The sequence below is a fragment of the Humulus lupulus genome, chromosome X (assembly GCF_963169125.1).
Source record: "Humulus lupulus chromosome X, drHumLupu1.1, whole genome shotgun sequence".
Lineage (NCBI taxonomy): Eukaryota > Viridiplantae > Streptophyta > Magnoliopsida > Rosales > Cannabaceae > Humulus > Humulus lupulus.
In genome coordinates, this window is record NC_084802.1 from 13,163,927 (window position 1) to 13,236,015 (window position 72,089).

Genomic DNA, 72,089 nt, shown 5'->3' on the forward strand with positions numbered 1-72,089 from the left:
TTAATTATTATTCATTTTAAAAGGGGTTAGTTTCACTCCTTGAAATCTGTAAATAGGACCTAGTACTCAGCCATTTCACTCATCATTCAGGCATTTTTCAGAGCCAACAAGCTGCTAAGATTACTCTAGAGAGAAAACACTTGGGTTTTGGGATAAAAGCTCTTCCCATCTAAGCTTTTCTAAACAGTTGAGAAGTAAGATAGAGTGACATTTCAGTATTGAGGTGTAGATCAAAGTTATAATCCATTCAAGGTATTCTTATGCTCAGGTTAAATCCATCATAAGTTCTTTTATTTTCTTCCATTTTCTTTCAGATCCTAACTTAATTTTATGACTTCTTGGTTAGGTGTCTAAATTCCTTGAAACTTAAGGTTCTTCGGTAAGTTTTTATCTTGATGGTTCAAATCTCCTTTTCATCTCCATTTCTTTAGAAACTCATGGTTCTTATTGTTGATTTTAGGAGTATTCCAATCTCGTTCTTGTCTCCATTATCCCAGTTACGGTAAGGAAAATAGGTTAGATTATATGTGTTATGATATGTTTATATGCTATGATATGTTATGTGCTATGTATATATGTATGGATATGTTTAGTTGCTTGGGGCTTATAGTTGCTTAGATAATAAACCCCAAGATTTTTATCATTATCGTGGATTAGAGTTATGATTTACCCTACCTCGATTAGTAGACTGAGGACCTAGATGGGTTATCATATACTATTTTGTGATCTAACCTACCTTGATTAGTAGACTGAGGACCTAGATGGTTTTATCACATGCCACGATAATGAGTTAATGGCCATTAATATTGTAGTCCTATATGATATAAGTTTTACGTCATATGTTTTATAATATATGTTTTATGATATAGTTTTATGATTTATGATATATGTTTTTAGTAGATTTTCCTTGTTGGGCATTAGGCTCATTGCTTTTATTTTTAGATGGTGCAGGAAAATGAACTTGGAAGGCGGGACAGATTCGTGGCAGCTTGGAATGTGTATTAGGGATGGATGGATTGAATGGACTACGGGAAGATCGAGGATGACGTTGTTTAAAGTCTTTTAATTTATGTTTTATGTAATTCTGCACTTAGTATTTAAACGATTGATTAAAGTTTGTGTTTTTATGTTTTATATACTAAACACTGGGTACCCATACCTTATTTTGTATTCCATACCGTATTTTGGATTTTTAATAAAGTTTTAATATTTTATGTATGTATGTATGTATGTATTCCAAAATAGTAGTTATGTTTAGTAGTTTTTAATGGTCTGAGGTCTAGAATTATTCACTGCATTACATTATCTCACAAACTACAATAGAATTATTTCCCCAAGTTTAGGCTTCAATTCTCCAAGTTTAGCTAGGAATTCTGCTCAATTCTTCAAAGAACTCCTTAGGAAAGTTGAGAGAAAAACAGCAAAAGGGAGAGAGAAAGGAGAGAGTCGGTTAATAAGGAAACTCTGAGTGTTTCTTGTGTTTGTCTTTTGTTTCCTAAGGCTTAAGTAACTTAAGCTAATCCCGAGGGTCGGGGTACCAAAAACATACCTAAGGGAAAAATGGTCAAATTCTCCAGTATTTCCTCCTAAACTCCCTAACTCCAAATATATCTTCAATTATTTATTTCCATTACCCGATAACCCAATTAAATGCATATTACCCAAAATAGCCCTCGACTCACCCCAAGTCGGGTATGGGGTCCCGTTGTGACTTTCCCACTAACTTGCTCCCTAGGATCGTCTCGTGGCGAGTAACTCACATAAACCCACATAATAATGTGGTCTCACACATATATCACATAAATATACAATTATGCCTGCAACGAGCCAAATTACCAAGATTGCCCTTCTAATAATAAACGGGGCACACATGCATGTCTAATATCCCTAAACATGCAAACCTAGTCATACTATCACATAATCCACATAATTACAATTAAATATAACAAATAAGCATATAACTCCATGTATTGCCATCTGGGCCCCCTAATCAAGGCCCTAAGCCTTATTAGGTAATTTTGGACGTTACATGGGCAGTCCTTCTTCAAGTGTCCCACACTCCCGCAGACGAAGTAGGCCTTTGCTCGACATTCCCCAATATGGCACCTCTTGCACCAAGTACACTGTAGGAATGCTTTCCAGGTCTCACTGCCACTCTTGCCGCCTATCTGTATGCCCCCGTAGCCTCCGATCTGGTCCTAGAGCTGAAACTATATCTGGAGTCTTTCTCTTTTTGTCATTAGGGCCTCCGCCCCTACCAAAACCTGCAAATGGAGGTCCCAGCCTCCTAGAATCCCTTCTGGCCGCATTCTCACGCCAAATCTTATTCTTTGCGCTCTCATCTGTAAGCGCCTTCTCCACAGCCTATGCATAGGTAGTCAATCCTGACACAGTAGTAATACAAACATCCCGGGCTATCATAGGTTGTAGCCCTTGGAGAAACCTCTCTCTCCTGGTCCCATCAGTGGGAACTAGATCCCCGAACAACTTTGCCAATCTATCAAACTTCAAGGCGTAATCGGTCACTGTCATTATGCCCTGAAGTAACTTACTAAACTCTTCAGCCTTTGCAGTTTTAACTGCGTCATTGTAGTATTTCTCGTTGAACAAAGTTTTGAATTCTTCTCACTCCATTGTGTTTACTGGCCTGGTCTGGGATACCACCTCCCACCATATTTAGGCATCCTCCCAAAACATGTAAGTGGCGCAAGCCACTCTCTCATTACCACATACCCTCATAAAATCCAAGATAGTGGTTATTATATTCATCCATTGCTCATCCTTTAGTGGGTCTAAGTTGCCCTCAAAAACTTGAGGGTGTTGTTCCTTGAACCTCTCATACAGGGGTTCCCATCTATCTCCCTGCCTGGGGTTGTACTACCGCTGGTACCTTTGGCTGTGACACTGTCGGTACTACGGTCTGTAGGTTCCCTAATGGAACTTGTTGTTGTCTCAAGAGGCGAATCGCATCCTCCTACCTCTTTAACCTAGCTTGCATATCAGCAAGCACCTGTTGCCAGTTTTTTGGAGCTGACGGAGGGGCCTGGCCCTGGTCATTCTCTTCCCTGGCCTGTATCTTTTGGCCATCCAACCTCTCTGACCTTTGAGAAATCATACTGATATCTATTCCACTCTGCAGTGATCAAATTGGTCATTAGGTAAGTAAGAACTATACCTCTTGTCAAATAAATGCATTGCTAATAAGCATGCCAACACGTAATACATTCAATCATGGTGCTAATAAGCACTTCTTGATATTCATCAGCAAATAACAATGCTAATAAGCATCTCTGGCATTCATAAGCAATTAACAATGTAACGCCCCACGTCACTATGGTTGCTTCTTGGAATGACGATTGGCCCTACAAACCAACATGAGTCTTTCCAGCATGCTTTGTCCTCATTCGCACGCTTTCTGGGAAAACTTCCCAGGAGGTCACCCATCTTGAGATTACTCCAGGTCAAGCACGCTTAACTTTAGAGTTCTCAAGTGATGGGCTACCGAAAAAAAGATGCATCTTGTTGTTATAGGTAGTCCTCATCAATCCATTTAAGCCATATTCAACTGTGTAGTCTCATACCTACACAGTCTTAGAATCATCACACTTGACCTTCCCCAGGCGGTGTGGGATTGTACAACTTTTACCCGGTCTTTCCCCTTACGGATCACGTGATTCTCACTGTCACAATCACCCCCATTTACAGGCCCGGCGTCCCCGTCGGCCACACTTCCGACTAGGTCAAGGCTCTGATACCATTTGTAATGCCCCACGTCACTATGGTTGCTTCTTGGAATGACGACTGGCCCTACAAACCAACATGAGTCTTTCCAACGTGCTTTGTCCTCATTCGCACGCTTTCTGGGAAAACTTCCTAGGAGGTCACCCATCTTGAGATTACTCCAGGTCAAGCACGCTTAACTTTAGAGCTCTCAAGTGATGGGCTACCAAAAAGAAGATGCATCTTGTTGTTATAGGTAGTACCCATCAATCCATTTAAGCCCTCTTCAACTGTGTAGTACCATACCTACACAGTCTAAGAATCATCACACTTGACCTTCCCCAGGCGGTGTGGGATTGCACAGCTTTTACCCGGTCTTTCCCCTCTTGTAATGCCCTAAATTTCCTAATAAGGTTTAGGACCTTGATTAGGAGGTCGGGTGGGCCATAATTGATTTATTATGTTATTAAATGATTATATGCATGTTTAGGTGTATTAAATATGCATGTGAAACCATTTTTTATTAATTAGGTGGTTTTCATATTTTGCCCATTTCGGGCATATTTGGCACATATGTGAGATGTGTGTGGTGCTTCAATATTATTTGGTTATGCTAGGGTTACTCAACACGAGACGATCCTAGGAGGTAAGCTAGTGGGAAAGTCACAATTAGATTTATACTTGACTCGGAATGAGTCAAGGGGTATTTAGCATTACCGGGTTATTGGGTAATGGGAATAAGAATTTGATGATAAAATTAGGAGTTAGTAAGATCAGGGGGAATTCTGGAGGTTTTAACTATTTTGCCCCTGGGGACGTTTTTGGGACCCCGAGCATTAAGATTCATTTGAGGCTACTTAAGCTTGAAGTAACCTGTTAAGAAATAAAAAGAACATTCAGAACGTTCTCTCTCCTTCGAAGTTCCATTTTTGTCTCTCGATCGCATTTTCGAAGAAAACTTGAGTTCTAGGACTCGGATTCAAGAGAGGATCGAGGCATAGCAATTCTAGGGAAGATTAGAAGCTTATTAGCTGGAGGATTTAGTTGGGAAACAACTCAATCGGAGGTAATTCAAGTTTTAAGTTCTAAGTTTTTAAAGTTTTTAAGCTTGAATTTGACTTTGTGTTTTGATGAGTTTTTGATTGAATTGAAGCTTGGGTTTTGTGGGTTTTGGATCATGGGGATGTTTGGGAACTTTGATTTTTGAGTTTGGAGATGTTTGGGTAGGTTTTTGGAAGGTTTTAAAATGTTAAAAACGAGGAAAAATGGCTAGTTCGAGGTTGGGTCGCGGCCTTGTTCTAGGGCGCCACGGCCCAAGCTTGCTGATGGAGGAGTTAGGCTCTGTCTGGGGGGCGGGCCGCGACATGGTGTATGGTGGGCCACGACACTTAAGGGAGTTTTTGCCCAGAATTGTGTTTTTGTCATGGGAACTTAACTCTAAGGGCCTAGGATCGATCCTACTACCCAGTTGAGTGGGATTTGACGTCCCGGAGGCTTGGGTTGGGTTTGGAAGTATTTATTTACTCATTTTGATGGGGTTTTATATTATGGTTATGACTAGGTTATCACTAGGGGCTTGGAATCAGGATCATGCTTGTGGCTCATTTATTGGTAACCAGTGCTTGGACCAAAGGTAAGAAAACTGCACCGCGTATATGACACGCATGGTTATTATTGAGGCATGTTGAGTGTTTAAATGTGATGCAAGTGATGCACGAGAAACATGTGGTTAGGGCATGCCATAAATGTTAAATATGAGATTGATCAGAGCTTGAGTCTCTGTGTTTGTGCATGATCCTAATTACGCTAGCAATTGTTAAGTAAGCATGTTGAATGCCCTGTATTCGGATATTTGACATATGATATATGCCTGGTAGCATTGCTTACTTGTGTGTGGCATTGACTTACTAGTCAGAATCAACAATGGTGTCAGAACTAGTTGTGACTTACTAGTCAAGTTCGACAGTATTTTTGAGCATTGGTCGCATGTTATTGGCCTAAGAGTCAGGAGCAGCATAAGCACGTGAACGCAGAGCCGATGAAAGATTAGATCTAATCGACATCTGCATTGAATGACTCATTATGAGCATTAATGCCAGACTGACCCTAAGTTCAATGAAAACTAAAATCGCTTGCCTAGTTCTATGACTAGTTACTCAGAGTCAGGGCCAGAAGGCCCAGGTGACCGTATCGTCACATGGCTAGAGGGTACGAAACCCACATTAGTGACTTTATGGTCACTTAGTTGGTTTGCATTGGTGACTTACTTATCAATAACTTATTCTATTTAAGCTAGTGACGTGATCACTTATTTGTAAAGGGAACAGAACCCACCTTAGTGACTTTTACAACTGTCACTCTTCTATTTAGGGCTATAAGCCCAGCATGGTTATCAAAACCACCAGTGTTAAATCACTCATCTGGTTAGGATTGACTTGATAGTCATCCACTCAGGAGGGCGAGATTCCTTATCCTGGATACCCCATCGTTATTTGAACTTATTTGCATGCGTGATTAAGGCTATTATTGCTAGGCATGCACTTTATGATTTGATGACATGTTATTACTATTCATGAGCATATTGAGTTTTCTTGCTCAGCTTCGGCTCACGGGTGCTATGTGGTGCAGGTAAAGGCAAAAGAAAGTTGTACCATCCATGATTTGGAGAGCTTAGGTGATGATGTGTACATATGCAGCTGCTCAACCGCCACGGCCGAAAGTTTAAAGAGGAACTAGGGTTAAACCCTGTTTTGCCGCTTAGATCGGCTGGTTGTAAATATTTTCTTGTAATAAACATTTAAATTATATTTTGGGATCCCAATGTATACAGTAAACATTTTAGTGAAACGTTATATCTTAACCAAAAATTTTAATCTCAAATCGCTAATCATACTTAGTTACATGATTATAGCCAAATGACTCGATTAGCGAGTTTAACACTATTTAAAATGCACACTGTAACGGTCCCTGGAGTTTAGGGCGTTACAAACAATGCAAATAAGCATGTTAAAGCATTTATTCATGTATAACAATGCTAATAAGCATGTTCTTTAATCCCTGCCAGTATTAACACTGCTAATAAGCATTTCCTGGCCTATATGCAAATAACAACGCTAATAAGCGCATTCTGACCTACATGTTCATATAACAATGCTAATAAGCAGTTCCTTTACATTCACAAGCGATAACGATGCTAATAAACATGTTCTTTATCATTCATGCAACAATCAAGGGCCAGACCTTATCAGTATATCTCATGCTCCCTAAATAGACATGAAAATAAGGCATTTATATCCTATTTAAGCAGTTAAACACATAACCACATAAATAGTTACTGAACCCTGAGTCGAGCTTATCTTTAGTGGTGAGTGTACATGCCTGGCCAGTCTTCAGGAACCCTTAAACCTTGGAGGCTCTGATACCAAGTTATAACGTCCTTCTAATCAAGGATCGTTACACTGTGTACTTTAAATAGTGTCAGACTTACTAATCAAGTCATTTGGTTATAAACGTGTAACTAAGGTTAATGTTAAGGGTTAGGGTAAAAAATTTGGTCAAAGGAACTGTTGACTTTTCATTTAAAAGTTTCATACATACACGAGATCCCCAAAATATTACAAAACGATGTTTAAAAGGGTGCTTATAATTCAAAAGTTACAACCAGCCGGCCTAAGCGGCAAAATAAGGGATACTACCCTAGTTCCTCTGAGATATCCTCGGTCGTGGTGGATGAGCAGCGGCCTATGTACACGTCATCACCGTAGCTCTCCAACTCATGGCTGGTCAAGCTTTCCTTTTCCCTTACCTGCACCACATAGCACCCGTGAGCCAAGGCTCAGTAAGAAAACCTAAACATGTGCATGAACAATAAATACAAATTCCAAGTACATATCTAGCATGCACAACAGTAATAACCTACTCGTGCATGCATACAATTACAAATAAATTATCATTGGAACATTCTAGGGCCTGTTGCCCTGAATAGTTTACCATAGAGTCAACTCGGGGTCGTATTCCCTAGTTATGCGACCATAGAGTCACATGGGGCCCTTGCCCTTAGCTCTAAATAACTAGCCATAGAGCTAGCCAAGCGTTTTGTTTTCCAACGACCATAAGGTCAGCCAATGTAATAGTACGTTCCTCATGGGGCATAAGCCTCTTGACCAGCGCGCTATCGCCGCCTTTGTCTAATAAGTCAAGGCTTTAATCAGACATTTAGATACAAATACATATAAGAAAACTTCAGACAATACAAGTATGCATACATATAGTTCATGGTATCTTAACCAATCAAGCACAAACACTGTAATAACAATGTTCCTTAACGGGGCTGAGCCCTACCTATGCAACAAGGCAAGCATACTTTAAACAATTATCTAGACATAGAGCATCCAAGCATAACCAAATTCACGTTCATTCTCAGGGGTCGAGCCCTATTCACAATTATAATCAACAATCGGGCCAAGCCCTAATCACATGTACCACGTATTGGGTGCAGTTTTCTTACCTTAGGTCCGAGTGCAAAGTGTATTAAGAACAACCCTTGAGCACGATCATGGTTCCGAGCCCCTAGCGATAACCTAGTCACAAACAATAGAGAATCTCATCAAAACGAGCGATTGAAGGCTTCTGGACCATGTCATAGCCTCTGGGAAGTCGAATTCTACTAAACCGGGTAGTAGGATCGATCCCGAGCCCTTAAGTTTGAGTTCCCACACTCAAAAACCCTCTCAGGGCTCAAAACCCCTTAAGCTTCGCGAATCAAAACAAAGGAGCCGCGGCCTGCCCATGTCAGAGAGTCGAAGCTCTCCCCTGCTTCAACCTGCGCCTCGGCGCTCCCTAGCAACCGCCGCAGCTCAAATGGCCCAAAGGCACCAGCTTCTTCAAACATTCAAGAGAGCCACAACGCTCCAAGAACAGGGTCGCGACTTGACATGAAAACCATGTTTATTCTCTATTTTCTTCAAGCCAAAACCCTCCAAAAACCTATCCCAACATAGCTAAAACTCAAAAATAAAGCCCCCAATCAATTCAGCAGCTCACGTCCAACAAAACCCAAGCAAAAGCTTGCCCAAAACCCCTTCAAATCCCAAAATCAGAGCTAAGTTTTCTGAACTCCAAAAACTCAACTAAAAAGGCAAAAAACACAAGGATTTAGGGCTGGAAATCGTTACCTCTGTTTCCCCAATCGATGGTGAGTCTTTCCCCAAGCAATCTCGAGCCTAAGCTAGCCTCAATTCTCCTTAAACCGTAAGAATTCTCACGAAAGTTGAGAAAGAAAATTTGTAGCCGAGAGAGAGAAAAGGAAGAACATGTTTCTCTGTGTTTGTGTAATTGTGAGGTTACTTAGACTCTAAGTAAATCCCAAATCTCGGGGTCCCAAAAACGTCTTCGAGGGCAAAATGGTCAAAACTCCCGGAATTCTCTCCTAATCTCGCTAATAACAAATATATCCTCTAATATTCATTCTCGTTATCTGATAACCGGGTAATGGACTAGATACCCAAAATATCCCTTGACTCACCCCGAGTCGGGTAGTAGGTCCCGTCGTGTCGAGTAACCAAAATATACCCACATAATAATGTGGTCTTACTCATATATCGCATATATGCCAAATATACCCATATTGGGTAAAATTACAAAAATTGCCCTTCTAATAAGAAACGAGACCACATGCATATTTAATACACCTAAACATGCATATCTAGTCATATCATCATATAATTCACATAATTACACGCATACACGTCACATAATCATATAATTCCCATAAATCGTCATCCTGGCCCCCTAATCAAGTCCCTATGCCTTATTAGGTAATTTGGGACGTTACAACTATCCCCTCCTTTGAAGTTTCTGGTTACTTCCTAAGTTTTAGAGTTGTTGCATGTTGATTTGATGGGACCTATGCAAATTGAAAGTCTCAGTGGCAAAAGATATGTTATGGTGTGTGTGGACGATTATTCTTGATTCTCTTGGGTTAGATTTCTTATAGAAAAATATGACTTTTTTGAAAATTTTATGGGAATTTGTCTTTCTTTGCAATCTGAAGGGTGAAAAAGTCAAGAAAATGATTCGTCTTCAAAGTGATCATGACAAGGAATTGGACAACAACATATTTGCTTATTTTTTAAATTAAGAAGGGAAAGCTCATGAGTTTTAAGCGTCCAAAAATCCTCAAAAAAATGGAGTTGTGGAAAGGAAAAATAGAACTCTCCAAGAGATGGCACGTGTTATGTTGAATGCAAATAAATTATCAAAGAGACTTTGGGCTGAAGCGTTCAACACATCATGTTACATTAGCAAAGAGTGCATCTTTGTCCTAGCACTAAACAAACCTCTTATGAGCTATGGAAAGGCATAATGCCAAATTTGGCTTATCTTCATGTGTTCGGTTGCGAGTGCTACATTCTTAATGATAGAGAAAAGCTTGGCAAGCTTGACGCTAAGAGTGATGAAGGAGTGTTCTTGGGGTACTCTAGCAACAGTTGTGCTTACGGTATCTACAACATGAGAACACTGACAGTTATGGAATCCATCAATGTTGTGTTTAGTGACTTGGAAGGCTTTGCTAGTTACTCAAAAGAATAAATCCATACTCTTTTTGACACATCAATTCTATCTGCTCCATCACAAACTGCAGATGAACCAAGCAGGTCTAAAATTGAGGAAATTGATGCTCCCACTAAAACTCTAAAGCTTCAAATGTGTCTTCCATTCCAGAAAATGTTGTCCCCTCTGATATTGGAATTCATTTGAATACGGGACCACCCACTTGGATTCCCAAAGTTAATCCTCTATCCTCCATTGTTGGAAATCCAAATGAGGTAATGGTAACTTGAAAGAAACTAGCTAATGAGATGTCTAATGCTTGTTATCTTTCTTTAGTGGAGCCAAAATCAGCCAAGGAAGCCTTTAAATATGAGCACTGGATATTTTTCATGCAAGATGAGCTTCACCAATTTGAAAGAAATAAAGTGTGGACTCTTATTTCACGTCCTTTGGGTGCCAACATCATTGGTACTAAATGGATGTTTAGAAATAAGACTGATGAAGTGGGAAATTTTGTGCGCAACAAGGCAATACTAGTAGCTCAATGGTATACTCAGATTGAGGGAGTGGATTTTGAGGAAACATTTGCCTCGGTTGCTAGATTGGAATCCATAAGACTTTTGTTGGCTGTGGCGTGTTTCATGAAGTTCAAGTTGTACCAAATGGATGTCAATAATGTTTTTTTGAACGACATCCTTGTGGAAGAGGCGTATGTCTCAACTTCCTGGGTTTGAAGACCCTCATCATGGAGACCATGTCTACAAACTCCTCGGACATGGTATGATCTTCTCTCCACCTACTTGCTTGAAAATGGCTATACTAGAGGTAATGTTGACCAAACATTGTTTATTAAACCTATGAATCCTGGTATTGTTTGTTCCCAAATTTATGTTGATGACATAGTATTTGGATCCACTTGTGAGCACACACCCACTCATTTATTCAACTAATGACTAATGAATTTGAAATGAGCATGGTTGGTGAACTAAGCTACTTTCTTGGTTTACAAATTAAACAACTTTGTAATGGAAATTTCTTGTCTCAATCAAAATATGCTCAAAAGTTTGGTTTAGAAAATGCAAAACATGCTCACACACCTATGGGCACCACTGCTAAATTGATCAGGGATGAGACAGGTAAAAAGGTTGATGCAACATTGTATGGATGTATGATAGGCAGACTACTTTACATTAATGCAAGTCGTCCTGATATTTGTTTCAGTGTTGGGGTATGTGCTAGATAACAATCTGCCCCCACTGAACTACATCTCATTGTTGTGAAACGAATTCTTAAATATTTGGCTGGTACCACTGATTTTGGTCTTTGGTACTCATATGATACTATTATTTCTTTGGTTGGTGTAATGCCCCGGATTCTCTAATGTGGTTTAACGGCTGGATTTGTAGGCCGGGAGGGCCATAATTGTTTAATTATGCCATTAAACGTGTTTATGTATGTTTATGAGAATTATATTATAATATAATGTTACTTGTATGCATATCGATGTTATGTGTTGAGACCACATTATGATGTGGGTTTGCTCGAGCTATTTGACATGAGACGATCGTAGATTATTGATTAGCGGTTTAGTCACAACAGGTTTAAGTGTCGGGACTTGGGTTGAGTCTCGGGGTGATTTTGATGATTAGAGCGTTACCGGGAGATAAAGGGTAACGGGATGTGAATTATTGGTGTTTGTGATTTTCGAGAATAACGGGTATTGGAGAGCGTTAATTATGATTAACGAGTTAGGAGGAAAGTACCAAAAATGCCCTTAGGAGCCTTTAGAAAGTATTAATTGACCTAGGGGTAAAATGGACATTTCACCCCTAGGATAGATATAACACTTGTTGGCTGAAGAAAATAATGAAAACAGAGTATGCAAAAAGGAGTTCTCCCGTACCTTCTTTTCTTCATTTTTCTTTGTGGTTTTTGAGCCAACTTTGAGGATTCTAGCTTAGGAAGCAAGCCTTGGGAGTTTGGGAGTGTGTTCCACTATTGAAGAGCTTCATAAGCCAAGCTTTGGGTAAGTTTCTAACCATAGTTTCTCTGGTTTGCTCTATTTTGGTTTTGTTTTGCAGCTGAAATGTTTAGGGTGAATTCATGGGTTTTTTTGGGAGTTTTGGCTAGGGTTCCCATGCTTGTGATGTTTGGGGTGTGTTGGAATGGTTTTTGGGTTCATTTGGCATCAAGAATAGGCTTTGGAAGCTTGGAGATCGAGTTAGAAACGAAGGAGATGAAGAAGGTCGGTTCAGGGATGTTTTGGGCTGGAGGTAGCGCTACAGCGCCCACCCTAGGGCGCTATAGCGCTCCTCAGGAGGGTTTTTGGCCTTTGGGAGGTTCTGAGTAGAGCGCTGTGGCGCTAGGGGTTGAGCGCTGTAGCGCTACCCTGTTCCTTCCAAACCCCGTTTTGAGTGTTTTTAAGGGTTTTTGACTTGGGGTTTCAATCCTTAAGGCCCGGGATCGATTCTACTCACCGTGTGGGCATGTTTCGAGGTCCCGAGGGTGGTGCTTAGGTTAAGACCCTATTATTGTGGATTCTCATTAATGGAGGTTATAATTGGTTGTGATTAGGTAACCGCCAAGGAACTAAAAGATCGATCGTTCTCAGGGGTCGTCTTTATCATATTTCTCGCTCGAACTTGAGGTAAGAAAACAGTGTATGGATACAGTTGCACCCTGTACAGGTATATGACATGCATGGTTTGATATTGGGGCATGTTGGTTGATATATGTGAACGTGGATTGCATATTAAATGCTAATGAATGTTGATTACCTGTCTGAGACACTGACTAGTTAGGGACCGACTCTAAAGTCGATGATCACGCATTGAATGGCTCTATGGCATTAATGCGGGACCGGCCCTAAGGTCGATGAACTTATAAGTGCTTGCCTGGTCTACGACCAGAAGACTATAGCCAAGGTATATGACCCCGGTGACCGTTTGTCACGTGGCTAAGGGACGTTGTCCATAGTTTCGACCCTAGAGTCGTGAGGAAGGTTATGTTGGTGACCAATCACCATGCACCTGTCCTGAACATGCTTATGAAAGAAATCACTTATCAGTTAAGCCCTGGTGACCCTATCGTCACATGGCTAGAGGGAGCGATGCTCATTACTGTGACTTTTGGCTATTGTCACCTATTTGTTGGACTGATAGTCCTGAATGGTTATTATGGTCGTTGTTGATATTACATCATGTTTTATTATGTTTTCTTGCTGGGCCTTGGCTCATGGGTGCTATGTGGTGCAGGTAAAGGAAAGGAAAAGCTTGGCCAGCCTTGAGTGGAGAGCTTGGGCCGATGTGATGTACATACAGGGCCGCTTGACCGCCACGGTCAAGGAGTTCTCGGAGGGACTAGGGGTTTACCCTATTTTTGCCGCTTAGGCCGGCGGGGATTGTAAATTTGGAACTGTAGTGACTCTTTTGTATTACAAACTACTTGTAAATATTTTGAAAGGCTCATGAGCAGTTTATTTACTTAATGAAAAGTACCCTTTCCTTTTTGCTGGTTTTTCACCTTAACCTGATATTAACACTTAGATCACGTTTTTAACCAAAGGACTCGGGTAGCGGGTCAAATTTCCGGTTCACCGTTCACCATAACTGTTCTGGGGTAACCAGGGCATTACAGTTGGTTTTAGTGACTCTGATTGAGCAGGTAACCTTAATGATAGGAAAAGTACTTTAGGTGAGTGCTTCTATGTGGGGAACAACATTGTTTCATGGCACAGTAAAAAACAAAATTCCATCTCACTCTCCACCGCCGAAGCTGAATACATTGCCGCCAGAAGTTGTTGCACTCAAATTCTTCGGATGAAACAGATCTCTGTCTTGACACTTTGACCATCGATTGTGACAATACAAATGCCATCAATCTCTCCAAAAACCCTATCCAACACTCTCGCACCAAACACATCGACATCCGCCACCACTTTCTTCGTGAGTTAGTTGAGTCTAAAACCATTACATTATCTCATGTTGCATTTGAAAGTCAACTTGCTGATTTGTTTACTAAGGCTTTGAGTTTACAAACTTTTGTTCACTTGAGAAAGTCAATAGGAGTTTGTATGTTTGAGTGATAACATGTGGCATTAAGAAATAAGCAATATTGTTTGAGATTTCATCTTTTATCTTGACTATTTTTATATGTGAATCTTTCTTCAACTTTCTTCATACAGTCATATGTCTTGAAGTGGTGTAGGCTTGCTATTTCTCTCTTGTCATCCTAATTGATGCATGACTTCTCATTCTTGTTAATTGCATTGAATTGTCTCCCCTATTAGAGTGACTTTATTATTTAGTGCGAAAGCTACTATTGGGTCACTTTGCTTCGTGTAGTTCGCTCATTCACTTAGGATTGTGTGCCCGTGGAGAGGGCTACCTATGTGCTTAACACTCTAATTGGTAACTGCTGAGGGGGTTTATACAACAACAAAAAAACAAAAAAATAATTTTAAGGGAGAGTCTGCTTGGTTATTCAATAGTAGGCAGCTCATAAGGACACTTCACACACTTATGGATATTGACCTTCTTTGCATTTGCCTTGATGAGTTGTGTCTTGTACCTTGTTAGGTCTCAATTTTGCATCTGTTAGGTCTATGTTACAACAAGTCATTTGTTTGTTTCAACAATGTGTAGGAAATCTCCCATTTTGCTTTGTGTCTCTTAGCTTGATGCTTATCTTTTTGCATATTTTTTTTGGTTTTATGCTATCTATTTTAGCTTTAATGTCTGTGCTCTTGTTTTGTTCTCTTGTGTTAAAAAAATTACAAAAATACCAAAAAAACATTACTATGTCTTTTTTTGTTACTTCTATTGTTTTTTTAATTTTTATTTAAAAAAACAAAAAAATCAAATCAGTAATTTCTTTTTTGTTTATTTTTTCATTTCTTTTTCCTTCTAATTTTTTTTTCGGTTTCCCTCTCAAACTCACTATCTCTCTCTCTCTCACCCATTTCCTCTATTTCACCACCCGCCTTTATGCCCCGTCTCCCTCCCCAAAACCCTCCGAGCCCTCCCCACCACCATCCCCCGAAAACCCTCCGCCTCCACACCTGTCCACCGAGACCCATCTCCTCCGCTTCCACAGCCTAGCGACCCAACCCCCGACCAACCTTCATGTGGCTCCTGCAGCAGCTTCTGTCCTGGTATAGCGGAAACTTCTCAAGGGGAGCCTCAAGTTGACCCTCTTGCTGCTCCTGAGGTTGCTGATGATCCTCCCGGTGAAGCGCCCCTTGCTACTTCTCTTGTTCCTCCTGCTGTTCCGACTGTTGCGGCACCTACAATTCAGGGGGAGTTTGTTGTGCCTCCTGGCACCAAGAATTGTTACAAGAAGCCCAAGTCCTCTTCCAAGTAGCTCGATAAACTACTTTGACATGCTCTCTGAACATGAGATCCTTCAGATGGAACCATTTTGTTCCCGAAAGTAGGGCCCTCTGCATTCCACAAATCAAACTAAGGGGGAGTAGTTCCTGACATCATGGACTTTTTATGTTATCTTTTGTTTCATAAACTAATCTGTGTTGTTTATTGCCTACTATGTTTTAGATAAATACACTGTTGGTACTCTGATAAATTTTGAGCAGTTGGCTAACTTTGCTTTGGTGTACCTAGGTTCCTTTTGTTAATTCAGTTGTTGTTTTTGTGGTACTTTATCTTGTCTTTCTAAATTGAAAATCCATCAGGTTCATTGTTCACAGAAGTTTGTAAATGCATCTGTTTTGTCATGAATTCAACATCATGTTTAGACATGCATTTGCATGTTAACATACTGAAAACTCATTTTATTAATCTCGTATTTTGAATATCATGTTAAAGACATGTTTTTAAATGATAAGATATTGGAAACACTAAACACGTGATTTTAATTTAGCACATGTCATGGTAAGCTATCTTTCTATATTTGTGCCCTAATATATATATTTTCTTTGTTCGTGTTTACTTAGCCTTTTTTAGCAGCTAAAAACTATTTTTATCAAGAAATATTCTCTGCAAAGGTCTAAAGCATTCATTGCTTCATTGTTCATTGACCCATAGCGTTTTGGTGATTCTTTACCATTCATTTTGTATTTTCTAGTTTGAAGCTTGAAGGGAGTTTAGGCTAAGTCTCAAGGGGAGCTTGAGCGAAAGCTGGAGGGAGTCTGGCAGCTGGAAGGAGTTCAACAAACCACAATTCTAATGTTGCTTGAAGGCTTTCACAAAAATAGGGAGTTGATTGCTTGTATTGTAAAGTAATTTTAAAGGGGGTTTTAAATTGTGTTTACTGCATTGTAACTTGTAATAATTTTGAATATTTTTAGTAGATTTACTTCACCTCTAGACAAAGTCTCATGGAATAGGTTCTGATAAATCATAACTGAACCATATAAAAATGAATACGCCATTTTTATTTTTCTGCACCTTTACTTAAGCTAAATCTGATTTTTATGTGTTCATTAAAGTGGGTAAAATAGTAAGAGTAGTTAATCAACTTTCACTTCTGAACTTCCGGTTCACATACTCCCACCACCAAGAACTCACAATTTGTCCAGGGTGAAAGCCTTGTTTCCTACTCAGTCAAGGATAAAGCAAATAAACCAAAAACCCAGGTAGCAACTTTGGTTCTTTGTTCTAAATTCTACCAGAGTTCTTACACTTACTTAAAAAATAAGATCTATGATTACTTATCTTAAACTCTTCGTTGCTATAATCTTGTCTCATATTTAATCCATTTAATAGAAAGTTAAAACTGTCCTCCAAAGTTGAGGTCCACCATGGGAATTTCCGCATCATTTCACCAAACAAACAATAATAAAGTGATCTGTTATTCATATTTGTGTATCTGTTTAATGCATGTATTTCCATGTGTATATTCTGAATTACGGTTTCTCTTTATGCAACATTTAGATATTAGATTGCTCGAGTAAAATGGGATGATGAGTTATAAAAGAAGAACAAATCTTGAAACTATTTTATGTTAAAAAAGGTGCCTTACCTGAGAAAAAGAACTAGAAGGAAAAAAAAACAAAATAAAAAATCAGTTTTTAAACTCTTGTGCTGTTAAGGTTGTTCTTTACGTTTTACCCAGTTGTTTACTTGTATGCATAATCAGATTGACGGGTGTTGCTTTTTCAACGTACCTTGAACATGAATAAATCTGCAACTTAGTTTGAAGTTGCTTCTGTAATTTTTCCTCTTATTTTCCGTCCTTTTTCTTCTAGGGAAATGAAGCAGGGGTACAAATGAGGGTATAAAGTTAACCCAGAAGAAAAAACAATCTCCACATAATAAATTCATTGCAAAAGCACAGAGCAGGAATGTTGTAGGAAGGAAAATGCAACACTTCAAAAACTGCATTGGGGAATGATTCTATCCTTGTTTCATCTCGTAAACAACTTACTCAAGTAATCATCTTCTTCTATTGGCGGTAAAACTGGTAAAACAAAAGCAAACTCAACTTTGGCAGACATACTTCCAAGAAGTCTACCAGGTCATAGACAATATGCTCAGGTAGACAATCTACTGGGAAAATTCATAGTCGGTTTTTAATAAGCTGTGTTGCTAATGATTCTCCATTGACCAAATAGATCGTATCTTATGTATGCAGTGCTCTCTGGATACTGTTTCTGGTGATTTGGAACATAAGGGCCCTGACAACAGGTATTATCACTTCATAAAAGTAACATAATTATTATTGGCAGCCATGTTTCTGTGCTTAAGAACAGAAATTCATTTGATGCTGCAAGATTTGTGCAATGAATCCAATTAAAACATTATCCAAGCTTTAGTTTGGCTCTTATTTTCAATTGTACACATGTAAATACAAGCTTTGTTTTGTTTTCATTTATGGGTAATCTTATTAGTAATATCTGACTTTTTATGTGGACTAGGACACCGACATGTGGTTTGGTTTGTCGAGTATGCTCATTTATTTGGATTTATTAGACTTACAGCGCCATGTTACCATGCAGACCCAAGACTCCGCCGAGCTGGCGGTGAGAAAGGGCAGTTGTTTCTTAAAATAGGTCAAATGTGTAAAGGCCAGTCCAATATAAATAAATAAAAAAGTATGCAAGGCAGGCTCATCTGAATGAACCAACAAAGACCACAAACGTCAGTTATGAATGGAAAGCTTTTTCAGGATTTGAGATACAGACACGTCAATCAGCATAAAGCCAATAATACGATGAAAGTCATAGGAGAAAAACTGATATTTGGTACGAGGAGATGAAATTGGAAACTACTAGGAATAACTGTCTGTTAACATCTAGCATTTATAGATGGCGAAACTGAGAGGTGCATCTTGTAAAGTCTAGAAGACTTGATGATTCAATATGAGATGTAATGGAAAAAGCTTCTTTGTACAGACCAACAAGTCGAATTACAAAAATCAGGGATACGAATTCTTCTTAGCTGTAAAATATGGAGATATATTTACGCCAAAGAATTGTGATAGAAGTATAGATCACTACAAAAAGGGACTTCTGCGTGTCTTTAGGTCATTCAAAAAGTTCTTACTATGTTGAGTATACCTCTTGTTATAGGTGCCTCACTTCTAGGACGGTCCAAAAACCTGGACAAAACGCATCCCTGAATGACTGATAATGGTTTTGCTCTTTATAAAAAAAATGAGAAAAAATACAGCGAAAAGGAAGCAATAGAAAAAGCTAATCCTTTTCAAACTCACCTGGAACTCGATGAATTGTTCTATTTTAGATATAGAATGGGAAACTAAAACTCATCTGTACAACTTCAGCCAAAAAGCTCTCAGACACTTTTGTTTCAGCCATACGATGTTCCACGGTAGTAAATTTGACCAGTTAATCCATAAATGAGAAGCTCCCGCCCATATAAAAACTCTGAGAATGAAAAGGTTACATGTCTGTATAAATCACTCCGTCAACATAGAATTATCCCGTTTCTGTAATTCTGTCCTTAAAATCAAGACTAGAGAATCTCTTCTCTAAATCTCTAGCCTCGTCATCCCTGCCCATACTCTGGAGACCTTTCAACAGTGTCATATAAACACGAATACTTGGCCTAAGACCCTTTCCAATCATCTCGGAGATAACAGTTTGGGCACTGACCAAATCTTTTTGATTTAGATAAAGATCTGCAAGCAAGCTGTAAACTACATTGCTCGAGTAACTATGCTTAAAACATGCATCAACCACATACTTATGTGCCTCCTCATATCTACGCACTTTAAAGTAACCCCTGACAAAGACAGCATGTGTTGTAAGCCGAGGTTTAAGTCCTCGTAACATCATGTTATCCAAAAGCTCTATGGCTAAATCAAACTGCCCAACTTCACACAAGTGGGAAATAATAATCTCAAAGGTTAATTCATTAGGAGAACAATCCATTGCTTTAATTTCTTTAAGTAATTCTTCAGCACGTTCACCACTCTTACACAAGTTACTAAGAAAAAGATTGTAACTTGTGACATTTGGTTTACAACCCAGTTGCCTCATTTCATGAACTAGAGCTCTTGAACCTTCAATATCACATCTGCGACATGTTTCTTTAATCATGATATTGTAATAAGTCGTGTTCATCTCTGTTATCTCCATTACAAACTTGGCCATTTTAAATGAGCCTAAGCTGCTAAACATCTGAATCAAAGAGCCAACTCCAGAAGATCTACATGTTCCACCAACTCCATTCAATATCATTACAACTTCACTCACGTAATTCTTGAGAGAGCCCCCATTTGAGGTCAACTCCGGTATGAACCAAAATGCATTTTGAGTCAAGCAAATTCCTTTTTTACTAAACTCATTCAAAGTACAAGTCATTGTCTCGTAATCACTTAACCTTCCACAATTATCAACTATCAAACTACAAATATCATAATTACGACCAAGACCAGGTCTTGAATCTTTAATCCAGTTATAGAAACGCAAAGCAGAAACTTTCTCAGAATTTAATAACTGCAAAATCAGAGTGATGAGAGCATTAGATAGACTTACATTGACCCCATTCAATTTGAACTCCAAATCATTCTCACCCCCTTTAATCCAATCAACAATTTCCCAAGCTTTCTTCCAAAACGCTTTCGATCTGGTTCTTTCAGGACCGGGATTCCTCACGCACGCATTCTCAGCTGAACTCGGCCTTTTCAGCGTTCCAGAATTCGAGAGCTCTTTGCTTGACGAAGCTGAGAATGGCCTCAAACCCTTACAGCGGCGAGGGCTCACCAATTCGATTCCATGACCAAATATTGAGAATTTGGGAGCAGAAACTGAGAAGGACCCAGATGAGGAAATCAAAGAGTTTGGCAGATTACACAAAGAATTTGATCGAAACTGATCTAAATCCAAGAAAATAGCTGGAAAGGGCAGAGGTGAGGCTGTGTGTGGCTGTGGGATATGAAAAATGAGAGAAAAGAGAAGACGAGACCTTGACAAGTATCTGAACTCATTTTTTAGGCTTGGTACTCCCATGGCCATGGTGCTAAGCTATCGAGAGTGACATTGAGCAAGAGCATACACCATAAACCATAAACGAATAGGAGTCAAGAAGAAGAAGAAATGTGGTGTGAGGTCGGCCAAGCGGCCAAGATGATTCCCTCCTGTTCTCGACCGTTCCGAGTCGGCGCTATGTTTGGTAGGAATGAAAGAAAATGGGAAGGAGAGAAAAAAAATAGGGAGGAGAGAAAAAAATAGGGAGGCTTGTTTGGTATAAGGATAGAAAAGATACTTATTTTATTTAATTTGTTTGGTATTTAAGTTAAAATTGAAATTGAGAGGAAAGAAATATTTTTTTAACATTTATACTCTTGTATTAATATTTACTTTAATTTTTATGTATTATTTATTATTTAAAAAACATATTTTTGTCACATATAGCATAAATAAAAATATTTTTTTTAAACTTATTATGAAGATAAGATAAATAGTTGGCAATACATCTCTTTTATATAATAAGTATGTAGATAACAGAAATTCTTGGTTTTAACCGTTTTTTATTATTTTTAATGATAACTTTAACATAATATTCTTATATTTAACAGAATATTCTTATATTTAACGGTAGTTTGTAAACACTTCAACTTAAACAAAATAAAATAAATAATTAAAAAATTAAAATAAGATATTTTACAATGATAATTATTTAAAAATAATAAATAATTAAACAAATTAAAATAAGATTTTTGAGATATTTTACAATAATAATTATTTAAAAATATAAATAATTAAATAAATTAAAATATGATATTTTTGATATATTTTACAATGATAATTATTTAAAAATAATAAAATCATATGTTTTATAAGTTAAATAAAATTTAATTAAACCTAAACTCACTTATCAGAATAATAATATTATAATATAATCTACTGTCAATTAGCAACAAATTGTTTTTTTTTAAACTAGCAAGAAACTTAAATTTAAAATACACGTATAATATTTTTTTTTTGACACAAAATACACGTATAATATTTAATATTACATTAAACATATAATATATAATCTCTTGTTGTCACTCTCAAATTCAAAAACTAGAATAAACATAAACTTAAACAAAAATAAATAAATAAATTATTTAATTAAAATATGATATTTTTATTTGAAATTTATATGACATTAATATAAATTTAATAAAAATAATTAATAAATTCTACACATAAAACTAAGCAAACGTGCATAATGCACGTTGCTTGTGTCTAGTATACTTATAAATATCATGATGATAAGGATGGTATGTATATGTTTTATTATATATGAAATATTATCTATGATTGTTGATAATGTGTGATTTTATAAAATTATTTTTTATAGCTAAAATAATAAGAATCTAATAAACATAAGAACAAATTTAAACAAACTAAAATAGTACTTATGTGTTGAGATATTTAACATTTGAGGTCAAAAATATAATTTAAATATATATATTAACAATAATATATTAAAAAATACTACAAGAATTTTTTTAGTCAATTTGTCAAGGATATTTTGCTCCTATAAATCCCGAACGTCTTTATTTTCTCTCCAATTTGGAGAGAAAGATTTTAGTGTGGACCCCATTACTTTTTTCTTTTCATTTTCTTTTCTTCTCTATTTTCTCAACTACCAAATTACCCATCTTTTTATCTTCTCTCCAATTGTATCTCGAAATTATTCATTCTTTCCACTTTTTATCTCTACCAAACAAAGACTAAAAGTTAAACCCCCAGCTTGCATGCTTTGTTCAGCAGGGCTTTTTTTTTTTTTTCTCATCATGCTAGCCCAATTGGATGATCATTCGAATGGATTTTGTGTGGAAGGGCTCTCTTTTATTAGGATATTTATTTACAAAAACACTGTCTTTAAAAAATTATTGTAAAAAATTAATGACAAAACTAAAATAATTATGCTTAGTGTTTTTAAATATTTTAACCACAAAAATAAAAATATACTTTTGTTTTATGTTTTTTTTATTTTTATAAAATAAAAATGATTTTGGTAACTATTTTTGTTTTTTATTTATAAAAAATAAAAAAAAAGTGTTTCGTAACTTTTTTTTTTATGAAAAGAAAATTATATTGAGAACAAACAAACCAAGTACAACCACACAAAATCAAATCTAATTACACAGCCTTATAGCTGAACAACTCTCTCAAAAAAAGCTAAGTCATTTTTCCTAATTTTCTTCTTAGGAAGTCTAGTCAGCCTACCCTTCACAAAGTACTTGATCATTTGAACAACAAAGCCAACAGAAAGTGAACTAAACTCAAATATACAATTGTTCCTATTCCTCCATATCATGTAGACAGTTGCTGCTAAAGCAGCAGCAACAACAAGCTGCTTCAGCCCCTTCGGCTTACCAGCCATCCAAGAACACCACTCATCAAACAAACTCGGCCAAATACCTCTACCCAGCCAATACTCCAACTGAGATCTAACCTGCCGAGAGAAAGGACAAGCAAAAAAAAGATGAGAGTGGGACTCTTGCTCCTCTTCACAAACCGGGCATAGCACTGTGGGCAGATCCAGATGACAGAAACTAAGATTATCACGCGTGAGCAGATGGCCAAGTGTAGCTTGCCAAAGGATGAATCTGTGCTTAGGTACAGCCAAAGAGCTCCAGACCACATTAGCAAAATCAACTTTATCCTTGTTAAGCAACCTGTGATACAACACTTTCAAACATAATTTGTTATGCTTGACTGCCTCCTCTAGACTTTGCGCAGGGAAAACAGCTCTTAGCTTGACCAATCTCCTCCAATACCAACTCACATCCTGGGGGGCTATATAATTCCAGAAGTCCTGACCCTTCAGATAGATAGAATCCACCCACTTCACCCAAAGAATATCTTGCTTAGTTGAAACAGCCCAAACAAACTTAGTAAGAAGCACTCTATTCCAGTTACAACTTTCCTTGAAACCAAGACCACCCATGCATTTTGGCACGCATACCTGATCCCAGGCAGTAAGATGCAATCTACTACGCTGCTTATTGCTGTCCTTAACTCCCCAAAGGAAGTTCCTGCATAACCGATCCACTTCCTTAGTGACACTCTTAAGGAGAATAAAAATGCTCATCCAAAAAGATCTTAAACTCAGAAGCACAGAGTTAATTAATTGCGCCCTCCCAGCAAAAGATAGGTGACGACTCGCCCAAGTATGTAATTTCAGTTGGATCTTTTTGATAATGATAGCACAATCTCCAGCCTTCCATCTTGTTGTTCGAAGAGGAACTCCCAAATATTTTAGAGGAAAGTTTCCTTCTGAGAATTGGAGCCTCTCTAGCATTTGACGAGATTCTCTTTCAGCCACACCTCCAAAATAGACCTGAGATTTGTCCATATTTGCAGACAAACCAGAAGCCAAGCAGAACTCATTAAAACTGTCCCTCAATATCTGAACTGAGTTAGTTACACCCTTGCAAAATATGACCAAATCATCTGCAAAACAAAGATTGACTATCTTAAGATGCTTTCACTTAGGATGAAAGCGAAACCCCTTATCCAAGGAAGCTTGACATAACAACCGGGTACAATACTCCATTGCTAGTACAAACAACAAAGGAGAAATCGAGTCTCCTTGCCTAAGACCCTTCCGACCTCTAAAATCCCCTTGAACCCTACCATTCATTAGTATCAAATAAGTAGGATCCTTCAAGCAGGCCAAAACCCAATTGATGAATTTATACGGAAAACATAATTCAGTGAGAATTTCCTCCAAAAAATTCCAGTCAAGCATATCATAGGCTTTGCTCAGGTCAATTTTCATCACACGCCTAGGGGAAATGTTTTTCCTCTTATAACCTTTAATAATATCCTGAAGAATAGGAATATTATGCGCCAATAATCTATTTTTAACAAACGCTCCTTGATTTTGATGAACAAGACTAGGAAGCACCATTGCCAATCTACCACAAAGCATTTTAGATAAACACTTGTAGATAGAATTGCAAAACGCAATAGGCCTAGAATTCGCTGCCCGAGTAGGAGTATCAATCTTAGGAATCAAGCAAATAGTAGCCTTATTCACCTCCTCTGGCAGAATACCGCGCTCAAAGAAATCAAATATGACTTCTGAGATTTCAGCTTCTAAATCACTCCACATTACTTTGAAAAAAACCTGAGCCATACCCATCCGGCCCCAGACTTTTAATAGAGTTAATGCTAAACAAAGCGTATTTTACTTCCTTAGTAGTGAAAGGCCTCACTAAACTGATCTGCTGGTCCAAAGTCAGTTTATGACCAAGATTAAAACAGGAACGCTGAATGGGACTTGATGCACTGCTTTTGCTTCCCATGATTTTTCTGAAAATGATTCACAAAGTGTCCTACAACATCATCAAAATTTTCAATTATCTGACCAGATTCTGTCACTACTAAAGTGATACAGTTAGAGGCTCTTCTTTGTTTTAAACAAGCATGAAAATATGCCATGTTGTCATCACCATAACGAAGCCAGTCCACTTTGCTTTTCTGTCTCAGGAAGCTCTCATAAGTTCTAGCATGATACGCAAAATTATCACCTGCTGCAGCTTCTACTCTTTGAAGTTCTATCGAGTGAGGATTACTCTGAAGAGACATTTGGGCAGTCTGAAATTTCTCCTTAGCCAAAACATAGTTCTGAGCAACATCTCCCATAATATGCTTATTGAACTTGCGAAGCACTATCTGAAGTCTGCTCAACTTCCTACATATTCGATCCAGCCCAAACCCTTTGCTAGGCTTGCACCAGCTTTGCAAGACAGTAAGTTTAAAATTTTCATGTTCGGTCCACATATTGAAGAATCTAAACAGCTTAATACCACAGTTCACAGTAGCTTCTGGTTTGATAATGCAGTAACAGTGGTCAGATAGCAATTCCCAGTTGAATACAGCCTCAGCTTGAGGAAAAAGGTCCAACCAATCTTCATTTTTTAAAACTCTGTCCAATTTCGAGAAAATTCTATCTTCATTGGCCTATTTATTAGTCCAAGTATAATGAGACCCTCTAGTGCGCAACTCATCAACTAAACCCAAGGCCCTCCAATTTTGAGCATCAGCTAACTCAAGGGAAGAAATGGTGCGCCCACCAATTCTGTCTGAACCCTCAATGACTGCATTAAAGTCCCCAGCCAACAGCCAAGGGGTGGCTGGGAAACAAAGATCGGACAGATCACTCCAAAGAGGCACTCTTTCCTCAATCGAATTTCTACCATACACAAATGTAACACAAAACAACTTATTATTCCTTAAGCCTTTAACACAGACATGAAGTAACTGACCAGTCTCCTTTAAAACTTCAACAAACACCAAATTTCGCTGCCAAATAAGCAGCAATCGACCTTCTGAAGCTGCACCAGTGAAATAGTTCCAGCCAATGAAAAAAGATTGCATCATTTTCTCAATTTTATCACCACGAAGTTTAGTCTCCAACAAAGCACCTAGACCAATTTTATTCACAAAACAAAAAGAAATCAAAGATTTCTGTTTCTCTCTTTTATTAATACCTCTAAAATTCCAGCTAAGAATGTTGTGATTCTCCATGAAATAAACTTGTTGTTGTTAGTCCCAAGTTTGTAACCTCCAATACCTTATCTTGCAAAGCACTATAGGAATTCGTCAAAGTGTTCTTTGCCTTATGAGTAGCCTTCTTATTTCCTCCAACCCGTTTTGGGGTAACCCAATCCGAAGTATCTCTGTCACTGGAATTCATATCTGGTGTAACATCATGCTTTACTACAGATGTCACAGGCTCCAGTTGCTTTGACATCTCCTGGGGCTTAGCCAACTCCTTAGTAACCGATTTCTGAGTACTAGTATCTATACTCTCATTCAAATCATCTTTATCCTCTGATAATAGTGTCTGATCCACTGGACCTTGTCTAGCCTCTTCCTCTCCAATCCGGCTTTTCTGCCTCCAAATCTCATTTTGCTTCTTATTACAAATTCTTTCAGTATGGCCAAATACTTTGCACCCTCTACATTGAGTAGGAAGCCACTCAAATTCCAGAAGCTGTTCCATTAGTTATCCTTTCTCATTGAGAAACTAAACAGATTTAGGGAGATCCTCAGAGAGTTCTACCTCCACTAAAACTCTAGCAAATTGCATCATAGACCTGTCTTTAGTAACTTTATCTACCAAAATCGGTACCCCAATCGTGCTCATGAGAGCACTCAAACCCTTAGTGCCCCAATATTGCAGCACAAGTCCTGGCAATCTAACCCAAACAGGAACAGATTTCACTGCCTTAAGTGTGTCTAAATCAGCAGACCAAGGCTTCACTATCACTGGTTTTCTATCAAAATGTAGCACCCCAGCTTCCAAAACCAGATCTCTAGTGACTTCATCACGAAATTTCACAAGTGTAAAACCATTATTCAGCCTAGCAATTCTCTCAATGCCAAGTTTACCCCATATCCTCTTAATAAATCCTTCAAAAACAGCAAACGGAGGGTTAGCCCCAAGAACCTGACATACCACCGCTGAATTCCAAAACGAGATTTCAACTTGGATCTCATCCAAGTCGACTTGAGCTATACGTTGGCCTTCTCGAACAATTGGTTCCTCAAATATGAGTTTTGCCCCTCCTTGATTTGGAAGCAAGGCTCGGAACTGAGACCATTTATCCATCGCCTAGCTTTGAAAATCACCTACGTCCGCAACCAGCTCCTCCTCTATCTCGCCTATTTTCTTACCTCCAGATGATGCTCCATCAAATTCAGTTGGTCCTTGAATACCAATTTCTGGAAAATCCACCATCGAATCTGTAAACACTTCTTCCATCTCCTCTAAAACAACTTCATCAACCTCAGACCTTTGACCCTCATACGTCGCATGGAGCAATGGAGATTCAGTCACCTTAGCACTTGTAGCAGGCTTTGGGTTGTTCTTCTTGCGTCTCGCCATGGAGAAACCAGAGAGCACCTATCGCCGTGTTTCGTAACTTTTATTTTTATATTTTGTTTAAAAAAAATTTAAATGAAAATATTTTTTCTCACCACTATTTATTATTTTAAAAATAAATATAAGAAAGTTATAATAAAAAAATCAAATTAATAATATCCACGTAATCTCAAATCTCAAAATTCAATATTTATTTATGAGATAACACAAAATCAATAAAGTCTACATAAAAAAATAAAAACCTATGAACTGATAATTGTCCAAACTTAAAGAAAAATATTTTGTAGTCATGAATTTTGCAAAAATTTAACTCAAAATTTCAAAATGGTAATCAAAATATATTTCAACGCATGAATATGCATACTACCCCCAACTTTAAATGAGACATTGTCCTCAATGTCTAACGTTAAGCGCATTGTGCGAGAAAAAGGAACATGATAACCAACAACCAAACCCCAAAAAGTAAAATTTGCAACAGAAAATAAAGACACAAATTAAAATAAAACACACTAAAAAGAAAGATAAAACCTGATCAGTCTTTGGTAGAGAAAAGCATCGCTCTCAGGTAAGTCTACCAACTGCAGATTTGCATACTATCCTGTATCAAAAATGAATTTTCTTTTATCCTACGTCTCAAAAATAGAAGCGTTAGTAACATTTTCAGGATAAAGAAAATGTTTGGTATCAAAGTCGTGGAGGAAATTTGGTGAATGTTTCATTGCAAATATGTGTATGATTTCCTCAACGATTAAGTCTATCACATGAGTATGATAGCTCTCATTTGTCTTTGGAGTGGTTGGAAGAATTTCGGTATGGGAAAGAGTTTCACTCCAAATGGTGATAACATCATCCTCATCGGGTTTTGAACTAGGAGTAGGGGATGGTGTTATAGCCTCAGGTTGGGACGGGAATTGACTTAAATTATGTGAAAGAATAGCGTTGGTCAATTCTGAAAGTTGAGTACTAGTTTCCTTAAAATCTTCCACAAATTGTCTATTGAATTCTCTTTGCTCCTCTATAAATGTGCGTAAAGTGTCCTCTAAGGAATTTGTATTAGTGCAGACATTATATGGAGGTTCATGTGGGAAGTTTGGAAAACTTTGCTCAAAATTCATGTGAGGCGGTGCATGGTAGTTGTACTCAGGCTTCCAACTAAAATCTACGGGGTTGGTTCAACTAGAATTATGATTCCTATGGTCGACTCTTGCAAAGTCACAATAACGTTCATCATAATCTACCTCGGGAACCTCGTAACTTTCTCTTTCAAACTTAGTTTCTAAGGCCTCAAGTTCTCGGTAATCTCTTACACTAAGTTTGCATGCACTCCTAAAATGGCTAGTACCCTCAGTAGCACTAGAATTATGGTTGTTTCCGAATGAAGAATAATACATTGGAAAATACATCTCGAAACGTTTCTTTTCTTCTTCATTCATTTTTTTAAATTTTGTTTTTATGATTTTTTATTTTTATTTTTGATTTTTTTTGTTTGACTTGTTTTCAGGTCGATTTGAGGATTTTAGAACGGTCCCACTTAAAACCCACACTTTATCTAGAACTCCCCGAGGTTACTAGATAATTGTGGAGAGGTCACAATTCACAAAAACGGTCCTCTTATAACCAACACTTACTAGAACTCCCCGAGGTTACTAAGTAAGCATGGATGGAACTTTACTCAAATTGGCCTTTAAGCAAAAATTGCTTATGTTAACAAAACAAGCTTTGCTTTTATTATTATTGTTTTTTTTTTTGTATTTTATGATTTTTTCCTTTTAAGATTTAAAACCTAAAAAATTAAAAAAAAAAAACTAATAACAAGAAATAGAAAATAAATAAATAAAAAAAAGATACAAATCTAACAATGGAAAAAAAAATCCTACAACAAAAAAAAAAGAAGAAAAACAAGTAAAATATAAAGTAATCCTACAAACACAAAAAAAAAAACACAAGGTAAGATAAAGAAAAATGTAACAAATCCTAAAGACAAGTAATTAACATAAATAAATAAATAAAGACTAAACTAGCAAAAGATAAACATCCAATTTATTTTTTTTTACTTAAAATATAAAAAAGAAATAAAATGAAATGAAATAAGCTAAAAGAAAAAAAAAATTAACAAGAAATACTAAATACACACAACAAGCTTTTTTTTTTCTTTTAAATTTTTTTTTACAACAATAATAAAAAAAAAGAGAAAAAAAAATAACAAAAGGAACAATAACAAATCCTAGAAAAGAAAGGATAGCAATTTTTTTTCTTTTTTTTGTTTCTTTTAGCACAACAATGAAAAAAAATGAAAAACTAACTAAAAATGAACAATAAAAATAATGATAGTGATAGTGATTTATTTTTTTTACTTTTTTTTGAGTAAATATGAAAAATCTAAAAAAAATAAATAAATAACAACAAAATAAAATAAGTTACAAGAAAAAAAAAACTAAATAAAATAAAGTAAAATAAGGTACAAGAAAAAAGACTAAATAAACACACAACAAGTTTTTATTTTTTATTTTTTTTACATCAATAATAAATAAAAAGAGAAAAAGAAAGCTAACAAAATAACAACAAAATAAACTAAGAAAAATAACAAAAAAAATAAAATAAAATAAACTAAGAAAAAGAAAGGATAACAATTTTTTTTTTTTGGCACAACAATGACAAAGAAAAATGAAAAACTAAAATAACAATAAAAAAATAATGATAGTGATTTTTTTTTAAGAGTAAATAAGATAAATCTAAAAAAAAAATCCTAGAGAAATATACACAAAAATAAAAGGATAGAATTACTTACCTCTTTTCAAAATTTTATTGAAAAACTTTTTTTTTTCACTATTACCTCCCCGGCAACGGCGCCAAAATTTGTTTAACGCCCAAACGTGACTTCTACTTAGCGGTAGTCGTAGTATAGATAGGCGGTCGATTCCACAAGGAGGTAAAAGAACAAGTTAATCAATAAATAAATGTTAGAGATAAAATAATGTGAGGAAAATAGAACAAGTGATATTTTTGTTGTTTTAGAGATTTAAAAATTAGAAATAAAGATAGATTAAAATGTGATGTAACAATAGGTAACAAGTAGGAAGGATCAAGAATCACCAATATGCATACTCATTTATTTGGATCTTTGATTCACAAAAATTACACAAATGGATAGTTCACATCCCAACTATTCATTTGGAAGATTTAACATTAAAGCACAAATATATTTTACAAAAATGTATTCAAGTGATTATTATTCTTTACCATGGAAAGATGAGATAAATCTTATGAGAAATCTAAAAGTGACATTATATCATTGACAATAATGCAATACAAGATTGGACATAAAACCTAACACAAATATTACTTTTACCATTTATAAAATACATAGAAAGAGCATGACTAATTCTATATAGATTTTAGCAAAAGTAAATATATATGGATGAGATGGAGAAAATGATAAAAATATTATCTATATTATTTTCACTAATTTGATAATACATAGAAAGTGCTTGACAAAATCTATATACTATTAGTAAACATAATTATAGATAACAAGATAAAGAAATAGAGATGAAAGAAAATAAATCACTCAAATATATAAATTTTAAGCACATGGTGAATCAAAAATACCAAACAAAGTCATAGTGCATATAGGATCATCATAACCTTCCCAAGAAGGTTAGCCTATTATGCTAGACATTCTCATAAAATTCTAGAGAGAAAATATGAGAAATGAGACTAAAATTTGGTAGAGTTTTGCTACCTAAAAATTACATAGAAATGTGAATAAAGTGTCCATATTTATAGATGGAGAAAATGATTAAAAAAGAAATTAAACAACAATTTGGGGTTTACAAAATAAATCTAAAATAATAATAATAAAATATGATTTTGAAAAATCAAATCTTATTATAAATATTAACCTAGTTATTTTGGTATATGGTCAAATGCCATTTTTCAAAAGCACAAAAAAAGATGAGCTTTAAAGCTCAAAATGACAATTTTGCAAGGCCCAAAGTGCACAAAACATGGGCTGAAAGGTGGCTGTGGCAGATGAGGGTTTTGACCCACTCCCAGCCAATGGGATCGCGCCACGTAGGCGCTGGCTGGGAGACTGCTTGGGCCGTTGGGCTTGGGCGTGACTGCTGGAGCTATGCGGGTTGGGCTGGAGTCTTGGGCCGAATGAAGAAGCTTGGCCTGTTGGGGTCTTTGGCAGGAGAGTGAGGCTGCTGGGAATGGGCCTTCATTTGGCCATGTTGGGCCTGCTTTGCTGGGCTACTGGGAAGGCACGGGTTGTATTGATTTTGGGATATTGATGTTGAAGGAAGTTTAATTGATGGGCATTGCTAAATGGGAATTGATGGGCATTGCTACGTGGCGCATGTGGACTGGCTGGCAGGAGTGATGCAGGGACACGTGGCGCGAGGACAAGGCGCCACATGGCGCTGAAGTTGGAGAAAAAGGCCAGCGGGCCTGGGCTTTCGTTTGGGCCTCAAGTTACAAAAATACCAACTTTTCATCATTTCTTCAGTTTTATTTATTTATTTCTTCTTTCTTTTTCTCTATGCCAAAATGCACTTTAATTCCTACAAAACAACAATAAATTAAATTTTAATCAAATATTTTTATTTATAAAATAAATCATATTAATTCTATGAAAATATTAATTAAAAATTAATTTATTTTGATAATTAAAATCAACAAATGTGCATTTTTCACCACTAATCAATGAGAAATAGGAGAACATGATGAAGTGAGAAAAAAAGTGCAAATACTTCTCCCACTAATCACCTAAGGAATCCCATTAAGAGTAATGACTTCTATTTCTTTTTTATTTTATATTTAAAAATTAAAATTAAAAAATAATTTTGTCATTTAAAAATATATCTCTCCAAAATACTATTATATATATTTTATATCAAAAAGGAAAATTTAGCCTTTTTAACTATTTCGATTACGTTTTCTGATTATGTAAATAAGATAAATTGATTTGATTCCCTTTTTAGTCAGTTTCAGTAAATAACATAATACAAATAATGATTTCGATTCTTCTATATACTTTCATTTCTCCGTTGATTTATTTTTAATACAATTATAGTCTAATAAACATGTCATAAACTCATCACATTCATTTATACTTTTAAACAGATAACACATCATTTTTAAAATGAATTAAAATAATAAATAAGTTATAGATTTTATTAGATGATGTGTTATTTAAAGAGATAAAGAGAGTGAGAAGTGATAGAACGTAAGAATGAGAGGTTAGGGTTAATAGTGGGTTTGAGCTTTCATGTGGACTTATGCTTTATCTTTCTTTTTTTTTTTTTTAAAAAAACTATAGAATTAGTGATCACTAACGCCAAGAGAAGAGATTGGTGTCAGTAATCTACTGACGTTGATTCTCTTCACTTTTATATGGCGTCGATCAACGTTGTTGACCGATACTTTTGGGTGACACAAAAATCCTGTTTTGTTTATTTATTATTGGTTAGTTTGAATAAACACACAAAAATTGAGCATATTATCTCAATTCGCAATGACAATTATATTGATTAATTAAAATCTTACCAAATATTCTCAGACATTTTAATTGGACCCTTCATCCACTGATATATTCATCAATCCCTACCATTTAAAAAGAATGCGTAAAATCTCTCTTGCATGATTAGCTAGAGAAGGTCGGTTGTGAGCCATGTATTGAACTAAGTGTTTGCTTGGCTCAAAATAAAGACAATTGGAACATTTTAGTGCATCAACTTTAGTAATTGTCATGGTGTCAATTGCTTTGAACAATTACTAGCTATACAAGACTGAACTAGCTCACTTTAAGCAACCAAAAAAGTTGTACCCATTAATAAAAAAGGAATAGAAATCTTTGATCACTTTATAGGAAATATATATATATATTGAAACTCTTGGCCCACATAAAAAAGGATCAGATTCCATGATGCATTACTCAAGTTTATCAGTTTTCTTTTTTTCCCTCAAAAGTATATACTAACCTTTTGGTTTGAAAGAATGTTAAAATTGATGGAGTAGTCCCCACATCGGAAAACAATCATTATTAAAAGATTATATTACTAGAAAATCTTTAATGGCTTGTTCACCTAAGGTGATTGCGAATCATTTGTGTGGTAATTATTCATATTCTTATGTTTACTAAAATGAGAAATAGGATAACATGGTGAAGTAAGGAGAAAAAAAGTGCAAATACTTCTCCCACTAATCACCTAAAGAATCCCATTAAGAATAATGACTTCTATTTCTTTTTTATTTTATATTTAAAAATTAAAATTAAAAAAAAAATTTGTCATTTAAAAATATATCTCTCCAAAATACTATTATATATATTTTATATCAAAAAGGAAAATTTAGCCTTTTTAACTATTTCGATTATGTTTTCTAATTATGTATATAAGATAAATTGATTTGATTCAATTTCTAGTCAATTTTAGTAAATAACATAATACAAATAATGATTTCAATTCTTCTATATACTTTCATTTCTCCATTGATTTATTTTTAATACAATTACAGTCCAATAAACATGTCATAAACTCATCACATTCATTTATACTTTTAAACAGATAACACATCATTTTTAAAATGAATTAAAATAATAAAATAGTTATAGATTTTATTAGATGATGTGTTATTTAAAGAGATAAGGAGGGTGAGAAGTGAGAGAACATAAGGATGAGAGGTTAGGGTTAATAGCGGGTTTGAGCTTTCATGTGGACTTATGCTTTATCTTTTTCTTTTTTTTAAAAAAAAAAAACTATAGCGTTAGTGATCACTAACGCCGAGAGAAGAGATTGGTGTCAGTAATCTACTGACGCTGATTCTCTTCAATTTTATATGGCGTCGATCAACGTTGTTGACCGACGTTTTTGGGTGACACAAAAATCCTGTTTTGTTTATTTATTATTGGTTAGTATGAATAAACACACAAAAATTGAGCACATTAATGAAATTGAGCATATTATCTCAATTCGCAATGACAATTATATTGATTAATTAAAATCTTACCAAATATTCTCATACATTTTAATTGGACCCTTCATCCACTGATATATTCATCCCAATCCCTACGATTTAAAAAGAATGCGTAAAATCTCTCTTGCATGAATATCTAGAGAATGTCGATTGTGAGCCATGTATTGAACTAAATGTTTGTTTGGCTCAAAATAAAGACACTTGGATCATTTTAGTGCATCAACTTTAGTAATTTTCATGGTGCCAATTGCTTTGAACAATTACTAGCTATACAAGACTGAGCTAGCTCACTTTAAGCAACCAAAAAAGTTGTACCCATTAATAAAAAAAAGAATAGAAATCTTGATCACTTTATAGGAAAAAAATATATAATTGTATTGAAACTCTTGGCCCACATAAAAAAAGATAAGAGATTCCATGATGCATTACTCAAGTTTATAAGTTTTCTTTTTTTTCCTCAAAAGTATATACTAACCTTTTGGTTTGAAAGAATGTTAAAATTGATGGAGTAGTCCCCACATCAGAAAACAATCCTCATTAAAAGATTATATTACTAGAAAATCTTTTGAGTGAGTAGGTTGATATATGTTTTGATAAATAAACATGAAGAAAATGTGATGAATACCATTAATTAGTAGCATGTAGTCATGTAAAATATAATTAACCAAATTATTGTTTGGAAAGTTGATAAGGAAAATGATTAATTTAGTGCAAATATCGCGAGGAACATTCCTAAAGCATGTATCACTACAACAAAATATCTCTATTATGCTACTATTTTATGACGTCCATCGGGATGCACATCATAAAAACTTTATCGAGAATTATTACAACACTCAAACATCGTAATACGTTATGATTCTCTCTTTTTTATTTTTTCTTTCTGTTACCCTTTTTTTAATAAACAAAAGATAGCTGTAAAAAGACAAGTATTTTTAAATTATGACATTAAAATCTCACACATTACTCAATAAAAAAATAATAAAATAAAAATTGAAAGCATCTCTCCTTTCTCCCTCTCTCACACGCAGCTCATCCTTTCTTGCATGGCTCCACTTCTCTCTCTCTCTCTCTCTCTTTCAATAACCATTTCATTCATCTTTCCCTCTCACATGGCGCTCTCCTTCACTTACTTCTCATTTTATTAGCAGATATGGTGCGACGGAGGAGGGTGATGGACGTGGACGGCCGGACGTTGGCATGAACAATGAAGGTCGTGGGCGAGAGTGGGTGTTGATAGGCTGGGGGACAAAATTGGACACAAACGAAAAAGGACTCTGCATATTTGAGGGTATATAACTTGTACATCAAAGAGAATTTGAGTAATATATTCCTTCATATTTCCTCTTCATTTTGGTGTGTGGTTATTTCGTTTATCCTCTTTAATTTGTAATATCACATTTGATATAAAATTGGGATTTACGATTTAGTGGTATCTACGATTTTGGGATTTTGCTAGATAAAAAGTGATTTTTTTTGTTATAGTGGGTATATTATGTTGAGCATTTCTCAGCGTAATAACTTATTGCAAACGTTATTATGACGTGCAAAACATGTCATAATAACTCTATCTTTTTATGTCTACAATTATTATATATGTCGAACAATTGTTCGACGTAATAACCCTCTTGTATTAATTTATTATTTTTTTATTGGTGTGTAATAACTATGTGTTGTAGGGTAAATTTACCCTCCCTCGCGAGGATGACATCGCTAATAACTATTCACCATGGTGCGAGAACTAGTTCACCCATCTTGAAAAAGCAAGCTCCCAGTATTAAGGAAAAAGTGCAAACGCACAATAGTCAAGCATTTAAGTGCAATTAATGGAGACATTTTCAATATGGAAATAGCAAATTTTGCATCTATTGTAAATCATTATCTTTAATTACATTAAAGTGTAATGGTCAAATGGCCTAAGGGAAACTTTATTTCTCTATAAATAGGTGATCCCAACGACGTTCATTCAAAGTAATGAATGGGTTTGGAGATAATCAAAATAAGACTACTTTTTCCAAAGTGGGCATAGTCTCGACCGAAAATTGAGTTGAACTACTATAATTTTGTGATTGTATTTAACTTTACATACTCGCATATTACTTCTTGAGTGCTCGCATATATTGATGTTGTTACAAAACTCATCTAACAACACTATCGTATATATATATATTCATAATTAAAATGAAATTTTGTATACACATACATAAGGTTGTAATACTAATGGCACAATTTGTGATATAATAACAAGTGAAATTGTAAAGAACAAATGCTTTGAAAGTTGATCTACCAATGATTCCATAGTGTGATTTTTATAATCATAATTCAACGGTGATGTGATTGGCATGGAACTTTTTGCAAGTGACGATGAAAAGTTGCTAACGTTGGACAGAAAACAAGGAAGATCAGTCAATGAATCTTAAAAAATAAAAATATATTTGTCCATACCCACAAAAGGTGTTAGAGAATTATGTTTTACTACGAGAATCCACATATAATAATACAAAAGAAGTAGAACCTTTTGATGTTACAAAAGCTAAAAGAGAATATAAGAAATCACATGTATAAATAGCCATCCATATTGTTCATTGTGAGCCACCAAATATATTGTACTACTCAACCATTTTCAATAGTTTACTACGTTAAAAATTATCATATTTAAATTTTCATATTTTTTTATTAAGAAGCATATAGCCATGGCTAGGGACCCTCTTGTGGTTGGCAGAGTGATAAACGATGTGTTGGACCCTTTTACGAAGTCTGTGTCTCTTAAAGTTTCGTACAGTGGCAATAGGGCTATTAACAATGGTACTGACCTCAGACCTTCTCAAGTTGCTAACCAACCTAGGGTTGAAATTGGTGGGGATGATCTCAGGACCTTCTACACTTTGGTCAGTATAATTTATATATATATACATACATACTCTTCTCTTTCTATATATTAACACAATCATTTATTGTATGACAGGTTATGGTTGATCCTGATGCTCCTAACCCTAGTGAACCCAATCTCAGAGAATATTTGCATTGGTAATTAACCACAGTTTGCAATTAAAATTTTGTTGTTTTAGTGATTTTTATGTATTATTACAATAAGTTTAAAAAAAAATTCCTTAATAGATAAATTTTATTATATTCTACTAGGGCTGGTTCTGAGTTGTGGGAGGCCCTATATAAAATGTTGTTTTTTTAAAAATAATTATATATAAAGTGACAATTTTCAAAATTTTGGGGCATTTATAGGTAAAAAATTGCATTTTTCCCAATTTTTGGGGCCTAATTGTCTGAGGGCTTTAGGCACAGGCCAGACCCACCTATACCCATGTTCGAACTTGTGTACTTCATAAATATAAATCTCGCTATACATATTTTAAATTTAGTTTTATTTACTTAGTTTAGATTTAATGTGCTTTGGGTTGGTTTTCAATCAAATCTAATCAATTACAAAGTACATTAAATCAAAAGTAAATACAAAGTATATAATGAAATTTGTCTTAATATAACAAAATTATTGCTATATTACCATATATCCAAAATGTAGTCAATCCTGTTTGTATGTTGACTTTTCAGGTTGGTGACTGATATTCCCGCAACTACCGGAGCAGGCTTTGGTACATATGTTTATACTTACTTATTTCTAAATAATTAAGATAATTCCTAGTTTTTACACAACATAATTGCAATTTTTACTGAAAACACCAAGTCCAATTTAAACCCTAATTAAGAACAACACAATTGTGTAGGCCTTATCATCGATTCCAAACCTATTTTTAGTAAAACTACTTTTTTTACTGTAAGTTTTGATAATCATTTTTACTCAAATAATATTGTGTTTGACAAAATATGTAGTTTCTTTTTCAATCGTCATTAATTTGCATAAAATTTCATCATTTTAATTATTATAATTCTGTAAAATAATCTTTTATGTTGTCTATTTTCATTAATTACTCGAAATAGAATAAAATATTTATAATGATAAAATTGATTGTTCGAATGTAGGACAAGAAGTGATGTGCTATGAGAGTCCACGACCAACGGTGGGAATACATCGTTATGTGTTCGTGTTGTTCCGGCAACTTGGACGGCAAACAGTGTACGCGCCTGGGTGGCGACACAACTTCAACACAAGAGACTTTGCTGAGATCTACAATCTGGGATTGCCCGTTGCTGCCGTTTATTTCAACTGTCAGAAGGAAATCGGTTGCGGTGGAAGAAGGTCATAATATATATCTATCCATATATATAAATATATATCTATCCATATATATAAATATATATAATAATCATAATTATATATCTATATATTGAATAATGCTAGAGACACAACACTAATAAACTTAAAATTTACCATTAGTGACGATATCTTTTTCAACTATATACATAGTTAAAAATGTTATCATTAAAGGGTAAGTTTTTGAGTGTATACAATGCTGGCTGCTAACTATATATAATAATAATAATAATAATATCGACTATATATATATCATGCAACTACAAGTAGCATAATATATATATGCTACATCTAGTAGTAGTAGTAACTATATATGTGTGTTGTATAACTAGTTGTGATCTCTTGTAATAAAACTCTAGCACTGTACTATCAGTACTTATGAAATTATCAAATGTGAGTTGTAAATGTTTCACGCATCTAGCAATATTAATGTTATTATTACTAGATGTTGTAAATGTTTATGATGGATCAATATAATATGTGGACTTATAGTACTTTTCATTATCTCGTCAACGTGATTAATTATTTGTTTACATATTTTTTCATTTATATTCTCATATTTTTCTCTAAAAATCTAAAAATACTTAGTCGCAAATAAGTTGAAAGATTAAGATTAATCAAAGCAAACAAATAAAAATTGGAGACTAAGATTTTTTATTATGATTGCCAAACTGAATAATATAGATGCGACTAGTCTAAAACAAGAAGGAAAAATATAAAAATAATCTATTCTACTATTATTAACAAAAAAATTATTATATACCCTTATAACCCTAGCTATATCGAAAATTTTCCAATGGGATATGCATAAACAAGTGCAATTATTAGCTATATGCATGTGAATAAGGGCAAAGTAATTGTTCTATTCTAAAGCAGCAATTGAGCCACTTATTAACTCAATTAGCATTCCTATGATTATAGAGGGGAAACCTATGTTTGTCTCTCTCATTCCTAAGCGCCATTAGCAATCCTAGTCTTTTTCCTCTAGTTCTTTTTCTCTCTTGGTCGGAGCAACATCAGCATGTGGTTGGGCTTTTGGTGAAGCTCTAACTGAGAGGGCACGTAGCTTTAAGGTGGGCGATCTTCTTGTGGTGGTCCAACATCATTTTTTTTTTCGTTTCATGGTCCTTTAGGCGTTGATGGGTGATGTGTCCCTTGGTTGGCATTAGCGGTGGTGTTCTTGATGCATGTTAGGGGGTGTTGCGGTTCTCGGCAGCTGAGTTGTCTCCCTTCCCGTTGGTGGGTAAGTTTTGGGCAGATCTTTGCTATTTGGACGAGTTTGGTGGCTTGTGGTTCTGGGATGGGTTCAAGGGGATCAAGATTGACAATGTTGAAGGGTGGTAAGGACTCTACGAGCCATTTCATTTGTTCATTGTACTTATTGATTGGCTTTTTGCTTGTTTAGTTTTTTCAATAATGGTGTTTATCACCCACTATTTCACTACCTTACTAGCTAATGGCTTTCACGACGATGCTTTGAGGTATTGGTTTAGTAGAGTCACTCAGCGTGCTTATCCTAGAAAACACTTGGATGAATCTCTTTCAGACGTAGATTTGGTTGTTATTCAAATAGTTATTGATCCCATGTCTTGTGATCTTCCGGCGTGAAGCGTTGGTTTTCATGAGATTTGTATATCGTTGTTTTATTTTCAATAATGTTTCTTTTATTGATTATAGGTCTTTAGACATTGTTGGGGTTGATATATATTTGATGGTGAACATTGTAAACAACTTAATAAGCCTAAATTGGTCATTTGAACTAGCTTTGTAAGTAATTCAACCTGTTATATGAACGTTGTATGATTCACTCTATTATGAAATTTCTTATTATCTTTTAAAAAGAAGTTCTATTCTAAATATGTGATATCATGTAAAATGACAATTAATCTGAATATGCTCAATTCATTCATAAATGAATAAATTAACTGATTTTAATAACACTCGTATTGTCACAATTATTAAGCCATAAAAGTTAGCTAAGTCAGTTCACTACTTAAAAAATAACTTTTAGCTAGCGTCACTAAAAAGCGTCAGTCCAAGGTACTAATCGACATTTTTTAAATGTGGAGATTTTAGGCGTTAGTCCAAAAATGACGCCAAAAAATGCTGCGTTTTTGGTATAGGCTTTAGCTAGACCTAAATGTAACACACTATAGTCGTTAGTTGAGGACTGACACCTATATTGTTTGCAAATTTAATAATAAAAGAGCCAAGCCTAGCGCGACAACTTTACTCTCTATAATCTTACTCTCCCCATTTCTCTCGTTCTTTCACATTCTCCCAAAAAAGATAGAAAAGAAAAAGAGGAAAAAAGAAAACACCCTACTTTCTTTCAATCTCATCCATTATCCACATTCTCTTCTCAATCCTACCAACCGCCCAAATCTCTCCCCAACTCTTGACAATGTACGAGTCTCTCTCTCCAACAAACCCAGACCTCTCTTACTCTCTTTTCATGATGAACCAAGACCTTCATCTCTCTCTTCACAACAAACATAGCCTCATCGAACAAGAAAACACCTAAACTCTAGTGATTGGGAGAAATGGTGTGGATAAATGTTGGGCTCGACAGTCTTCTTCATGTCGAGTGTTTGTTGTTCATCAGATTCTTTTACCCATTTATTATTTGATTTGTTTTCTGTTCAATTTTTTTTTTTTGTGTTCATCTAATTTCCTTTCTCCATTTATCATATCATAACTAAAAAATTGTGTAGATACGACCACTTTTAATGGTGGTTCACTCAGAATCACTGTTAAAGCCCTTGAACTCATTCGAGAAGTAAACAAAACTCAAATTAAAATAAAAAAATAAAATAAATTAAAGCACTACAAACAATATTTTTGAATGAACTGCTATTTATAGTAAGCTTTAACGAGGATTCAGTCTAAACCACCATTAATGTAGTGTATATATAAAATTATATATATATGCAACTAACTCTCCTTAATTATTAATTTATATTTAATTTATAAGAATGTGTAATTGTTTATTGTTAGGTTAATTTTATTTCAAAACACTACAAGAAAAGAGATTTATAATGACAACATCTAATGCAACGATACCTTTATCATCACTATCCCTTAAAATCACAAAATAATAATAATAAAAATTAATTACTTGAATACCTACAGTGACGACATGCTATAAATGTGAAAATTTTGGTGGGTACCTTGGCGGGCAAGAGGTATTAACCTCCAAAATATCTAGGACTAGAGCGATGTTATAACTTCTCCAAAATTTTGACAAACTTATGTCATCGCTATAAAATGCTAAATTTTGGGCAAGAAGACACCTGCCCAAAGTGGATTTGTGCCAAAATAGGCATGGTAAAATAACATATAGCAACGATTTTTTCGTTCTATAGGTTATACAATTAACAACTTATTTAAATATTTTTTAATTAATTGAATAATGTTTTTTATATGTAAAACGGTGCCAGATTATCAACGGAGATGACTTGCTTGAGACTGTAGCAAGACGATGTCATCGCTATAGGTTCTACATATATAGCACAAACTTAAGCGTCGTTCTCTTTCCCCTTCCCCATTTCTCTTTCTCTGGTTCCCAAACTAGAGCTCCTTCTCCCCAGAAACCTCGGCCACCCTCGTCGATCCCAGCCCCTGTCTGTGTCCTCCCCAAATCCCAACCTGCTTTCCCCCTTGTAGACCCCCTTCTCTCCCTTTTTCCCATACCCTACCTACTCTCCCTAGCCCCCTCTCTCCCCATCAAGCTCTATCTCTTCGGTGAGCTAGTGAAGCTCGACGTCTCTATCGACCATTCTCGGTCTCTCTCCCTCTTGATGGTTTATATATATGATTATTTTTTTAGAATTGCTAAGGGGCACCACTGGTGCCCAACACCACAAGTTGGTAGCATACCGCAATTGGTGCAATCCAATATCGGGTCCTACTTATTTGAATTTAATAAGGATTATGGGGTATCACTAACCAATCATGAAGCGACACCTTATGTGGTGTTGTGCATCTTAAGGTACCAAATAGCAATATTCTTATTTTTTTCATTTTCTATATAAGTTTAAATTCATTATAAAGATATAAATTTATAAATCTAATATTATATGTTTATAAATCTATGTTTTAACTGATTTTTTTTTCTTGCTGGTTCTTTAATTTTTTTTCTTTCGTGCAATTGAAGGGCTGGTGAAGGCTTTGGGCTGATGGAGATTGGATTGTGCACTTCTCACAGTAGGTATTAATTAGTTTTTTTTAAAAAATTATTTTATCACTGTTTTTGAGATTTTGTTTAATATTATTATTAGTTTATAGAGAAATATATATATATATATATTCTCAGTTTTTGGTAAATGTTATTAGTTTATATAAATATATATATATACACGTGCATATATATAAATCTGTTAGTTTGTTTATGATTCCAAAATAAATTTTGTGGAATATTAATTAGGTGATTTAGGTATATGTTCAACTAATCTTTGTTTTGGATTTACAGGTTTGTTAATTTTTATTTAAAAAAATTAATTTACAAATTATTTTTATTAAGTTTTATGATTCTCATATAAATTTTAAATAAATAAACTATATAATATATAAAAGAATAACATAAACGTATTAAAAATAAAATTAAATCAAAATATTATTTATTATTATTTTTTTAAATATACAATAACATTATAATGATAATATTTATAATGTTTGAATTTATATTGATACAATTATTAAATATCTAATTTTGTATTATATATTATTATAATAATGATATTTTATAATATTTAAATTTATATTAATATAATTGATAAATATCTAGATATTTTATAATATTTAAATTTATATTATTATAATTACTAAATATATATTTTTAATTTGTTTAAGAGTATATTACATTAAATATTTAAAACATTTCATTAAAATTAACCAAAAATTACATTGAAACCAAAAAAAAAAAATTTGTTATCCACGAGACCATGGTTTGAAGGCTTGAAACCATGGTTACAAACAAACCCACGAGACCCAACCACCTGTGCTAGAGGTGTCGGGCTACAAGATACATGCTCTTAAATGCCAAAACAAAGCCTAAAGAAGAAGCAGTAAACCAAAGATCATCATATTTTGAATTGGCACTATTCTTCAACACTTAAATCTGAACTATACAGAAAGAAGCCTAATCTGAGAACCTATTTGACTTTAAGAAATCAAACATCAAGATAAATTTTTCTAATAGCTTCTTGGCAAAATAGCCTATTTTTTTTAAAGTGGTTTTGTATTTTAGCCTAATTTTAATAATTCTTTGCAAAATGATCGAAAAACTTAGATAGTTGGTCGAAAAATTTTACACAGGTAATCGAATTTTAGACAAATGTCATTTTGCAAAAAATTATCAAAAGTATAAAAAAACTATTTTCACCAATTTCTATTTTTCGCTCATTTTTTTATTTCACGTACTCATCATAAAAATTATTAAATTAAAATAACAATAATAATAAAAACTTTATAATGACATACTCATACCAGTGCCTAGCCTTTTGACAACTTTAACCATAAAGAAAACTTTTTATTTAAGATTTAGTTTTGAAATCAATATTCTTGTCAATTTTTTGTTACCCGATAACTGATACAATTCTTGAGTGAAAGATGGAAAAAAAAATTATACAAAAATATTTTTATTTATTTCATACAAATTCTTGTATTTCTTGGGTGTGATCTTGTACTCTTCTAGTTGGACTAATCAATAGTATGCAATAAGTCTCTCATCACAGCCGTCCATAACAGGGAGTCAAAGTCAGAGCCTTTAACCTGCAACCGGCTGCCATTTCAAAAGCGTCACCGGTTCAACCGGTCTTCCCTTTCTCATTTTCATTTTCATTTTCGAAACTGTTTTTGTTTCGGTCATTTCCAAAAAAAAAAAAAAAAAATTAGGTTTATGTTCGGTTTTGTTGCAGATACTCAGTGGTCTGGTCAGTACTAAGACCAGTTCTTTATTCTTTTATTTCTTTTTTCTCTGATCCCAATCTAATCTCTAACTGATTTTTATTTTTTTTAATAATAGTAATTATTGAAATCCCAATTCTAATTCATCAAACCCTAGAGAGAGAAAACGGGGAGAGAGAGAGAGTCTCGAGGTAACCTGGTCCGAGTGTGGATTCTAGAGAGAGAAACGCAATCTCTGAGTGAGAGAGAAAAGCCCTAACAATTTGGCAATGGCGTCGTCCAAGGTGTTGGCGTCGTCAAATTCGAGAAACTCGGATCTCTCTCGAAAGTCCTCTTCCGCTTCTTCTTCAGCTGTTAGAAGACCCAAACTATCGTTCTCTGATCAGCAGGCTCATATCACCAACAGTAACAACAACGGTGGTGATCACACTGCTAAACCCTCGATGACCGTCGATGGCTTCCTTCGCAACGTTTACGACGCTACTCCCGCTGCTGAGTCCACTCTTTTAGACGCACAAATCACTCTGATCGACCCGACTCCAATAGCCTCCGTTTCGGCCGCGGCGGTGGCTACCGGCGATTTGAATTCCGGCAGCATTGGCTCCTCCAGTGCTCCGAAGACTGTTGACGAAGTGTGGCGGGAGATCATCTCCGGGGATAGGAAGGAGTGTAAAGAAGAGGAGCAGGACATGGTGATGACGCTCGAGGACTTTCTGCTTGCCAAAACTGGGATCGCCTCCGTGGAGGAGGAGGATGTGAAGTCGCTGCCTGCTCCGCTGACTGAGAGCTTGAGCAGTGGGCTGTTCTCTTTTGATTCGATCCCGCCGAGCCCCTTGCAGGCCTTGGACAACGTCGAAGGGTCGATAATTGGGTTCGGAAATGGGGTTGAGGTGATAGGAGGAGGGGGAGCTGGAGGAAGAGGGAAGAGAGGGCGCAATGTTTTGGAGCCGTTGGATAAGGCTGCGCAGCAGAGACAGAGGCGAATGATCAAGAACCGAGAATCGGCTGCCAGGTCCAGGGAAAGGAAACAGGTGAATTGATTGAGTCTCGCCCAAATGGAAGATTTTTCTCAATCTGTTTTTATGTTTCTGTGGCTGAAATTGTATGATGGGTTTTGAATTGCAGGCATACCAGGTTGAATTGGAATCGTTAGCAGTGAGACTTGAGGAGGAGAACGATCGGTTGCTCAAAGAGAAGGTACTGCACTTTTAGGCTTGCATTTCTGGAATCTCTAATCACTTTTAGGTGGTTTCATATTATTCTATTAACTAGTGGTGTGAATCTTTGAATTATATGTTGGGTCAAAATTTCGTTTGATCATATCATAGATATTAGTCAAATTGGGACAGCATTTTACCTCGGCATAAAGAGATTAAGATTAGTCGGATTCTGCCCTACTCTCCCTGGTAGAAACATTAGTACTTAATTTCACTTTTTACAAAGTTTGTGAAACCGAACCTTTTCTGAGGGGTCATGATGCTTAAAGTTCAAATTTTGGAACACACAATCCCCACTATCATGAGATTCTGCTATGTTCCCTGGCATTTAACTTATTGAATATGTAAGCAATTGCTGAGCCTTTGTCTTTTTATGTACTCTGTTCTTTACATCCACCATATATATTAGACACACTTAGATCTATTAATTTATTCATATGTATTATCTGGGACTAGATATGGATTTCCTTGCAGTTGCATTTTTTAAGTGTGTATGTATTGATTAGTGCTACACCATATAAGTGAAGTATCATTTTTTTCTGTTGGTTTTTTACAACTTACAAAAGCTCATATGTAAAGTTATTACACCTATTATTTATTGCATGTGTGATTCCATTACTTACTGTAATTCTTGATGGAAGAATTTAGAAAACACGTGTCATTTCAACTTGTTGCGGGTAGTGACTAAATTCTTTAGTATCTGTATGGCATTAGTCACAGTAGCATTGCGGGTAGTGAAATCTATATTACATCTTTGTTCTCACAGAACTTTTCCTTTTATGCAGGCTGAGAGAACTAAGGAAAGGTTTAAGCAGGTACCAATTACACTTCTGACCTAACTTCTTGTAACTTTTTATCTGTTGGACAAGAAACTGTATTTTAATATTTTTGATCGGAAATATCTTCTACAGTTTATTAATACTAATTCAAGGAAAAATAAAGAACTATAAAAACAAATAAGATTGAAAATTAGGTCTATAGATTTCAACTTTTGCTATATCTGAGGTAGAAAGTTTAGAATTTAGTGCTTTGAATGATTTTGTAATTGAAATTAGTGGTGAAGTATCCAATTTATTGACACATAAAATAAAAAATCAAGGCACTATTCTCTTATATTGTTGAAATATGGAATAATTGCAATTTGAACTAATGGAGTCAATGGCTGGCACATGAACTTCCTACATCATGCTCTTGTGAGTGAGATAGAATTTGAGAATTTTACTGTATCTTGTGTGCTGTAGACAAAGTTCACTTGTTATTAGTTATTGCTTGTGATGATGAGTGATGAGGTGCTTATTCGTTTTTGAGTGATTCGAAGAAATGTGCTATATTTTGGGGTTAATTGGATTGGCAGGACTAGACAAGTTTTTTTTAGGAACTTGGTAGGGTCTTTTTTTTTATTTTGGTGATGCTTTATCTCAAAAATTAAATGAAAGTATCCAGAAGGAAGAAAGAATAGTCAACGACTGATATGCTGTGAACTTTCTTGTTCTATTTTGCTGCAGCTTATGGAAAAAGTCATACCAGTAGAAGAGAAGCGACGACCACCACGTGTTCTCCGAAGAGTTCGTTCTTTGCAGTGGTAGGGAACAATATTAATATTATAATAACAAAAACTGTCCAGACGGAGAGAGGGAAAAGAATAGCATATTGTTGTTGGATTCTGATCTCCTAAATCAATACCATACTGTCAAGAAATCGGTGTTTTTCGATATGAAGAAAAGGGATTGTAACCTGAATTATGAAGGAAAGATCCTTGTTACTAAAACAGAAAAGAGTAGTCCATCAATGGAGATAGGTTAGTTTCTTCTGTTGATATATTAAGAGTAGTAGGTATCATTAGCCATGTATGCAAAACTTCTTTTCCCCCAAATTGTTGCTGTGAGGGAAAGAAGCTCATCCTTGAGATCAGTATTGTGTAATTAATATTTATGGGCATAGCATGAGATGAGATCTTTCTTTTCCCCAATTTGTTGTGAGGGGAAGGAGCTGCTTCATTATTATTAGTTAATTTATGAGTAATAGGACATTGGTGGTTTACAAAATGTCATCTTCATTATATTACTAGAAATTTGTAATAGGCCCTCTGTGATTAACTCAAACTTATTCTAATTGTTGTTTTAATGCTTTATTTACTCTTAAACCTAATAAGATAAGGGCCCTCTGCGACTTGTGTTTGTTTTATGGTAGAAGTTTTTGGTGTTGACTACTATTTGGACATTATTTATGTGTTCATTGTTTAGTAAGAATAAAAAACGATTTCATTGAGTTCGTGTATTGGTCTCTTCCATTTCGGAATGAAGTGATTGGAAGTAATATGAGAGTATATTGAAATGTTTAATCCAAAATAATTTATTTTCTGTAATATAAATCAGAAAAATTATAATCATTATAATTGGTATTGATGATATTTATAATAAAATTAAACCTGTTGAAAAACTACATAGATAAATGAAAAAGTTTCTAGAACGAATTTAAAAGTTTCTATGAGACTAGGGTGGTCCATGATAAAATATATAAGCTATGCAATCACCTTAATGTCTTTTATATATATATATACATATATATATATATAGCATTGCTATCATGCACCACAGGCCACTTTAGGACATCATATTTTGCTATTGGTGTAATTTAATAGCAATTTTTACATATTTCAATTTAAATTAAAATATATAAGATTATTAATTTATAAAAATAGTGATTTAGGATGTTGGGTTTAAAGAATCGTTATAGGACACTAAATAGTACCCAACATCCTATGCTATGCATTTTAATGTATGAGTTTAGACTAAAATAAGTGGGACTTGTTATTAATTTTCACCAATCATAATATGTTATTTTATAAGAAGTTTAGCATCTAAGAGCAACTTCAATGGCACTAATCATTTGATAAAATTAGTTGTTTCTTCCTACTCCAACCATAATTTCATCACCTTAACTATTATAACAATTTGCTTTTGGACTAGCCAAATATAACTACTGTAAAATGCTAACCAAATTAATGACATATTATTATAATAATAAACATTAACAAGGAGGGGACATAAATGCAAAGTTGTCAACACATATATTCTCTATAAATACAAGATAATAAAATAATTAATTATGTAAATTATTAAAATAATCAACTCTCCATAATAGAGAGCATGGTTGGAAGTTCATAAAATTGACTAGTTATAGTAGCTTTTTAGCTATTTTGGCTAAAATTTAGCTATTAATTTACTAGTGTGTTTGAAGATGCTCTAACATATCTTATAGCAATGCTTTGTCTTTTAAACACTTTGTGGTATTTGTAATCCACATAAAAGAAACAAGAAGTCTTAACTATATGAAAGTTAATGTTAATATAGTTAAGGTGGTTAAGTTAGTTAATAGTCTCAGGTTAGATTAGTCTTTTGCTCTCTATTTAAACCGATGGTTAGAACTCTTTGGAAGAGAGAGTATTATGAGTTAGTGAGATTGATTCATACTGAATCATAGCTAAGGAGATTAAAGTCTGAACAAGAATCACTTTTCTTGTTCTCAAGTGATTTGAGAGGCAAAAGTTTTCCCGAGAGTATTTTTTGTATTTGTTCATGATCATGGTGGTTTGATCATTGAGAGATTGAGCTGCTGTAATCAAGAGTTGTATACACATTGTATCAAGATCAATAAAGGGGAGAAACTGGAAGTAGGAACTACCATTTGGCCGAACCAGTATAAAACTGTTTGTGTTTCTTGCTTTATTTTCTTTTCTGTTTTGCTGAGATAATTGCTGTAGCAATACTTTAGCATTCGACTGTTTGATTGGTATTTCTGTGTTCTTGTGCATCAGTTTTAATTATTGCTAACATTTAGCATTAGTTTGTAGTTGTGCTTGCTGTTTAGTTGTGTTAGCAGGAATTACCACAGTGGTATCAGAGACAGGTTCGCACAAGAACCAATTCTTTGAACAATTTCAAAGATCAAGAAAGACATGGCATCTTCCTCAACCAGATTTGATCTGGAGAAATTTGATGGCACAGGGGACTTTAGTCTCTGGAAGGAGAAGATGATGGCGATTCTCATCTATCAAAAACTTGATATAGCTTTGGAAGAAGCCATTGAGAAGTCAGAGCCAGAAGCTGCTAAGAAGAAAGAATCTGACACAATCATCAAACAAGCTCGATCAGCAATAGTGATGAATCTTGCTGATAATGTACTTAGGCAGGTCATTGGAGAAAAGACTGCATTGGGACTTTGGAACAAACTCGATCAACTATACATGGCAAAGTCTACAGCCACAAAGATCTTTTTGAAAGGGAAGTTTATGGTTTTAAAATGAATGCAACAGTTTCATTAGAACAAAATTTAGATGACTTAAACAAAATTGTTCTAGCTTTAACTAACATGGGTGAAACCATAAAAGAAGAAGATCAAGCTGTGATTATTTTAAATGCATTGCCTGAACTGTTTAAAGAAATGAAAATAGTGATAATGTATAGCAGGGATACTCTGACTTTGGAAGATGTTATGGGCACATTGAGGTCTCGAGATGCTGAAATGAATTGGCAAAAAGCTGCTAAACAAGAATCAAAGTCAGATGAAGTTCTAGTTGCTCGAGGAAGACCATTCAGAAGAGGAAATTCAAGAAATCGATGGAATTCAAACTCAAGATCAAGATCGAGGCCAAGAGAAACAAGAAAGTGTCACCATTGTGGTAAAGTGGGACATCTGATCAAATATTGCTGGGAATTAAAGAATAAGAAGAAGAAGGGAAAAGAAGAAGAGGAAAAGAACAATGGATCTAATGCAGTAACTGAGGATCCATATAGCTCAGATGGTGATGTGTTCACCATAATGGATCACACATCAGATTCGAATTTTTCAAGTGGAAAGGCTTACACCAGTTCAAATACAAGAGATGATGAAGAATGGATTTTGGACAGTGGCTGCACATACCACATGAGTCCAAATCGAAGATGGTTTATGAATTATTCAAAAGTTGATGAAGGGAATGTAATTATGGGAAATGACCATAAATGCAAGATTGCTGCCATTGGATCAATCACAATCAGAAACTCAGATGGCACTATAAAGACCCTAGAGAATGTCAGGCATATTCCAGATTTGAAGAGAAATCTAATATCTCTAGGGACACTTGATGATGAGGGTTATGAGTACAAATCTGGCAAAGGCACCATAAGGATTACTAAAGGTTCTTTATTGGTTATGAAAGGGATTAAGAGACATGGTCTCTATTTCTTAAATGGTGAAACTGTGCTACCTGCACAGGCTGCAATAGTCAGCAAAATAATTGCTGATTCGAAGTTATGGCATGCTAGAATGGGTCATATAAGTGAGCAAGGCTTGGTGGAATTATCCAAGCAAGGCTTACTCAAGAATTATACACATTCTAATCTCCCTTTCTGTGAAACTTGTGTGCAGGGAAAGCAAACCAGAATCAAGTTTACTCAAAACAGTTTTCGAGCAAAACAAGTTCTGGAATACATTCATGCAGATTTGTGGGGAGCCAGTAGAGTTAAAACTCCAGGAGGTAACCAGTATTTCTTATCAATCATTGATGATTATAGTAGAAAGGTTTGGGTTTTCCTATTAAAGTTTAAAAATGAATGCTTAGATAAATTCAAGAATTGGAAAATATATGTTGAAACTCAAACAGGCTGTAAGATAAAAACACTTAGAACTGACAATGGCTTAGAGTTTATTAATGATGAATTCAATGATGTTTGTATGAAAAATGGCATTCAAAGGCATAGAACTGTTATAAAAACCCCTCAGCAAAATGGTGTTGCTGAGAGGATGAATAGGACACTTTTAAACAAAGTTAGGTGCTTGCTTATTGAATCTAATATGCCTAAGAAATACTGGGGTGAAGCTCTTTATACTGCATGCTACTTAATAAATCGAAGTCCAAGTAGAGTAATTGGTCTTAAGACTCCTGAAGAACTTTGGAATGGTAAACCACCCTCAATGTCACATCTAAGAACATTTGGTTCAGCCTCTTATGCTCATAATGTTGAAGATAAACTAGGAAAGAGATCAATTAAATGTGTGCTTATGGGATACCAAGTTGGTGTCAAAGGATATAGGCTGCTTTCACTTGAAACTAACAAAATCATAATTAGTAGAGATGTTATCTTTAATGAGCATGATTTTCCTTTTAAAAGAAATGAGAAGGGTATGGTTTCTGATTTTGCAGGTAAAAACTCACCAAGGAAAAATGAAGTCAGTATTGAGATCGATTCTACACAACCATATCAAGATGGTCAAGACTGTGAACCTGAAAGTGGTACTGAGATGCAGGAGGAAGACCTCAGTGATTATCAATTAGCAAGGGATCGAGTCAGAAGGGAAATTAAGGCTCCTGTCAGATATGAAGAAGCTGATATTATTGCATATGCTTTAAATATCAGTTCTGGATCTCCCAATGAACCAAAGACATATAAGGAAGCTGTTGACAGTAAAGACTCACTCCACTGGATTAATGCAATGAAGGAGGAGATTGCATCATTGAAGCAAAACAATACCTGGATTCTTGTCCCAAAACCAGAGAGGCAAAAGATAATTGGCTGCAAGTGGATTTATAGAATCAAAGAAGGAATTGCTAACAATGAACCAAGGATTTTTAAAGCCAGACTTGTGGCAAAAGGATTTTCTCAAATTGAGGGAATCGATTATTCTGAAATATTTTCACCAGTTGTCAAGATGAAGACAATTAGAATGATGTTGGCATTGGCAATTCAACATGACTGGGAAGTGGAACAGATGGATGTTAAGACAGCATTTTTAAATGGTCAACTTGAAGAAACAATATACATGACTCAACCTGAGGGGTTCAAAACTGAATCAAGAAGCACAGAGCTAGTTTGTTTACTTAAAAGGTCTCTGTATGGTCTTAGACAATCTCCTAGACAATGGTACAAGAAATTCGACTCAGTTGTCACCAAAGTTGGTTACTCAAGGTCAGACTATGATACATGCTTGTACTTTGCAAATTTAGACTCGAATTCAGCAGTGTTCTTACTCATCTATGTAGATGATATGCTGATAATGAGTAAGGACATGGATCAGATAAATCGATTGAAGAGCATACTAAGAAATGAGTTTGAAATGAAGGATCTTGGAGCTGCTAGAAGAATACTGGGCATAGACATTATCAGAAATAGAATCAAAAGGAGTCTGCTGCTAAGTCAAGAAAAATACTTAAAAAGAGTGATTCAGAAGTTTAAAATGGAAGACTCTAAAGGAGTAAACATTCCACTAGCAGGACACTTCACATTTTCTACTGATCAAGCCCCTAAAACTGATAATGAAAGGATGAACATGGAAAAGATTCCATATGCAGAAGCTATAGGTAGTGTAATGTACTCTATGATTAGTACAAGACCTGACATAGCTTATGCTGTCAGTGTTTTGAGCAGGTACATGGCAAATCCTGGAGAAGAACATTGGAAGGGTGTTAAATGGTTATTAAGGTACTTGAAGGAAACAAGTAACCTTGGTTTGAAATTTGACAAAACAGGCTCGAAGACTCATCTAGAAAGGTATGTTGATGCTGATTATGCTTCAAACCGAGACACTAGGAAATCAATTACAAGTTATTGCTTTCAGTTAAATGGTTGTTGCATTAGTTGGAAGGTTCAATTGCAACAAGTTGTTGCACTCTCTACTACTGAAGCAGAATTCATGGCAACAACCGAGACTTTCAAAGAAGCAGTGTGGCTCAAAGGAATACTGAATGAAATAAAGATGCTTTCAGGGAAAGTTATAGTCTATTCAGATAGTCAGTCTTCAATACACCTAAGCAGAAATCCAGTGTATCATGAAAGATCAAAACACATTGATATAAGACTTTTTTGGATTCGAAACAAGATTGAAGAAGGTGAAGTTAATCTTGAGAAAATTCCCAGTGAAGATAACCCTGCTGATGCTGGTACTAAGGTATTAACTGTCAGCAAGTTCCAACATTGTTTGGACTTGCTGAACATGGGAAATGTTTGAAGATTTCGATTACTCTCCCCTAGCTCAGTCAGATGTTTCTCTTTATGTGGATTAAGGAGGAATTTGTGGTATTTGTAATCCACATAAAAGAAACAAGAAGTCTTAACTATATGAAAGTTAATGTTAATATAGTTAAGGTGGTTAAGTTAGTTAATAGTCTCGGGTTAGATTAGTCTTTTGCTCTCTATTTAAACCGATGGTTAGAACTCTTTGGAAGAGAGAGTATTATGAGTTAGTGAGATTGATTCATACTGAATCATAGCTAAGGAGATTAAAGTCTGAACAAGAATCACTTTTCTTGTTCTCAAGTGATTTGAGAGGCAAAAGTTTTCCCGAGAGTATTTTTTGTATTTGTTCATGATCATGGTGGTTTGATCATTGAGAGATTGAGTTGCTGTAATCAAGAGTTGTATACACATTGTATCAAGATCAATAAAGGGGAGAAACTAGAAGTAGGAACTACCATTTGGCCGAACCAGTATAAAACTGTTTGTGTTTCTTGCTTTATTTTCTTTTCTGTTTTGCTGAGATAATTGCTGTAGCAATACTTTAGCATTCGACTGTTTGATTGGTATTTCTGTGTTCTTGTGCATCAATTTTAATTATTGCTAACATTTAGCATTAGTTTGTAGTTGTGCTTGCTGTTTAGTTGTGTTAGCAGGAATTACCACACACTTTAACCTTAGAAGAGTCTCTTAGTATGAGATTACTTTTCATTGTGGTTATTTTGATGAGAAGTTCAAATTAAAAAAAAAAAAAACACTCAAAAGATTATGAATATCTATAGAACTACACCAATAAAAAAATGAAAATAAAATTTGAAAAAATAATATTGAAAAAAAATAATTGCCAACAAAACAAAATAAATTATGGAATTTATGTCGAACAATCAATACATTATCTTATAACGAATTTGTTCTTTGAAGATATAACTGAAGGTTAAATACGATTTTGTCATCAAAGTATCAATAAAGAAAAAGTAGATGAAATTGAAATCATACGTAGTTAATCATATATATTTTTAATTTTAATGCGCAAACACTTTTTTTTTCCGGCTAAAGTGTACTAAGTGATCTCAACTTCAATTATAACATAATAATAATGAATATAAATGTTTCAAGTATTTGTTTTCCTTCATTCTAAAAGTTCCTCCTGTTTGAGCTTATCCTTGAGAAACTTCAATTTTCCACACGTAATACACATTCTAGTTGATATATGGAGCAAGTTCATGTAATACACACACTTGAAAGCTAGTCTTCCAATAATCATATGAAAATATCTTATCAATAATTTTGCATACAACTTATAATACAATAAACAATTAAAAAATATAGTAAACATACATGATTCAGCCATGGAGAAAACGTGAATTGTCAGTACAATACTAACCAACTAAGTCTTCCTCCCTAGGACCTCTAATTCTGAAGCAGATTATCAGTCTATAGAATAACGATGAGACTATTCATATATATATATATATATATATAGAATTAGGGAGGGGACTTAACTTATATTAACCTAGTTGGATTGGACATTCTCATCAAAGATTTCAGTTAACTAGAAAGCCCACACTTTTGCATCAACTATACTACTATAGATACTAAGCTCATTGACAAGAGATCACTAAAATTAAATGAGTTATATCAGCAAAGAACTATTTATCAACTCATATTTTATAAAACATGAAAATAAATAATGTAAGTTCAAATAAAAGTCTAACATGCTCCCACTTGGGCTACATTAATTTTATAATACATATATATTAAAATAATTTTATTTAAAAAAAACGACTCATGAGTTGAGTAACAAGAAAAATATTGTCGCCACTTTTAAAAACAATAGTTATTTGATAGTATCTAAAACAATCGGTCCAATTTAATCCTTGATATTGAACTATGATTATCAATTTGCTTTCCAATCAACAAAAAAACATTCATAATCACAAATACCAAAGTATTAAATCGACATGGTCAATAAGTCTAGTAGTGTGGTAAAAGATTTTGTCCAACATGTGATCATTTATATAACATAATCTCTTTATTAGTCCTCATTTCACTGATACCGTGATGCCTAATAAATAAGCCAGCGAAATAACCAAAGCACTACTTAATAAAGAAGTCAATGTTATTGTTATACCCAAAAATTGGAGAATGCATCCTAGGAGGCTAAGGAGAATGCATCTAGTAGAGTGCCTCCTAGGAGAGCTAAGGGGAGTGGTCCTAGGAGACTCCAAGGAGGATGTGGTCCTAGGAGACCCCAAGGAGGATGTGGTCCTAGGAGACCCCAAGGATGTGTAGGAGGTAAGCCTCCCAAGGTTTTCTAAGTGTTGTCTCGAACGTGTCCAAGGTAAGTAGCTAAGGAGGAGGAGTCTCATGCAAGAGAATGGAGACTTAGATTTTGATAAGGAGAGCCTATACAATGTTCGATCGGACATGTTTGGGAGATGCTAAAGGAGGTTGCCTCAATGTTGTCCAAGGTGAGGTGCCAAGGAGGTTGCCTCGGACCACCTTGGTCCGAGGAGAAGCCAAGGAGATTGGTTCAAGGAGGAACATGGCATGCTAGAGGAGAGTACATGTCCGAGGAGAACCATGCACGTTCAACCCACCAAAAGCATGTCCTACCACCATGCATATCCTACCACCATGCATGTTCAACCAGCACTTGCATGGGTAGTGAGTAGGAGGTGGACCAACTAGCTAGAGGAGACTAAGTCAGACACAACTTCAACAACATGCGCGGGAATCTCTCATTCTTCCCACAAATGGGGAGTTTGTTACATTTTGAATTTTGAATGTTTATTTGTAATATAAATGTAATAAATATAATAAAATATCCCTATTATAAGGGGATATCAGTTGAGGATCCCATCTCTATAAATAGAGAGCTTATGAGATGAGAGGGGGGTTCCTTCTGCTTATTCTTTCTAGAGAGATAAAATTGGGTATGTCTATTCTAGAGAGAGAAAGTGCTGAAATTAGAGAGAATTCTTGTATTTTCACAATTTATAATGAAGAAACTCAGTTGGCATAGTCCATCTGATCTTGAGTATAGATTTATAAATCACAACTCTAAGTGGATTAGGCTATTACCGACAATCGGGGCTGAACCACTATAAAAATCTCCTGTGTTCTTTACTTTTCTTGTTTATACCGTTTGTTGTCGTTTTGATTTCTCTTGAAGGCTTGTCGTTATTGACGTGCTCACGTCGTTGGCTAAAAACACAGTCAACAGTTATATTATTAACTGCACATAAAACAGTATGATATCCACGCCATTAAGCAAATAAACTTAAATAACGATAACAACAATATTATGAACTACATGCTTTCAACTCAACATTCTCGAGAATATAACAAAACATAAATGAAAGCATAACTATTCATTGATAAAAGAAATCAAAAAAACAAACTTTGTAGTTCATAAGTTCAATGATGGGTAAAAGAAAACTGAAACAAAACCCCCACTAGCCAAAAAGATCAAAGGATTCTAAAATGCCCATATGAACAACATGTTTATTAAACAATGACGCACTTAATCCTTTGGTTAGAGGATCTGCCAACATCAATTATGTCTTGCAATTCTCTATTATAACATCTCATTTCTTGACTAGGTCTCTGACAGTAAGATATTTGATCTCCATAAGCTTCGACGCACCACTGATCTTATTATTCTTGGCAAAGAAAACGACAGTACTATTATCACAATAAATCAGCATAGGTAAGGAAATAGAATCAACTACTCGTATATCTGTAATCAGATTCTTTAGCCACACAGCTTGCAAGGAAGCTCCATAATAAGCTACAAACTCAGCATACATAGTAGATGAAGTAATCAAAGTCTGTTTTACACTTTTCCAAGAAATAGTTGCGCCAACCAAAGTAAAAAAAATATCCAGAAGTTGACTTTAAATCATCCACAGAACCACCAAAATCAGAATCTGAATAACCAACAACTCGGAGATTCTCAACTTGCTTATAAACAAGCATAAAATTCTTGGTTCTCTGTAAATATCTCAAAACTTTCTTTGCAGAATCCCAATGATCACGCCCAGGATCAAACAAATATCGTCCAAGAACATTTACCACAAAAGCAATATCAGGTCTAGTGCAAACCTGAGCATACATCAAACTCCCTACCACACTTGCATAAGGGAAGTTTGACATTTATTCTCTCTCTAAGTTGTTCTTAGGACATTGTTGCTTACTAAATTTGTCCCCTTTCAAAATAGGGACAGAACCAGGTTTACATACATCCATGTTAAACCTTTTTAGCACACGATGGATATAAACTTCTTGAGATAAACCAAGAACATTTCGTTTCCTATCACGATGAATCTTAGTCCCCAAAACAAAAGATGCTTCTCCAAGATCCTTCATATCAAAATTTGTAGACAGGAAAAGATTGGTCTCATTTAGTAGTCCCAAATCACTACTCGCTAGTAAAATGTCGTCCACATAAAGAACAAGGAAAATATAACGACTCCCACTGAATTTCATATAAATGCATTGATCAAACTTATTCCCTATAAAATCAAACGATGTCACAACTTTATCAAACATCAAGTACCATTGACGAGATGCTTGTTTGAGACCGTAAATAGACCTTTTCAATTTGCAGACCAAGTTCTCCCTTCCACTTTCCTTGAAACCTTCAGGCTGAGACATATAGACCTGCTCATCCAACTCCCCATTGAGAAAAGCAGTCTTTACATCCATTTGATGCAACTCTAAATCAAAATGTGCAACTAAGGCCATAATAATCCTGAACGAATCTTTTGTAGAAACAGGTGAGAAGGTTTCAGTGTAATCAATATCTTCTCTTTGAGTAAAGCCCTTTGCCATTAGACGTGCTTTGTATCTTTCAATTTTACCCTTATTATCCTTTTTGGTTTTGAAAATCCATTTACATCCTATTGGTTTAAAACCAACAGGTAACTCAACCAATTCCCACACATCATTATTCTTCATAGATTCAATTTCATCTTTCATGGCTTCCATCCATTTAGAAGATTGTTCATTTTTAAGAGCTTCACTATAAGTCACATGATAAAAAATGTGACCAAATCATATTCTCCTTCTCCAAGATAAACCAAAAAATCATTAGAAATTGTTGACCTCTTTGCCCTCTGAGATCTTCTTAGAGGAATTATTTCTGGAATTGCTGCTTGTTGTTGAACGCCATCTTGAATGACGTCTTCAGCAGCTGGAACTTCTTCAAAGACAGGAGCCCCATCCATAATGGGAGCATCAACAACAGGAGTAGGAATAAGATCACTATGAGTATCATCTGTCTGTATTATATCATCTCTTGAAAGAGATAAACGAATGAAAATTCCACCAGATGAATCCCCTGTTTCAAGAGATGGAGTAGAAACTTTCTCAGCAATATCAAATTCCAGAAATTTGGCAGTTTGAGATTCAACAATTCTAGTACCACGAGCAGGACAGTAAAATTTATAACCTTTTGAATGAGCTGGATAACCAATGAAATAACAACGAACTGTTCTGGGATCTAACTTTTTCAAATTAGGATCATAAATCTTCACTTCAGCTGGACAACCCCATACACAAAAAGTGGTTTAGACTAGGCTTTCTACCAGTCCATAACTCAAAAGGAGTTTTGGGTACATATTTGCTTGGAACTCGATTCAGAATGTAAGTAGCAGTCAAAATAGCTTCACCCCATAAGAACTCTGGCATGTTAGATCTACTCATCATACTTCTAATCATATCCATAAGAGTACGATTTCATTTTTCAGCAACTCCATTTTGTTCAGGAGTACCAGGCATGGTGTATTCTGCAATTATACCACTATCCTATAAGTATTTAGCAAAAGGCCCCATGTTTTGTCCAGTCTCAGTGTCCATAATACTCACCTCCACGATCCAAATGCACAATCTTGATAACTTTTCCTAATTGTTTTTCAACCTCAGTCCGAAATACTTTGAATTTATCAAGAGCATCTGATTTTTCTTTAATCAAATAAGTAAAGCCATATCGAGAAAAGTCATCAATGAAAGTGATAAAATATTTCTTCCTACAAAGAGTAGTAAAATAAGGCCCACTGATATCGGTGTGTATAATATCTAATAGATTCTGACTGCGAGTGGCACTTTTCTTACGAGTTTTGATTAACTTCTCTCGAGCACAATCAACACAATTGTCCAAATCAGAAGCATCAATAGGAGGAAGAATATCAGCTTTAATCAATCTATCAACTCGTTCTTTGGAAATATGACCTAACCGTTTGTGCCACAAGAGTAAAGAATGTTCCTTGATATGAGATCTCTTAGCCACAGTATTTTCAACATTAAAAGAGGAAACCAAAGGAGCCAAAGATAATTTGTAGAGACCATCAGAATAAAAACAATTGCCAATAACTTTTGAGTCAAACATAATGTCAACGGTAGAATTTGCAAAAAGAAACGAATATCCTTGTTTATCCAAAAGCGGAAGCGAAACTAAATTTCTCTTGAAAGTAGGAGCATAAAAAGTATTGTTCAAAACAAGTTTAACACTAGTCTGTAATTCAAGAATAAATGTGCCAACATAGCAAATTTTAACTCCAACATCGTTTCCTACTTTAAGTTTTGACTCCCTCTTATTTGGTTTCCTAAGATCCCTTAGCCCCTGCAAGGTAGTAGTAACATGAACCATGGCACCACTATCCAACCACCAAGAATCAATAGGAACATCAACTAGATTAAATTCAAAGCAAACACAAGCTAAAGGAGTACCTAATTTTTTTTTCTTCTTTTCTAGCCAAATCTTAAATTTGTGACAATCAGTTCTTCTATGGCCCATTTTATCACAGAAGAAACACTTAACATTAGTATACTTCGATTGGACATTCTCATTTTTCTATCTATTGTTATGCTCCTTTTTATTATCAGTGTTCTTAGGAGTGTTGTTCCTTTTATTTTTTAATCTCCATTTTCCTTTATTTGGCTTGAGTTGAGAAACATAATGAGTTGACTCACTCTTCTCCATTTTCAACTTGTTTTCCTCAGCCACACACTTCGAAATTAGGTCATTTATGCTCCGTGTTTGATTATAAATGTTGTAGGTTGTCTTAATGAGACTGAAAGATGCAGGAAGAGCATTGAGAGCATGATGAATAATATATGAATCAGTTAGAGGAATCTTACGATCTTTTAGCTTTGACTGAACATTGACAATTTTCAGAATGAAGTCCCTCACTCCTTTAGTTTCATCATACTTGATGGTTTGAATCTCATCCATAAGAGATCCAGTTTCAACATTCTCACCAGTGTCATACAATTTGCCAACATTAGTTAAAAACTCTTTGGCATTAGTCGTCTCAAGCAGACTACTCAAAAGATGATCAGGAATCGATATTTTCATAGCTATAAGACTGAGACGATTTGACTTTTCCCATTGTGCGTGGAGAGTTCTCTGGGTAGTAGTGCTCATGTCAGTAAGAGCAGCATGTTGATCTTCATGCATGCATAGGTCCAAGTCCATGATTCCCAAACTAAAATCCACATCTCGTTTACACTTCTTGTAGTTGGACCCAGTTAGAATTTGTATTGAAGCATTGTTATTGTTCACAGAAAAAGAAACTACAAGATAAAAGGAAAATGACAAAACTTGATTAAACTATGAGCATATCAAGAAAATATATAAATAGAGTCAAGATGGCCATCACAAACTCCCATTTGGGATGAGAATATAACACACATATGATCTATTTCCATGAAGTTAAATAGAAAATATATATATAAATTAAAAATTTATTACCTTGGGAAAATAAATTTTCAAGGCATATATATTAATTCAAACCAAACAAAATACACATGAAAAACGGTTACCTTTGGGAAAATAATTTTAAACATGCATTATAATCTATACACTTCATAAGACATTAATTAATATATATAATTACCTCATTTGGGCAAGTAATTATACATATCAATTATCCAAGAAAAAGATTTTCTATTAACTGAAGAAATTTGGCAATAAAACAATCATTGAAAAATAATATGATTAAATCACTTTGATGATAATAATTATAATATTTTCAACCAAATTCCCAAAAAAATAAAAAAATATTGCTCATTAAATTAATGAATTATCAAAACAATGTGTTCCACCATAACACATTATTTAGTCATCAAATAATCAAGTTTGGCACTTTAGAACAACAAAGAATGTAGGATTTATTTATGAAAATTAAAATCTATTGTTTGAGTGGAGAGTAAAGGAAAAAGAAAAGTTGTTCCAGAGAGTGAGTATGTTCAAAGGAATGAACAAATACCCAAATAATTTTTTCTGTGATTTAAAGTTTTCAAAAAATATGACAAAATATTTATTATGATTTAATAACTGCAAAAATCGTATTAATTCATTAATAATTATTTTTTGACGTCAAAAAATTAATTAAAAATCACAGAAACATCATAAATTAAATTCTAATGAATTTGAAAAAAAATCGTCGAAAAACGTTGCTCGAAAGTACCGCACTCGCCCCCACTCTCCGCTGTCGCGAGTGGGCGTCATCGGAAAAGGTTGTCTTCAACCTCTAGCAGTCTGAAAACGAGTCATGCAACCTGGTTAGCGACCTGGTCGGGTCCGACGGCGTTCCGGCCAGAAAATGGGTGGTTTTGAGCGATTATTTGAGGGGTTTTCATCCACGGATCATGGGCAATTGATTTATGGGGTTTATTTAGAGAAAAAAAACAATAAATTAAATGTAGATCTAAGAGATTATATTTGAAAGAAAAAAAATTCAAATATTCGGGTAAAATAATGGTAAATAGCCGAATCTATACAAAATTAAAGCATGGCATATCTTCGACAAACAATAATAATACATACAATAATTTAATTTGGAAAAATAACCATTAAATTGAGATATAACAATTTTTCAATTTCAAAATTTATGAAAAAAAACCCTAAAATTTCAAATACAAAATTCTTCATCAATATGTAACAAAATTAATCATATAATATATGAACAGAAAGGTAATTTCGAGATAAACAAAAGCCCTAATATTTTAGGATCTAACGATAAAAATTTCAACATAAAATAATAACGAAAATTATTTAGGATTCAACAATGATTAATCTCAATTTAGGTCAAACAAAAAATTATAGGTCCTAAATCGTATACAATTGGCAATCTGATACGACATGTTAGATATTCATACAATATCGTATCAATAATTTTGCATACAACTTAGAACACAATAAACAATTAAAGAATATAGTAAACATACCTCATTGAGTCATGTAGAAAACGTGAATTGTTAGTGCAATACTAACCAACTAAGTCTTCCTCCCTAGGACCTCTATTTCTGAAGTAGATTATCAGTCTACAGAATAGCGATGAGACTATTCATATATATAGAGTTAGGGAGGAGACTTAGCTTATATTAACCTAGTTGGACTGGGCCTCCTCATAAAAGGCTTCAGTTAACTAGAAAGCCCACACTTCTGCCTCAACTAGACTACTATAGATACTAAGCTCATAAACAAGAGATCACTAAAATTAAATGAGCTAGATCAGCAAAGAACTATTTATCAACCCATATTTTATAAAACATGAAAATAAATCATGTAAGCGCAAATAAATGTCTAGCATCACATTGTACGCCGAAGGGCATTCGACGACAATGAAGGTGCAGTACTTGAAAGATTGCCTCGATGCTTCCCCAAAGTCATTGGCAGTTTGATTTGTCCAACTGGGACTATTCATTCTCCCGAGAAACCAAATAGTGTGGAAGTGCATGGTTGTAAGTCCCGAGTTCTAGCCCTATGTTATCAAACGCCCACTTGAACAAACATTGATTGAACTTCCATTGTCTACCAAAATGCATGCTACGATCTTGTTCGTGATTTGGGCTTCAATTACTTATGGGTCATGATGGGGAAAATGCACCCTACGAGCATCTTCCTTGGTAAAAGTGATCGCTTGGTCGATCATTCTCGGCATCTATTTGGGGGACTGCTCCAGTGTGTAGATCTCTTTGTCATGATTCAGACTTCGGGCATACTTATTCTATGCTGACCTTGACTGGCCTCCCATATGCGGTCCTCCCGAGATGGTATTCACCCATCTGTTAGGTCTCGGGGGAACTGGAGGTTGCCCTTCATTTCCAACTGGTTGAGGGTTCAAGGCCACCAGAGCAATAGGGGCCACCAGAGGAGGCAGTTCCACCTAGGCTCTCTCTACGGCCTGCTGTCCGGGTTAGAATCTAGCAACTGCTCCTTGAGGCTGTCCTCAAGCATAATGCCTGAGGTGCCCCATAAGGAATTTGTCTCTCTGTAGCCATGAAAATGTTCTCATGGGTCTCCACTAACTTAGTATATTCAGCATATTAAGGGGTGTACTTGTCCTCTTGGTTCTTCCTCCCTTTCTTGCTTCCTCCGCGAGACTGACCACTGTTACCCCTCTTTCCACCTCCTTGGTTATTGCTCAGTATTGTTTGCTAGCTTTGGGCCATCGGGATGACGTTGAAAACGGTTTGTGGGGCAGTATAACTATATGGATCTGGCGGAATACCTCCAAAACTAGTGGTCAGTATCTGGTTGTATTGAGGGTCAAGGAAATAACTCTCTGCAGTGCCTGAAGTTCATGGCATCACGTTAGAGCCCCCAGGAAGTTCCATCAATGCATCTTCCCAATAAATTAAATCTTGGGCTCTTTTCGAAAAATCATCTAACTTCTGACAACCTTTTCGTTGTAAATCATCACGCAAAGGGGTCCGTTGGAGTATTCCTGCTTGTAGAGCCATTAACTGTTGCCCTTAATCTACCTGCTTTGTTCGGGTTGCCTCCTGATTAAAACAGTTGATGTATTGCTTCAAGGTTTCCCCAGGCCTCTGCTTTATGTTAGCAAGGGCATTGACCTCAAAGTTGGCTTTTTTGGTGACAACAAACGGTCTTCTGATTCAATGTTTACGGAGACGCTGATGTTTTAGTGGCGAACTGGAACTCAGGCGCCTAGGCCAGAATGCTCTCTTGGCAGCTGAGGGCCATGTGCGGGAGGCCTGCAGGCCTTACCATGTACACTCACAGCTCATTGGGCCCATGGCCGAGGCCGCGACAGCACCTGAGGATATTCTGGCCCCTAAGCTAGTGGTGGGACTTCTTCCTATTCTCCTTGGGCCCTGCTTCCTCAGGCACTAGGCACCTGGGAGACCACAGGAGGTACCCGAGAAGCGTGTGGGGAACCGAGAGCAGGCGGATCGACAGGGAGTCCTTGTGCAGCCAAGGCAGCGTGCATAGCGTTGAGGTTTTCCACCATAGCGGCCCTATTGGCTCGTTGGGTTTCCATTTCAGCATGTTGAGCAGCCACCTAGTTTCGAAGATTAACCACTTCCAACTCTTGTGGACGTGTTGTTTTGGAAACATCTTCAAGGACATAATTAGCATCTTCCATGAAATCGTCTTCTGAGGCATCACCATCATACTCATCATCAGGATAGTATTCATCCTCAGCGAGTATTTCCTCTTCCTCCCCCATCGATGGTTCTACAACGGGGGAAGGTCTTCTAGCCCTCCTGACGTTGAGGGCCTTTTGGATTGGCTCGAGATTGGTTTCGCGTGTCCACCATGATCGAGACTTAGTTTAAACTTTCCACAACTCTCAATAAAAGCACCAAAATATTGACTCGTTTTTCCGTCAACTCAACAAAGACAAGAAAAGAAACAAGAAAAATAAACGAGAACTATGTATTTTTATGTGGTTCGCCATTAACAAGGCCTAACCCATGAGTCACTTGTATTATTGAAGAAAACTCGTTGGAATAGTAAGTTCCTTTAGGGTTACAACTTGGGTAGAGGATTGTCTTGCACTAAGTCCAAATGGAATGCTCAGAATACTAAAAAATCTTGATCCTTTACAAATGACCCCCTTAGGTCCTATTTATAGTCGACCATAGGGGAAGAAGGGCTGAGTTGGCAGCCCTCATTGTCGTACTAATTAGCCCTCATTCTTTGGAGAATATTCGAGATACAAGAAGAGTTTAATATATGCGTCAACCCAACATAGGCACCCGAGGATGGTGATTTAGTCTGCAAAAAAGGTGGTCTAGACTCTCCTAATGGAAAAGGCGTTGAGGACCTCCTCCGAGAAAAGTGGTCCCCCAAAACCTTCGAGAATCTTGGGAAGCCGTTACGCTGCATCCTCGATATATTGGGAGTCTTTCGCGAGACATTGGACTTTGGTGGCTTCCAACTAGAAGGTAGTCGGAAAGGGTCGAAGGCCATCATCGTTCTTGGTCGGGTCTCACGAGATCACTGCTCACTATCATGAGGTCAAAAAATGACATTGACGAGAATTCTTGGCTCCGTTCCTCACCTTATATCTGCCATCTGACATCTCTTGCTGGCGTGGCTGGAAGGTTTAAAATGACTCGGAATATCAAATATTACAAATATTTAACGAAATATACATTTAAAACCAATTAAAAATAAATATTTATTAATTATATTAATATAAATATAAATAATATTTAATACAAGACTAGATATTTAGTAATTATATTTATAAATTCAAATATTATTATAATAATAATAATATATGATATATAATTCGAATTTTTATAAATTTTGGTAGAATAAATATTTAGTAATTATATTAATATAAATTTAAATATTATAATATTATTTAATACTAGATATTTTAAAATTATATTAATATAAATTTAAATGTTATAAAATATTATTATAATAATATATAATACATAATCTTATTTTTTATTAAAAAAATTATCATATATATTTAAAAATAAATTATATTATTATTTTTCTAAAAAAACCAAAAATATACTTTGGTTTAATTTTTCTTTTAACATGTTTATGTCATTCTTGTATATATAATATTGTTTAATTGTTTACAATCATAAAAACTTTAAAAATGATAAATTTTCTAAATAAAACTAAGCAAACGTGCATTGCACGTTGCTTGTACCTAGTATTTTTAAAAGACTGTGTTTTTATAATAAAGTATGTATTTTCGAAAGAAACAAAAAAACAAACTTCTTAAGAACCGTAAAAAAAAGTTATAAAATAAAAAAAGTATTTTTGAAAAAATCATTTCTTTTCTAAAATGAAGGTAAACATTTTAAGCCCTAAAAATATTAATATAAGGTTGAAAGATAAAAGGTTGTACAATGAAAATGAAGAAAATGATGGCTATGTTTCAATGAGGCTCAAATCAATAGGTATATAGGGATAACAATGAGTAGGGTATGCCTATTCCACGATCCTATCTTGTAAAAAAAGTTATGCCTATACCCTACCCTATTACCCTACAATTTTTTACGAGTAGGGTACGGATACTACGAGTATTACCGTAACAAATATAAGGTACCCATGGGTAACCCTACCCTAATTAAATTTAAAATAAAAAATTTCAAAAAAAAATTCAATAAAATATACTTATAAAATTAAATGAAATATAATATGTATTAAGTATTAATGATAAAAAAACACTAATAATAAAGTATACATTATTTATACTTATAAAATTAAAAAGAATATACTAAAATGTATTAGTGATTGCAAATACTAATATGATATATTATTTATACTTGTAAAATTAATTAGAATTAAAAATTTGAGAGTAATATTTTAGTTAAAAGAAAGTTTTGAGAGACTCATCTGACCAAGCCACTTTTATAGATAAAAATAAAATTGGACTAAAAAAGTAAAAGTAATGATTGGAACACACTCAAATTGTACAAAAATTTTACACACAATGATGTGTATTTAATCTCAACCACACAATCAAAAGTAATGTGATCCCCACATACAAATATCTATGGTTAAAATTGAATACACATCGTAGTGTGTAAAAATTGTATACAATTTAAATGTGTATGTAACATTGCTCAAACAGTAATACAACTATAAGAGTGGACATAATATTGTTATGATTGGTTAAATACAAAGGATAAGTGTTGTTATACAAGCTAGGTATAAAACACTTAGTGAATTTCACATAGTATAGATGGAAAATTTGAGTTTCAATTGTAGGCACTAGGGGTGCACATATGACCCGAAAAACATGCAAACCTGGTTCGACCCGCACCCGATGGGCCCAAAAAATAGCAAAACCTGTTTCTGACGAGTTAAATCCGACCCAAACTCGATGAGGATCGGATTCGGGTTTAAACTCGAAATCTGAAACTGTATTAAAATATATATATATATATATATATTAGTAAAACCCTAACATCCATCCAATTGCCCCATCCATCCAACTGCCCCATCCATCTTTCTCTCACGATCCCTCTCTCGCAGACTCTCACGATCCCTTTCCCTTTCTCTCAGACTCTCACTCACAGCCCCTCTCCTTCTCTCTCAGACTCTCGCAGTCCCTCTCTCTCCCTTTTTCATCTCCTTCTTCCTCTCATCTTACTCTCTTTCCAACCACCCATCACTTTCTTTCTCTCTCACAACCCGTCTGTCGATGTCACTGCCAACCACCACTCATGTTCGTAGTGCTTCTTTCAACAACACAAGTAATTTCTGCTTCCTTGGTTAATTTTTTTTGTTATTGCATTTCAATTCTTAAATGTGTATAATGGGATATTGTTGTTACTTTTATCTTTTCTCGTATCTATGTTCTTTGTTTATATTTTATTGTTCTTATTCTTCTATGGATTTTTAATCTGAATTTTATTTTATTTTGTTAATTTGTTGTTTATATGTTGATTGATAACTCTACAAAATAGAGTTTGTTGACGCGGTTCTTCACCAACAGGTAATTAAGAGAAGGAGAGAAGGGAATTAGTGCTGAATGTAGAACCGTAACAGATATAAGATCTTAGAGGATGAAATAGGTGACTCAAGGCACGTTTTTAAGTGGTTCAAAGGTTAAAATCCTTCTACTCCACTAGTCAATATTATTGATATACTCTGGGTATTTGGTTACAAAGTATGTCTCTCTAGAGATTATTGTTTTTCCAACCCTTATCAACTCCCAGGGTCTCCATATTTATAGGAGAAGGCACCTGGAAGTTGGCAAGGAGGTCATCCCGTGACCTTCTTATTTGTCATATCAACTCTGTGACATTCATGATTAATTCCTAAACCTGACACGTAAGTATGGTCACATCGATAGGTAAGGAGATAATGGGCCGCACGGCCCAACCCAGCCGTGGGTGTCTGAATGCGCACGTTCTTGCAGCGTGTCCGGGAAGTCAGGGAGATATTGGACACGTGATGTCAGATATATGCACGTTTATCTTGCGTTTGTTGACTTTACAAGGGGTCGTAGCCTCCATATCTAGCTCGCACCACTAGCTGTGCATCTGACCCGACCTTCGGCCTTCCGATTCCTTGCTCCAGTCTTGGGAGTTTTGGCGAGTCCTTCAAGATTCCTCGAGCTAATGGGGGGCGACCTCAAGACAGGACCCTCGACCTGGGGGATACTTATGGACTAACCATGATTAGTTCGAAGCTCGGCCTGCTAATCAGCCCGTGGAAAATTAGGGCGTAGAGAGTTATTTTACTACTTTTTATGTGCTAATTGTTGCTTAATTCTTGAGTTTTTAATTGATTTATTAAGTTTTTAAGTAATTTTGAATTTAGTAGTCCTATCATGATTTTATATAATTTTGTGTGTTTATATAAGTATTTTGTTGTAAAATGTTGTACTTAATTATTTGAATTATTATTGTTAAGTTAGTGGTAAAAAAAATGGGTATTGTTGAACTTAAATGTTAAATTAAGTTATAATTAATATTTTCAAAGAATTTATATGAATTATTTATAATTGAAAATATTTTATCATGACTTAATTTATATTTCTTTTGTAGGAAATTGTTTTATTTTTTGTTCTTGAACAACCAAGAAAGAGTGAAAAAAAAAAGGGAAAAAAGAAATAAAGAGAAAAAAGTGTTAGTTTTGAAGAAAATGGCATTGTTAAAAATGCCATGCCTTCAGCTCATTTGGGCCCAAGCCCAAGAGCTCCTCCACCTGTCTCCCACGTTGCCTCCAAGAAGCTGCAAGATGAAGAGACCCTCTTCATATCATATGTACACCTCACGCATCACACCCAATCTTGCCCAAGCCTCTCCTCTTCAGCACCTTCAGCATATAGCCATCACCAAACCGCCTCTAGCTTCACTGCACCAACTTGGGCCCAGCTCCAAAAAGGCCCAACATGCAGCTGCACACAAAGCAGCCCCAAGGCCCAATCACACTCTAATGCCCAGCTGAAACCCACATTGCCACAGCCACAAAGAGACCAAAAAATTATGTTTTTATTCCCAATGTTTTTCACTCAAATATCAATTTACTCTTCCCTATTTTTCTTACCTAAATAAACATTCCTAATTCATTTTTTTACCCTAGCTTTTCACTAATATTTTACCCAACCAAACATTTCATCTTTCCAATACTCTTACACTTACTCTATTTATCCTACCACTTCCCAACACAATTAAATTAATCAATTTATTTATTTTAATTTGATTAATTTAATCTCCATATTTTGCCTATAAATAGAGTTTTGTAAGACCATTTGGGGAGCTGTTCTTCTTCATCTTTTCAACCTCTTTTACACTTCATATTTTTCTTCTTTTCACTAGTTTCTCTCTACCATTTTCATCTTTTGAAGAGCATGTCAAGTATGTTATTTTGTAATTTTTATCTAGTTATGAGCTTCTAATCTTTTTCAAAGGTTATTAAGATGATGATGAAGCAAAATGTAACTAGTTAGTAATTTTTGTTGTATGTTGATTTCCCATTTGTACAACATTGTTTATGGATTTTTCTATCAAAGATATGCATTTTTCATCTAGTGTTGATTGTTAAAGCATATTACACTTAATTCTTCATTGTGCAAAAATATGATATTCTTTGATTAAATGTTTTTCATTAAATTGTTCACATCTAATTCTTAGAGCATAAGTATCATATTTTGCCTAAACATAATCTCTTTGATTTTTTGTAGTTTCATTAGGTTGTAACACAACTAATGCTTAGAAATTATATCTTATATAAGTGAAGAAAAATCCTACATTTTTGAAAGAGTAACTTGTGCTTGAATAGAAAATATATTTTGAAAAAATATATAGTGTGATTTATTTCAACTATATCAAAACTTGGGAATCAATATACTTATAAATACTATTGAACTTGCATTTTGTGGATTCTAATATCTTAATAATCTTATTTTACATATATCATTTGAAAACCATTTTTCTATTTAATCTTAAATCTTTTTATTACTTGTCTTTTATTTTTCTAAAACAAAATCTCATCAAATATTTGGAACTAGGTTAGAATATTCTTGCTTTGTTTGAAATAGTTTCTTTTGATGTTAGTCAACTCCCATGGGTTCGACCTCGTACTTACATGAACATTATATTCTGAAACGATTCGTGCACTTGCGAGTTTAAATATTAAAACATACCCTCTTTTGGGATCAACATTGATGATCTATAAATTTGAGTTTTGTATATATATTTTTGTTGAGACATTTTGTAACGCCCTAACTACCCTAGAACAGTTACGGTGAACCGGAAATTTGACCTGTTACCCGAGTCCATTGGTTAAAAACGTGTTCCAAGTGTTATTAACAGGCTAAGGTGGAAAATCAGTAAAAAGGTAAGGATATGCTTTATTAAGTATATAAAACTGTTCACGAGCTCATCAAAATATTTACAAGTTATTTACAACACAAAATGGTCATTACTATTTCAAAATTACAAACCCGCCGACCTAAGCGGCAAAAATAGGGTAAACCCCCTAGTTCCCCTGAGAACTCCTTGGCCGTGGTGGTCAAGTGGCCGCATATGTACACATCACCACCTAAGCTCTCCACTCAGGGCCGAGTGAGCTTTTATTTCCCTTTACCTGCACCATATAGCACCCTTGAGCAAAAGCCCAGCAAGAATACACAGTTTTGTATATGAACGTTATCAAATGATTATCATTATAATCACACAAAGCTTATAGCTCTTAAACAGATGAGTGAATATCACTTGAGGTTCTAGAAAACCATACTGAGTGACTGAAAAATGAGTCACTAACTTAACCAAAAGAGTGGCTGCTGGGTAAGCCACTAGCCTTAAACAAATGAGAGACTGATGGGTAAGTCTTTAACTTAACAGATGAGTGACTGATGGGTAAGTCACACAAGCGCTTTTAGTTTTCATCGAACTTGAGGTCGGTCCGGCATTAACGCTCTTCTGAGTCATTTAATGA

General features: G+C 35.1%; 4 protein-coding genes across 5 annotated transcripts; 3 read left to right on the forward strand and 1 right to left on the reverse strand.

Annotated features, from left to right (window-relative positions):
* The first annotated feature begins 10,083 nt into the window (after positions 1-10,083).
* LOC133805533 (uncharacterized mitochondrial protein AtMg00820-like) lies at positions 10,084-11,006 on the forward strand. The gene is made up of 2 exons (XM_062243717.1): positions 10,084-10,219; positions 10,609-11,006. The coding sequence occupies exons 1-2, from the start codon at positions 10,084-10,086 to the stop codon at positions 11,004-11,006; spliced, it is 534 nt and encodes a 177-aa protein (XP_062099701.1).
* Positions 11,007-18,358: 7,352 nt separating this feature from the next.
* On the reverse strand, positions 18,359-20,915 carry LOC133803406 (pentatricopeptide repeat-containing protein At1g05670, mitochondrial-like). The gene is made up of 2 exons (XM_062241442.1): positions 18,943-20,915; positions 18,359-18,828 (listed from the first exon to the last, which is right to left on the reverse strand). The coding sequence occupies exon 1, from the start codon at positions 20,705-20,707 to the stop codon at positions 19,166-19,168; it is 1,542 nt and encodes a 513-aa protein (XP_062097426.1). The 5' UTR covers positions 20,708-20,915; the 3' UTR covers positions 18,359-18,828; positions 18,943-19,165.
* Positions 20,916-37,160: 16,245 nt separating this feature from the next.
* On the forward strand, positions 37,161-39,297 carry LOC133805164 (protein VERNALIZATION 3-like). Its single transcript, XM_062243264.1, has 4 exons — positions 37,161-37,453; positions 37,531-37,592; positions 38,133-38,173; positions 38,562-39,297. The coding sequence occupies exons 1-4, from the start codon at positions 37,259-37,261 to the stop codon at positions 38,783-38,785; spliced, it is 522 nt and encodes a 173-aa protein (XP_062099248.1). The 5' UTR covers positions 37,161-37,258; the 3' UTR covers positions 38,786-39,297.
* Positions 39,298-44,659: 5,362 nt separating this feature from the next.
* LOC133805163 (G-box-binding factor 4) lies at positions 44,660-48,109 on the forward strand. Of its 2 annotated transcripts, XM_062243263.1 has the most exons (5): positions 44,666-44,726; positions 44,819-45,731; positions 45,826-45,897; positions 46,703-46,732; positions 47,423-48,109. In XM_062243263.1, the coding sequence occupies exons 2-5, from the start codon at positions 44,970-44,972 to the stop codon at positions 47,501-47,503; spliced, it is 945 nt and encodes a 314-aa protein (XP_062099247.1). In that variant the 5' UTR covers positions 44,666-44,726; positions 44,819-44,969; the 3' UTR covers positions 47,504-48,109. The 2 variants fall into 2 exon arrangements, with proteins under 2 accessions (XP_062099246.1, XP_062099247.1); XM_062243262.1 differs by having other exon boundaries at positions 44,660-45,731.
* Positions 48,110-72,089: the final 23,980 nt, after the last annotated feature.

Excerpts from the sequence above, each read along its gene's own strand:
- LOC133805164 (XM_062243264.1), top strand. The coding sequence starts at position 37,259 with ATGGCTAGGGACCCTCTTGTGGTTGGCAGAGTGATAAACGATGTGTTG. Across the intron at positions 37,454-37,530 it reads TCAGGACCTTCTACACTTTG|GTTATGGTTGATCCTGATGC; the intron begins GTCAGTATAATT and ends ATTGTATGACAG. Across the intron at positions 37,593-38,132 it reads CTCAGAGAATATTTGCATTG|GTTGGTGACTGATATTCCCG; the intron begins GTAATTAACCAC and ends TTGACTTTTCAG.
- LOC133803406 (XM_062241442.1), bottom strand. The coding sequence starts at position 20,707 with ATGGCCATGGGAGTACCAAGCCTAAAAAATGAGTTCAGATACTTGTCA.
- LOC133805163 (XM_062243262.1), top strand. The coding sequence starts at position 44,970 with ATGGCGTCGTCCAAGGTGTTGGCGTCGTCAAATTCGAGAAACTCGGAT. Across the intron at positions 45,732-45,825 it reads GGTCCAGGGAAAGGAAACAG|GCATACCAGGTTGAATTGGA; the intron begins GTGAATTGATTG and ends TTTGAATTGCAG. Across the intron at positions 45,898-46,702 it reads ATCGGTTGCTCAAAGAGAAG|GCTGAGAGAACTAAGGAAAG; the intron begins GTACTGCACTTT and ends CCTTTTATGCAG.
- LOC133805533 (XM_062243717.1), top strand. The coding sequence starts at position 10,084 with ATGCCAAATTTGGCTTATCTTCATGTGTTCGGTTGCGAGTGCTACATT. Across the intron at positions 10,220-10,608 it reads TAGCAACAGTTGTGCTTACG|TGGAGCCAAAATCAGCCAAG; the intron begins GTATCTACAACA and ends ATCTTTCTTTAG.